This window comes from Ovis canadensis, chromosome 22, assembly GCF_042477335.2.
Source record: "Ovis canadensis isolate MfBH-ARS-UI-01 breed Bighorn chromosome 22, ARS-UI_OviCan_v2, whole genome shotgun sequence".
Taxonomy (NCBI): domain Eukaryota; kingdom Metazoa; phylum Chordata; class Mammalia; order Artiodactyla; family Bovidae; genus Ovis; species Ovis canadensis.
The window spans coordinates 31,240,731-31,312,819 of NC_091266.1; the positions used below are offsets into that span (position 1 = coordinate 31,240,731).

General features: G+C 41.1%; 1 protein-coding gene across 1 annotated transcript; it reads left to right on the plus strand.

Moving 5' to 3' along the window:
* The first annotated feature begins 17,956 nt into the window (after nucleotides 1-17,956).
* On the plus strand, nucleotides 17,957-58,353 carry LOC138427948 (cytochrome P450 2C18-like). The gene is made up of 9 exons (XM_069568073.1): nucleotides 17,957-18,263; nucleotides 27,132-27,294; nucleotides 27,466-27,615; nucleotides 30,783-30,943; nucleotides 33,520-33,696; nucleotides 37,978-38,119; nucleotides 40,408-40,595; nucleotides 55,973-56,114; nucleotides 57,809-58,353. The coding sequence occupies exons 1-9, from the start codon at nucleotides 18,096-18,098 to the stop codon at nucleotides 57,991-57,993; spliced, it is 1,476 nt and encodes a 491-aa protein (XP_069424174.1). The 5' UTR covers nucleotides 17,957-18,095; the 3' UTR covers nucleotides 57,994-58,353.
* The last annotated feature ends 13,736 nt before the right edge of the window (nucleotides 58,354-72,089 follow it).

The following is a 72,089-nucleotide window of genomic DNA, read 5'->3' on the forward strand; positions in this document are numbered from 1 at the left end:
AAAGCATCCACCCGCAATGCAATAATAATGTTAGCTACTATGTGTCTATAGTGCTACCGAGTACCACGCACTGTTTCAAGAACTTTACCTACATTAAACCTTTCAGTATAAATTGTTCAAGGCCATCTGTTAGGGATAACTCCCTGTCAATCCAGTATACCTTTTTTCTTTTAAAAATGAAAGCTTCTCAAAAATAAAATAAAATAAAGCTTTTCAAATAACAGCAGAACTATTCTCTAACAGCTGCTTTTATTCTTATGTATTTTAGGGAAAGATAATATAGGTTGCGCCATCTTCTGCCAGAGGTCTACTGTTATCAACTACTTCCTGGTTTTTTTTTTCTACTTGGTTCTCTGTAAATCTGTCCTTAGCTCTTCTTACTTTAAAATAGATTGCCTATAGCGGAAGGAGAGGGTGGAACGAGTCGGGAGAAGAGCGCTGACATATATGCACTACCATTGTTAAAACAGATAGCTAGCGGTAAGCCGCTGCGCAGCACAGGGAGCCAAGTTCGGTGCTCTGTAATGACCTAAAGGGGTGGGGTTGGCGGAGGGAGGTTGAAAAGGAGGGAGGCTTTAGAGGGAGGGGATACATGTATATCTGGCGATTCATATTGTTGTACAGCAGAAATTAACACAACACTGTAAAGCAATTATTTTCCAATAAAAAATAAAAGTAAACTGCCATGAAACGTGCATAACCTGTTAACTCTGTGTTCAGGCCTCCAGCTCAGGTGACTCTCTGGACCCACTGTCCCCTCCCAGTCTATAACCCTGCCTGGGATTACTGTGCCTGGGAGGATCTCATTTGGCCTAGGCTGGGCTTGGACAAGACTTCCCTGATGAACAAGAGCCCCTGAATAGCTCCACTGGGCAGTGTGGCTTCTAAAGTGTCCCTCAGCACTTTTTTTATTCACTTGACAATGAACGGGAAAATTATTTCTTAGTGACCCTTTCTCTCCAAAGAATATAAACATTCTGCCACAGACTTAGTATTATCATGTTTCAATTGAGAAGGAACTTAAATTAGGAGTCAGTTAACTCAAGGATTTCCTGTTTTTGATAGTAGTGCTGAGTTAATAAAAACTTGTTTTTTTATTTTATCTTATTTCCTAAACAAACTCTTCTTTGCTGCAAGTAAGTACCATGAAATAGAAAGAGAACCCCTCAAAGTGCAAGCTGGAAGACAATCTCAGAATTTAATCCTGAAATTTGTATTAATACTAGAAATGGTTAGACATTGCAGTATGCAAAAAGACCACAAGGTGGCATCATTTCCCAGATTAAAACTGAGTTCCGTTCTAATACTAAATACTTCCGTTTTTCTACTTTACCGGGTGAGATGTCAATTTTATTTATTTTATTTTGCCAGTTGAAAAACAGAAAGAGCAACAATTCGGTAACTCCTGTATCTCTAACAGCAAGGGAAACTTCCAAGTTTTTTAATCATATTTTAAAGCAAAATCTATTTTTCTTTTTATAAAATAGCAATTTCAGAAAATTTGGAAAACATAGAAGTACACATATTTATGTCTCAGGATAATTTGTATATAAAACCTGCTGCTGCTGCTAAGTCGCTTCAGTCGTGTCCGATTCTGTGCGACCCCATACACGGCAGCCTGCCAGGCTCCCCCGTCCCTGGGATTCTCCAGGCAAGAATACTGGAGTGGGTTGCCATTTCCTTCTCCAATGCATGAAAGTGAAAAGTGAAAGGGAAGTCGCTCAGGGGGTCCGACTCTTAGCGACCCCATGGACTGCAGCCCACCAGGCTTCTCCGTCCATGGGATTTTCCAGGCAAGAGTACTGGAGTGGGGTGCCATTGCCTTCTCTGATATAAAACCTAGTAAATTGCTTTCTCTGGTAAGAATATGATACACAATTTATATCTGTAAATATTTCCCAAGAACATTATTGAGTACAGACTAAATTATTTTACAGTATATTATCATTATTACAGTATAGTATCATTATTATTCTAAAGAAATTGTTTCTTATTGGATAAATGTTGGATATGTAAGGATGTTTCCTGTATAGGTGCTTGTAAATCTCTGATTTGCTTCTTAGGATACATTTCTATAAGTCTGAAAGTGTGAACATTTTCTAGGCTTTTGATAAATATTGTCTAGGAATGATTTGCTTGTTTTTACCCATTTACCTGGTCTTTTCCAATGCTGCAGTGGTAAAGAATCCGCCTACCAATGCAAAAGATGCCAGAGATGTGGGTTTGATCTCTAGGTTGGGAAGATCCCCTAGAGAAGGAAATGGCAATCCACTCCAGTATTCTTGCCTGGAAAATCCCATGGACAGAGAGGAGCCTGGCAGGTTACAGTCCTTACTTAGTCCTTAGGGCTGCAAAAGAGTCAGACAGGACTTAATTAAACAGCAATCCATTATCTAGCACTGTGTGTGTAGGTGTGTGTGTGTATTAATTTATTCAATTAATTTTGTTAAATCTGCAGTTGTAAATATTTGTAAGTTTTTTAATGCATATAGTCTAGGAATGATTTGTGTATACATCTATATATCTATATCTATACCACCACAAAACTAAAATAGCACTTACCTACTTTTATTAAGTAGGGTGCATATGTATTCACTTATTCATTCATTTTTTATCTATTAATTTAATTCATGTATGGTTGAGAGAGTGTGTGTGTGTGTGTGTGTGTGTGTGTGTGTGTGTTAGTTGCTCAGTCTTGTGACTCTTTCAATCCCATGGACTGTAGCCTCCAGGTTCCTTTGTCCATGGAATTCTCCAGGCAATAATACCGTAGTGTGTGTGTGCATTTTCTTGTCATGTCAATGTGTTTTTACTGAAGGTGATAGGGAAAAAAGTGTTTTAAATCCAAAACATGTGGATACTGAGCACCAAAACTGCTACCAGAGCTCTGTTACACACTGTTCCTCTGTTCAGGGACCCTAGAGAACAAGAAGTCTCCCAGTTTCATTTTATTGATAAGGAAACTAAGGCCGCAGAGGAAAGCAAGTTTCCCAAAGATGAGGACAGAAGCCAGACTCAACAAAACAAAGGGCAGCCTACTAAGTGGGAGAAAATATCTGCAAAGTATATATCTGGTAAGTGGTTAATATTCAATTCAGTTCAGTTCAGTCACTCAGTCGTGTCCCACTCTTTGTGACCCCATGAATCGCAGCACACCAGGCTTCCCTGTCCATCACCAACTCCCGGAGTTCACCCAGATTCACATCCATCAAGTCCGTGATGCCATCCAGCCATCTCATCCTGGGTCGTCCCCTTCTCCTCCTGCCCCCAATCCCTCCCAGCATCAGAGTCTTTTCCAATGAGTCAACTCTTCACGTGAGGTGGCCAAAGTATTGGAGTTTCAGCTTTAGCATCATTCCTTCCAAAGAACACCCAGGACTGATCTCCTTCAGAATGGATTGGTTGGATCTCCGTGCAGTCCAAGGGACTCTCAACAGTCTTCTCAAACACCACAGTTCAAAAGCATCAATTCTTTGGCACTCAGCCTTCTTCACAGTCCAACTCTCACATCCATACATGACCACTGAAAAACCATAGCCTTGACTAGGTGGACTTTTGTTGGCAAAGTAACGTCTCTGCTTTTGAATATGCTGTCTAGGTTGGATCAAGACCATCCCCATGGAAAAGAAATGCAAAAAAGCAAAATGGCTGTCTGGGGAGAATTACAAATAGCTGTGAAAAGAAGAGAAGTGAAAAGCAAAAGAGAAATGGAAAGATATAAGCATCTGAATGCAGAGTTCCAAAGAATAGCAAGAAGAGATAAGAAAGCCTTCTTCAGCAATCAATGCAAAGAAATAGAAGAAAAGAACAGAATGGGAAAGACTAGAGATCTCTTCAAGAAAATTAGAGATACCAAGGGAACATTTCATGCAAAGATGGGCTCGATATAGGACAGAAATGGTCTGGACTTAACAGAAGCAGAAGATATTAAGAAGAGGTGGCAAGAATACGTGGAAGAACTGTACAAAAAAGATCTTCACGACCCAGATAATCATGACGATGTGATCACTAATCTAGAGCCAGACATCTTGGAATGTGAAGTCAAGTGGGCCTTAGAAAGCATCACTAGGAACAAAGCTAGTGGAGGTGATGGAATTCCAGTTGAGCTGTTTCAAATCCTGAAAGTTGAGGCTGTGAAAGTGCTGCACTCAATATGCCAGCCAATTTGGAAAACTCAGCAGTGGCCACAGGACTGGAAAAGGTCAGTTTTCATTCCAATCCCAAAGAAAGGCAATGCCAAAGAATGCTCAAACTACCACACAATTGCACTCATCTCACATGCTAGTAAAGTAATGCTCAAAGTTCTCCAAGCAGGGCTTCTGCTATATGTGAACGTGAACTCCCTGATGTTCAAGCTGGTTTTAGAAAAGACAGAGGAACCAGAGATCAAATTGCCAACATCCGCTGGATCATGATAAAAGCAAGAGAGTTCCAGAAAAACATCTATTTCTGCTTTATTGACTATGCCAAAGCCTTTGACTGTGTGGATCACAAGAAACTGTGAAAAATTCTGAAAGAGATGGGAATACCAGACCACCTGACCTGCCTCTTGAGAAATCTGTATGCAGGTCAGGAAGCAACAGTTAGAACTGGACATGGAGTGACAGACTGGTTCCAAATAGGAAAAGGAGTCCATCAAGGCTGTATATTGTCACCCTGCTTATTTAACTTCTATGCAGAGTACATCATGAGAAACGCTGGACTGGAAGAAACACAAGCTGGAATCAAGATTGCCGGGAGAAATATCAGTAACTTCAGATATGCAGATGACACCACCCTTATGGCAGAAAGTGAAGAGGAGCTAAAAAGTCTCTTGATGAAAGTGAAAGAAGAGAGTGAAAAAGTTGGCTTAAAGCTCAACATTCAGAAAATGAAGATCATGGCATCCAGTCCCATCACTTCATGGGAAATAGATGGGGAAACAGTAGAAACAGTGTCAGACTTTATTTTTTGGGGCTCCAAAATCACTGCAGATGGTGACTGCAGCCATGAAATTAAAAGACGCTTACTCCTTGGAAGAAAAGTTGCGACCAACCTAGATAGTATAATCAAAAGCAGAGACATTACTTTGCCAACTAAGGTCCGTCTAGTCAAGCCTATTGTTTTTCCTGTGGTCGTGGCTGAGCGCCGAAGAATTAATGCATTTGAACTGCGGTGTTGGAGAAGACTCTTGAGGGTCCCTTGGACTGCAAGGAGATCCAACCAGTCCATTCTGAAGGAGATCAACCCTGGGATTTCTTTGGAAGGAATGATGCTAAAGCTGAAGCTCCAGTACTTTGGACACCTCATGTGAAGAGTTGACTCATTGGAAAAGACTCTGATGCTGGGAGAGATTGGGGGCAGGAAGAGAAGTCGACGACCCAGGATGAGGTGGCTGGATGGCATCACGGACTTGATGGACGTGAGTCTGGGTGAACTCCGGGAGATGGTAATGGACAGGGAGGCCAGTTGCAAAGAGTCGGACACGACTGAGCGACTGAACTGAACTAGGTTGGTCATAACTTTCCTTCCAAGGAGTAAGCGTCTTTTAATTTTATGGCTGCAGTCACTATCTGCAGTGATTTTGGAGCCCCCCAAAATAAAGTCTGACACTGTTTCCACTGTTTCCTCATTTATTTCCCATGAAGTGATGGGACAAGATGCCATGATCTTCGTTTTCTGAATGTTGAGCTTTAAGCCAACTTTTTCACTCTCCTCTTTCTCCTTCATCAAGAGGCTTTTTAGTTCCTCTTCATGTACTGCCATAAGGGTGGTGTCATCTGCATATCTGAGGTTATTGTATTTCTCCTAGCAATCTTGATTTCAGCTTGTGCTTCTTCCAGCCCAGCATTTCTCATGATGTACTCTGCATAGAAGTTAAATAAGCAGGGTGACAATATACAGCCTTGACATACTCCTTTTCCTATTTGGAACCAGTCTGTTGTTCCACGTCCAGTTCTAACTGTTGCTTCCTGACCTGCATATAGGTTTCTCAAGAGACAGGTCAGGTGGTCTGGTATTCCCATCTCTTGAAAAATTTTCCACAATTTATTGTGATCCACACAGTCAAAGGTTTTGGCATAGTCAATAAGGAAGAAATAGATGTTTTTTCTGGAACTCTTGCTTTTTTGATGATCCAGCGGATGTTGGCAATTTGATCTCTGGTTCCTCTGCCTTTTCTAGTGGTTAATATTAAAAATATATAAATATTTAATTTATGTTATATTATTATATATATTAATATTTAATTTAATATATAAATAGCAAATATGTATGTTGCTATCATACAACTCAATAGGAAAAACCCAAACAATGCAATTAAAAGTGGGCAGAGGATCTGCAGAAACATTTTGCCAAAGAAGACATACAGATGACCAACAGACACATGGAAAGATGTTCTATATCACTAATCATCAGGGAAATACAAATCAAAACCATGAGGCATCACTTCACACACCTGTTAGAGGGGCTATGATCAGAAAGTCAACAGTAACAGGCACTGATGAGGACGTGGAGAAAAGGGAACCCTGGTGCATTACTGGTGGGAATGTACATTGGTGCAGCCATTAAGGAAAACAGTTTGGAGGCTCCTCAAAAATTTAAAAACAGAGCTACCTCACAATCCAGCAATTACACTTCTGGGTATTTGTCTTCAGAAAATGAATTCACTGACTTGCAAACATAGATGCATGCCCATGTTTGCTGCAGCATGAATTATAATGGCCAAGATACAGAAAAAACCTAAGTGTCCATTGAAGGATGATTGGATAAAGGAATGTAGTCTATGCATGCAATGGATTACTATTTGGCCATAATAAAGATTGAAATCTTGGCATTAGCAACAATACGGATGAAACTTGAGGGTATGATGCTAAGTGAAATAAGTCAGAGAAAGACAAGTACTATATAATATCATTTACATGTAGAATTAAAAAAAACCCAACAACCTCCAAAAACTAAGACCCTAGATACAGAGAACAGACTGATGGTTATCAGAGGTGGGGGTTTAGAGAGAGCAAAATGTGAGGAGTCAAATGGTATAAACTTCAAGTTAAAAAAGAAATGTCATGGAGATGTACTTATTGTACAGCATGTTGACTATACTTAGTAATACTGTACTGCGTATCTGAAAGCTGCTGAGAGTAAGTCTTAAAAGTTTTCATCATGAGGAAAGAAATTCTGTAACTATATATAAAGATGGATGTCAACTAGACTTACTGTGGTGAGCATTCTGCAATATGTACAAATAACAAATCATTATATTATACATAGGAAACTAATATGTTGTATGTCAATGATGCTTAAAAATGTAGAAACATAATTTCTTTTCTTACTGAGGTGAAATTTAGCAACGGGAAATTGTACATATATTAAAACTATACAATGTGATGAGTTTTGATCAGTGCTGACACCTATGTATCAATCATCTGATCAAAATACAGAATATTATCATTATCCCATATGTCCCATTATGTCCGATACAGTCAATCAAGGCCCATAATTGTCCTAAGAAAATACTTTTCTGATTTCTGTAACTACAATTTTTTCCTTCCCTGAAATTTGTATACGTGAAATAACATAATTTGCCAATTTCACAGCAGCAGTTCCCATAATTTCTACTATGGAAAAGAATGATACCAGAGCTCTGCTTGCCCTGCATCAGGCTCTTACTCACTAGGAGGCAATGTTCCTCTGCCCTGATTATCTCAGGATCAGGTACCAGGTGACCAGGGGCAGTATACCTATACCCTGGAGCCTGCTGAAATTATTCAAACAGTTAATCTTAAATTTACTAATCCTATCTATTCTGCCTCACCCATTCCTTCCCATGAAAACCAGGATAAAGGCTTTTGCCCGTTCTTTTCCTTGCCTTGTTTCAACTGTGAGCAACAATTTCTTCCTTCACGAAGAAAGGAAGCCTGTCTGTGTGTATTACCATACCTGATTAAAACAAATCCCAGATGTATTTTAATATAAGTAGTTTTTACAAAAAAATTCAGATTTTCTACATATAAATTCATCCCTTTGGTGAACATGGACATTTTAATGTCTTCATTTTCAGTATTCTTGTCTGTTTTCTGTATTTTTTTTCCCTCCATATCTCACTCAGCACTACTTAATGTTGAATAGAAGCAATGAGATAAGAAGCAATAAGGAGATAAGAAGCAATAAGAAGATAAGAAGATAAGAAGCAATGAGATGAGAAGATAAGAAGCCTTGTTGTTCATAGAGCGGCAAAATGTTTCCATGTTTCACCCACAGCGATAGTGCTAACTCAAAGACTCTGTTGAGGTACTTTATCAACAGAGGAACTTTCCCTCTATTCCAGTTTTTCCGCAGGGTTTTTCCATAATGAATGGGAAATTATTTTCTTCCAAATTTCCCCAAACCTATTGAGATGAATTTTTTGTTTTGTCTTTTTTTACTTAGTTAACAAAAGTGAACTTAAATTTTGTATTTTCTAAGGTGAACTTGCATTCCTGTTGATAAACGCCTCTTGGTCATTATGCTTGTTGCTGAATCAATATATTTAAGACAACATGAGCACGACAGTGATTGGTGTGTGATTATATTTCTGAGTGATGTCTTTGCTGGGTTTGGCACCAGGTTTCCACAAGACATCAGGAAATTTTCTTCCTTCATCTTCAATTTGATAGAATTCATGAAGAAGCCATCTGAACTCAAAACTAACTTCGTGGGGTTAGTTTTGATTATAAAATCAATTTCTCTGACCAATGTGACTTTTTTGATTTTTCTATTTGATCCCGTGTCATGTGTGTGAAGTTTGATACTCCAGGCATACTGGGGGCCTGTCCTCAGATGAAGAGTTCCATATTCTTAAGCACTCCCTTCTAGGGTCTCTTTGATCTAGGTGTCTCTCTAAATGCATTCTGAAACTGTTTCCTTATGAAAAACTGCCCAGCCTGAATTATTGTTATCCACGAGAAGGTAAGATGGATTAGCTAGTTCACCTTTACAAAAGAGTGCAGTTCTCACATCGCATCACTGAATGGACATAAAAGGGCCCCTCTTGCTCAACAGCACCACCACTGTTGCTCCCATTACTCATGCTGTTCCCACGAGTAATGGGAACAAATTTGGGCAGCAGGCTGATCCCTATTCAAAGGCTCTACTCATGTTGGAAGCTGCCCAGGATCATGTAGGCAGTTTCCAGTGTTGGACTCAGGTACTGATGGGAACTTGAGACTCGGTGGTGGTTGGATAGTGTGCAGTTCTCTAGCCCCGTGACCTGGCTGACACCAAGGATCTGTGACACGGCTCCCCTGAAGACACCGACAGCTGCTCTGCCTTGAGTGTCTGCACTTCTGGACCAGACTGAGGATCGGTGCAGCCTGCTATTGTTTGCAGTGTGGGACTAGCCTGAGCATGAGACTCAAGACACTCTGCCTAAACACTCGAGCCTGCGGTTGTGCTCTCTGCTTCCACACCTGCTGGGGTCCAGCCCCGGTGGATCCAGGGAACTCGAAGGGTGGATGGCGTTGGCATGAAAAGACTTGTTTATTTATTAGTATAAGATTAGATTAAGAAACAATAGTGTAGTAGGAGAATTAAGTGGAGGAAAAGGGCTGAATAGCCTGGATTACACGGAAGACCAATAAAATTCCAGACAAGGAATTTGCACCATCTACGTTGGGCCACCGGCGCTCGCTTGAATATCTAAGGGTGCCTCGCCTTAGACTCCCTTTCGCGCGGGTCTTAACAGCCAGGGCAAGTAAGTAGACTTGGCGGGCCTCCGCACCCCATGTGGAAATTCAGCCTGAAATTAGAGTAAAGAGCAGAGGGAGGGGAAAGGAGAGAGAGAGACACGGGGAGAGCCAGATTCCCAAGAAACCAGGCCGAGAGACTAGTCCGAGAAACTGGTCCAATCCTTTATTGTTCAGAAGGCCCTTTATACTTCTGATAAAACATGGAGATCAATGGGTAACACAAAATTATGTAGTGTTCGCATCCCAGACTCTTTCTGTATATCATTTTGTATACAAAAGGCCTCAGGTGATTTACATTATCTTCTGGCCAAGACGCTTGTTAACACTTTTTGGCTCTCTTTCTTAATGAATGTTAGTTTCGTTTCTCTTGAAGTGTTTTTCTTTAATCTGCATCTCCTTAAAGCATTAAAATTACATCTCTATAGAACAAAGGTGCAGTGGGTTATAACAAAGAAAGTACTTAACTCAAAGATCTAATGTTGCTAATACCAGGTCTACTACTTGTTTTTCTATATACCAACTATATCTAAAAATAAAGGATATGAAAATTTGGCAGCAAGCATTGACTCAACAAATGAAACTTTTAATCAGTCCTAGTCTAAAGATTTTGACTCCTGGGAAGCCCCTACATTCCTAGGATGTTTTAAGCTTCCTGTGCCTCCTGCGGTCAGGAGGCCTCAAACAATCGCATGGGCAGCTGTACGAGTCCTGCAGGCAGGCTAGAAAGCCATCAGAGGGGTTTTTGGATTGAAACACTCTTTCAAATGCAGAAGACTAAAGCCCTGAATTGACTTTTTCCAGAGAATGTCAGAAGAGTGGAAAAGCAGAGCACAAAAACTGGCAGATTTTTGTTGGGGTACATGCTTAGGAATTTCCAGAGGGGCCCCTGAAGTCTGAGCACGCTTTGCGTATGTCAGCTTCCTTCCTCATGACCTTGTCACGGGCGGGATTCCTCACGCTGGCTTCCGGCACACACCCTTCCACATGCCAGCCCTGGGGACACAGCTGAGCCTGTGTCAGCCCCACTGCTGGGCAGAGCTGCCTCCAAAACCTCATCCACCAGCACCAAGGCCCCCCAGACCAGCTCTGGGGGCAATATCCCACTGAGGACATCAGGACATCATTGTGAGAGTGTGTGTGTGTGAGACTGTGTGTGTGAAAGAGTGTGTGTGTGTGTGAGAGAGTATATGTGTGTGTGTGTGCACATGTACTAAGTTGCTTTAGTCGTGTCTGACTCTGTGCAACCCTTAGCCTGCCAGGCTCCTCTGTCCATGGGACTCTCTAGGCTGGAATACTGGAGTGGGTTGCCATGTGCTCCTCCAGGGGATCTTCCCATGCCTCTTGTCTCCTGCATGAGCAGGCAGGTTTTTACCACTAGCGTCATCTAGAAAGCAGTAAGTGAAGTCTAAAGACACTGTTTTGAAGAGGGAGTTATACTGGGATAGGTCCATCTTTCCCATGAAGAGCCTGAGGGTCCCAGTGGCCACCAGGACTCACTAGGATTAGGGCAGAGGCCAGGAGTGACCGCCTGACGCTACCTCCCTCTTCACTGAACGTCTACAATCAGTGCAGCATCTTCCAGAGTGCCACACAGCCAGAGGGAACTGGACACAGAAGGGTCCAGTCCTATTGGACTTCCACTCCACAGGGAGCCCTGTTCCCCTCCCTACCTGATCACCACACACTAGCCATTTAAAGATTCAACAGTAATCCACTGAGACCACAAAGTGATTTTTTAGCTCTTTCTTGTAACACTGGTGGATAGAAATATTAACAGAGAAGAGCATTATTTTAAAATTTCGAATGTCTTTGTGGATTGAACTGTACTGTTTAAACAAAGAGATATCTCCTGCTTGTTGTCTCTAGATGTATGAAGTAATGTAATGTATAATGCAATGTAATATCTCATATTGAATCAATCCTGAAACATTAATATCAAGATGAAAGAAAGCAAAACCACTTGCCGAAAATGGGTTACGTATTTTAAAAATAAATACACACATAGTTCCACAATAGTTTGAGGAAAATAGGAAACTCAGCAACATAGAAGTCTTACTGGTACATTAGGATTTTTATGACAAGTGTCATGATGGAAGCCACAGGTAATACACTTCAAATTTCAGAATGGAGTTGTCCAGGGAAAAACACCAGGACTTGATGGACAAAAAGGTGGACAAAGCCCCCTTGATGGAGTCTGGTTCACAGGGGTATATGTAGGCTTCCTGGACTGGTCATGAACATCCTCTTGCCAGGAGCTACCCGCTAGACTCACAGGAAACATGGGTTGGGGAACGGAGCTGCTGGGCGAGGTCAGCCTGGCACATGGCGAGGCGGGGGTCTGAGGAGAAGGAGGCAGCACCCTTGCACGGGGGTTGGGAAGCAAGTAGTCCTTTCCAAATTTCCTTAGGGCTCAACAGACGTCTGAGGAACCACTTCTAGAAGTTCAAGTTTCATCACAGGGCTTTTCTTTGTCTCACGTCTTTAATCTCTTCTCTGTAGATGATGAAGTCTCATCCAGCTCCCTCTCAAATTCTCATGAGGTTTTGGTTCCACAGACAGAGTTCTGTGTGAAGAAGAAATGGTTCCTGCCAGCGTTTTGTTTTGTTTTGTTTTTTTGAGACATTTGTTTTCCATAGGTCTTAAAAAAATTATTTATTGATTTTGGCTGTGCTGGGTCTTTGCTGCTGAACGGGCTTCTCTTTATTTGTGGCGAGCAGGGGCCACTCTCTAGCTGCGGTGCCCAGGCTTCTCATTGTAGGGGCTTCTCTTGTTGTGGGGCACAGGCTCTAGGGCACGTGGCCTCAGTAGCTGTTGCTCCCAGGCTCTAGAGAACAGGCTCAGTTGTGGTGCACAGGCTGAGTTGCTCCTCTGAACGTGGGATCTTCCTGGACCAGGGGTCAAACTAGTGTCTCCTGCATTGGCAGGTGGATTCTTCACCACTGATCCACCAGGAAAGCCCTTCTGTAGGCCCTTAGCTCATTATTCTCACCCTTTATCAGGTCATCTCCTTCAGAACTCCCCTCTTGTTGCCACTAAGGACCATCTTCTACAACAGGTCAGTCTGAGATACTCTTCTTGTTTCTGTTGACAAAGCTCAGTCACTTCATTTCCTCCCTCCGTAGGATGTTGATCAGCCCATTTGATTGAGGATATTTCAGTCTGGACAGTTTCATGTTGATCTGTCAGGTGGGCATTTTCATCTCTTTTTCGGCCGTGTGGGTGTAGAATGAATTATTCCTGCTATTTTGAATGTCCGAATATACATGTGACTTTGGAGCATCCTGCTGTGTCAACCTGGATCCTTCCAGGTGGGCAACATCCTCTCCATCCTCTGTCTCCAGGTTATCACTTACATCCACTTCCTCCAGGGAAGTGGTCAGGATTTTGATCCTGAGTCAGCATCCTGCAGGGACATGCCTGGACTCTACACTCATGCCCGAGAGCTCACAGTGGTGACCCAGTTGCCAAGAGTAGTTTTAATTGTGGTTTAGCCTCTTCTACTTTGTATGATGTTATTGGTTCCATCTCCCAGAGGCTGGATCTTTTGTTGTAGTTGCAGGAACAGAATCAACTGTTCTTGGTCTGAATATTGAGGATTTTCCCCCCTCCCCATGTTTTACTACAGTGCATATGATGTTCCTTATCGTAGAGTTAAAGGTATCCAGGTCCCAAGGTACTTCTGCACTCGCATCCTCTTCCCTCACAGAAGGGAAACATCAAACATTTTGCTACAACCACTCATTCTGAAGGGCTACTGGCAGATTCCTTGTCTCTGTGTAGAGAAAGTCAATCTTTGACCGCCTGGAAAATTCTGCCTAAAATGAAGTGAGCTGTGAACACCTGAACTGTCATGGCGCACTCCACCATCTCCCAGTGACATCCAGGTACAGCGAGACTGTGTGTCTCACTGTTGGTGGGTTCTGCCAGAAAACTCTTTAGCATTTGCCACAGTTGCTACAATTACAACCCCCTGCCAGGATGTGGTTCCTCCATAGTGGCTCCTGAAGCAGAGGCCCCTACAGCTGCTCCCATGGCCTGCTGGACCACTGCACACTGTGGGGATAACTGAGCTGGTTTCTGCCCAGTGTCACTCCTGGGACAGGTAACTGGCTCGGACCATGCCTACAGAGGGCTGATGAGCAGCATCACAGCAATAAAGAAAATGCACACGCCTTCTACCCCACCTCTGGCGTTTCCTTTCCTTGACTTAGACTGTTCCCTCTGCAGCCCCAGCAGGTCTATCCAACCCTCTAGGCCTGCTGTACTCTCAGCCTGGGAAGATCCTCCTCCCGTTGCCAGTGTGGGGTCACACCCTTCCTTTAACAAGTGTGTTCACTTGCCCGTGTGTTCAGTGCCCAGGGCAGGGCCTGACCAGGATGAAGAGCCCAGAGCTCTGGGCATGTTTGTGAGAGAAATACGTGAATAAGCATTTGAATGAATGGAGGGAGGAGACAGCCATCCTATGCCAAACCTGGAGATTCACACATCATGTTCTGCTGACTCCTCAGGCAGTTAAAACTGGTCGACAGAGAACGGAGAGTGATGTAATTAAAAATCTTGAACAAATGCTAATAACAGATGACCATGTAAGACGGGGCATCTGAGGTGGCACTAGTGGTAAAGTATCCAGCTGCCAAAGCGGAAGATGCTTTGATCAAGACGGGTTTGATCAAGGGTCAGGAAGATCCTCTGGATTAAGAAATGACACCACACTCCCGGATTCTTGCCTGGAGAATCCCATGGGCAGGAGAGTCTGGTGGGCTACAGTCTGTGGGGCTGCAAAGAGTCTGACATGACTGAGCACATACAACATTAATAAAAGCTCACCATGTTGGACTAGAAAAGATCCTCAACTTGAAAAATGTTAAACAGCATAATGAAGATCATTTCCTATAATTCCACTTCAGGATAATTAAAAACAAAGTGTAAAGCAAAGAAAACAACTGCTTGGAAATTTCAGAACTCTACTAAATAATGTTTTAGAATCTTAAAATAAACAATATTGCACAGTACTTTAAAAATACTAACAACGGATACACTAACGATATGTAGAGTAGACATTATTCAGTGAAGAAAATTCAAGGGCTGCGCTGGTGGTTAAGAATTTGCCTTCCAATGCAGGGCGTGCAGGTTCCATTTGTGGTTGGGGAACTAAGATTCCACAGGCTGCAGGAAAACTAAGCCTGCGCACCACAAGCAGGGAAGCCTGCTGGCCACAGTGAAGACCCAGCACAGCCAATTAACTAAAGGGCTTCCCTGGTGGCTCAGATGGTAAAGCATCTGCCTGCAATGCAGGAGACCTGAGCACCACAAGCAGAGAAGCTCACCTACCACATCAAAGACCCAGCATAACCAAAATAAAAGCAAAACAGAATAAACAAAAGAAAATCCATACCATTTATTACTTAACACCTAGTATAAGCCTGTCACAAGGAAACAAACAATAATGAAGCTTAAAAAATTAGCAACTGAAAAGGAAATACAAAGAAAGCAGAGCAGTAAAGAAGTTTTAGCATAACGGGTTTTAGCGTTCTGAAAATCAGAACACTTGATACAAAAATATAAGAGCTGCTTCAGTTCAGTTCACTTCAGTTGCTCAGTCATGTTCGACTCTTTGCAACCCCATGAATCACAGCAGGCCAGGCCTCCCTGTCCATCACCAACTCCAGAGTTCACTCAGATTCATGTCCATCGAGTCAGTGATGCCATCCAGCCATCTCATCCTCTGTCGTCCCCTTCTCCTCCTGCCCCCAATCCCTCCCAGCATCAGGGTCTTTTCCAATGAGTCAACTCTTCACATGAGGTGGCCAGAGTACTGGAGTTTCAGCTTTAGCATCATTCCCTCCAAAGAAATCCCAGAGCTGATCTCCTTCAGAGCTGACTGGTTGGATCTCCTTGCAGTCCAAGGGACTCTCAAGAGTCTTCTCCAACACCACAGTTCAAAAGCATCAATTCTTCAGCACTAAGTCTTCTTCAGAGTGCTTACAGAGTGACTATTTTCATTTTCTCTGAGGATGGCCAATGAACTCCATGGACTCTTGTTGAAGCTTCCCTCAAAAACAGCTTAAAATCCTATTGGAAAGTAGATGCTCCTATGCTAGTGGACATAATAAAAGAAACAGACTCACAGATAGAACAGACTGTGGTTACCAGTGAGGAAAGGGAAGGGAGGGAGCGGTAATATGAGGGTGTGGGGAAGAGGCACAAACTACAATGTATCAAGTAAGCTACAAGGACGTGTTGTACAACCCAGGGGATACAGCCAATTTTTATAACTATAAATGAAGTATAGCCTTGAAAAGCTGCACATCACTATATAGTACATCAACCATACTTCAATAAAAAAACAAATATGATGATCTTATGAATGTCTTTGTGCAACCATTACTGTTAGTGAAGTAGTAACGCACAAGATTCCAGTCACATGTAGCTTCATGACCACTAAATGTTATTTGAGATGGTTCTGGGCTATGAGCTGTTCAACGAAGTCTTTGTCTCCCATCTTCCACTGAATCCACACCTTTTGTTCTATCTAAAATCTCCCTTTCTTGTGGTGTGTGCTTCATTCCATCATGTCTGACAATGACAGAACAAGGAAAGCAACCAAAGCCCCTGTACCTGGAGGTGACTGAGAGGTGGGGGAAGTCAAGTGTTCTCAAGGCTCGACCCCTCGATTTTCTGAGACAGCCTTTCCTTAGTACCTGAGCAAGTTTCACCTTGGTAATGATGGAGAGGGGCAAATTCCTATCTTTTGTGTCATCTCTTGAGAAACCAAGATCCTTTGATCTTTGCATCATAAGGAGCATCTATTTAGTGTAAGCTTGTTATTCTGTGAACACCCACTAGGGTGTGCATTCAGAGAAACTAATATTTAGGGGCTTTGGTTTTTCATTTTCCTAAAATTGTTCTTGAGGCAGCTGTGGTGTAAACCACGGGGTACCACAATGGGCATTAGAGGACTCTTAGTTCAAATACCAGTTGAGTTCAGTTCAGTTGCTCAGCCGTGTCTGACTCTTTGTGACCCCATGGATTGCAGCACGCCAGGCCTCCCTGTCCATCACCAACTCCTGGAGCTTACTCAAACTCATGTCCATTGAGTTGGTGATGCCCTCCAACCATCTCATTCTCTGTCATCCCCTTCTCCTCCTGCCCTCAATCTTTCCCAATATCAGGGTCTTTTCCAATGAGTCAGTTCTTTGCATCAGGTATTGGAGTACCAAAGTACTGGAGTTTCAGCCTCAACATCAGTCCTTCCAACAAACATTCAGGACTGATTTCCTTTAGGATGGACTGGTTGGATCTCCTTGCAGTCCAAGGGACTCTCAAGAGTCTTCTCCAACACCACAGTTCAAAAGCATCACATCTTTGGAGCTCAGCTTTCTTTATAGTCCAGCTCTCACATCCATACATGACTATAGGAAAAACCATAGCTTTGACTAGATGGACCTTTGTTGGCAAAGTGAGGTCTCTACTTTTTAATATGCTGTCTAGGTTGGTCATAGCTTTTCTTCCAAGGAGTAACTGTCTTTTAATTTCATGGCCTCAGTCACTATCTGCAGTGATTTTGGAGCCCAAGAAAATAAAGATTAAAAGATTAAAACTGGTCCAAATAACAGCTTTGTCATTTATTAGCTGTGGGACACTGGACACATCTAGTGTTCTCTATGAATAATTTCCCTTTCGCCATTTGAAAAAGAAAAATTAAAAAATTTTTCTTCTAGTGATATTTTTGAGGGGAGGAGGAGGATAATTTAATGGTAAAATGTGTAAAGTTACTTTTATCTAAGAACTTGATACATTTTTAGACCTCCTGATGTATGAGTTATATTACCTGGTTTATGTTTAAGAAGCTATAATGTTAGTACAGTACCATAAAATATTTCAAAAGGCTTTCATTTTCAAGGACAAATATATTAGTATTTGATAAAGCATTAAAGGATAAACATCTTGTAATACACAACGTTTGCCCTCAAAGTCATAAGTTCTCAACTGGTTACTAATCAGAGAATCCAGACTGTTGAGCAACTTTTTGATTAAATCATTTATTTATTTATTTATTATAATAAATAATTATAGTTCACTAGTCATCAACCTCCTGGTGTGTTTAAAGAAAACTCACCAGGTTGTTCCACCCCTGACTTGTTAAACTGGAATGCTCAGATGGGTCATTAAAAAAAACAAAAAACAAAAAAAACGGCAAGAGCAAAACAAACAGCACCATATTTTAATCTTTATCGCAGGGCTAAAGTCCTTTCAAAAGAGAGATTAAAGTAGACCTGGCTGACTCTTCACTTTCTGAGTTAGAGGCCCAAGTTGAATTAGCAGGGACTGTTATAAAAGCTTTAGGTTTCAGGCTCACAGTCGTCTGAGTGAGAAGAGAAGGCACCAATGGATCTGGCTGTGGTCCTTGTGCTCTGCCTCTCCTGCCTGCTTCTCCTCTCACTCTGGAAACAGAGCTCTGGGAAAGGGAAGCTCCCGCCGGGCCCCACTCCTCTCCTGATTCTTGGAAATATCCTACAGCTAGATGTTAAGAACATTGGCAAATCCTTAAGCAATGTAAGTAGGTTTTATTTTCCTCCAGGGACTTGCAAAGGGAAAAGTAAGTGAACATCTGCTTTAAAATATATATATCAAAGTATATTACAATATTTTAAAGTTACTAAACTATGTCATTTTAAAGCAAATACTCCTGTGGAATATTACTTTTTGTCTGTCATTGTCAAGAAAAGCATTTCTTGAGTAGAGAAACATTTAGGTCTCTGTATAACTGAACCAAAATGATAACGTGGCAAAAGATTGGAGTATTGCTTTTCTTCTTTGTTTCACCACATTTGCTATGATTTTTGGCTGAAGATAAATGATAAGGGAAGTGTTTTGTGATTAGGGATGTCATTCAAGAACTCATCACTTATATAAACTGCATGTTTTGTTCAGAATAACCATGACAATTTAACTTCAGTGAAGAAGTGAACTATGCCTGATGTTAAGGAAATAGCTTGGGATCAGGACAAGTATGAGTGAATGAAAGAAAAGAGTCATTATTCAGAGCCAGCTGGGTGGTAACAAAATCCTTTTGGATTCTGCACAAAGCTGCTGTCTGCAAGACATGATGCCAGATGAAAGCAATTGTTCTTCCATGAGCTGCTGCGTGTCCTGGCACTGACTCTGTGATGCTTGCTTGCTTCCTGTCAGTAATAGCAGCGGATCTGAAACAGGGCTGGGCATTTGAATCACTGAGGGTGGCTTTTAAAAATGTAGATTTCTAGTATTTATTACTGCTGAGTCAGAATTCCCATGGGATGAGCTTTACAAGTGATCTGGAAGCAGTCAGTTGTATATTGGTTCTGAGGTAGGCATACGGGTTACCGATGAATGGCTTAGGCACTAGAGGTCGACTAAGCCACGTTGAAATTTGGGTCTTCTCTTTAGTAAAAATTTCTCCAAAGAAAACATGCAGATGGCCATAGACACATGAAAAGATGCTCAACATCACCATTAGAGAAATGCAAATCAAAACTACAGTGAGATATCACCTCACACTGGTCCAAATGGCCTAAATAATAAAAAGTCTACAAATAACAAATGTTGGAGAGGATGTACAGAAAAGAGAACATTCCTACACTGTTGGTAGGAATGTAAACTAGTGTAGCCACTATGGAAAAGAGTATGGAGGGTTCTCAGAAAGCTGAAAATAGAATAACCATATGATCCAGCAAATCACTCCTGGAGACACACCCAGAAAAACTATAGTTCAAAAAGATACATGCACCCCTATGTTCATAGAAGCACTATTCACAACAGCCCAAACATGGAAAAACCTAAATGTCCATTGACAGAAGAATGGATAAAGACGATATGCCACATATATACAACGGAACACTTCTCAGCCATAAAAAAGAGGAAATTAAGGCTATCTGCTACAACAAAAGCAGAGACATTACTTTGCCAACTAAGGTCCATCTAATCAAGCTATGGTTTTTCCTGTAGTCATGTATGGATGTGAGAGTTGGACTGTGAAGAAGGCTGAGCGCCGAAGAATTGATGCATTTGAACTGTGGTGTTGGAGAAGACTCTTGAGAGTCCCTTGGACTGCAAGGAGATCCAACCAGTCCACTCTGAAGGAGATCAGCCCTGGGATTTCTTTGGAAGGAATGATGCTAAAGAGGAAACTCCAGTACTTTGGCCACCTCATGCGAAGAGTTGACTCACTGGAAAAGACTCTGATGCTGGGAGGGACTGGGAGCAGAGAAGAAGGGAACGACAGAGAATGAGATGGCTGAATGGCATCACTAACTCGATGGACGTGAGTCTGAGTGAACTCCAGGAGTTGGTGATGGACAGGGAGGCCTGGCGTGCTGTGATTCACGGGGTCGCAAAAAGTCGGACACGACTGAGCGACTGAACTGAACTGAACTACCACAACGTGGGTGGGTCTAGAGATTATACTAAATAAAATAAGTCAGAAAGAGAAAGTCAAATACCATATGATTTCACTTATATGTGGAATCTAAAATATGGCACAAACAAACCTATCTTTAAAACAGAAACAAGACTCACAGACATAGAGAGGAGACTTGTTGCCAAGGGAGAGGGAGGGGGTAGGGGAAGGATGGACTGGGAGTTTAGGATTGGTAGGTGCAAACTATTATACTTAGAATGGATATACAACAAGGTCCTACTGTGTAGTCCAAGGAACTACATCCAATCTCCTGGGATAAACCGCAATGTAAAAGAATATTTAAAAAATTATATATGTGTAAAACTAAGTCACTCTGCTGTACAGCAAAGATTGGTACAACACTGTAAAACAACTATACTTCAATTAAAAAAAAGGATATTTGGGTCTTCTATTAACTGTGAGACACCAGAAATAAATAGGAGAGTCTTTGAGCCTTAATCTTTTTATCTATAAAGCAAGGTAAATAAACCTAGCTCAGGGTATTGATATGATAATGAGTAATAATCTGAGTACCAATTGCTCAGGCCATGTCAAAATATGATGGTGATATATTTTGTCTTTTATAACATTTTAATGAAGTACAGTTGATTTACAATATTGCATTAGTTTCAGGTATATAGAAAACTCTTGAATTTTTTTTTTGCAGTTTATATTCCATTATGCATTATTACTCTGCATAGATGTTAAATAAGCAGGGTGACAATAAACAGCCTTAACGTACTCCTCTTCCTCTTTGGAACCAGTCTGTTGTTCCAAGTCCAGTTCTAACTGTTGCTCCCTGGCCTGCATAAATTAAAAGACGCTTACTCCTTGGAAAAAAAGTTATGACCAACCTAGATAGTATATTTAAAAGCAGAGACATTACTGTGCCGACTAAGGTCCGTCTAGTCAAGGCTATGGTTTTTCCGGTAGTCATGTACGGATGTGAGAGTTGGACTGTGAAAAAGGCTGAGCGCCGAAGAATTGATGCTTTTGAATTGTGGTGTTGAAGAAGACTCTTGAGAGTCCCTTGGACTGCAAGGAGATTCAACCAGTCCACTCTGAAGGAGATCAGTCCTGGGTGTTCTTTGGAAGGAATGATGCTAAAGCTGAAACTCCAGTACTTTGGCCACCTCATGAAAAGAGTTGATTCATTGGAAAAGACTCTGATGCTGGGAGGGATTGGGGGCAGGAGGAGAAGGGGACGACTGAGGATGAGATGGCTGGATGACATCACCGACTCGATGGACGTGAGTCTGAGTGAACTCCAGGAGTTGGTGATGGACAGGGAGGCCTGGCATGCTGTGATTCATGGGGTCGCAAAGAGTTGGACGCGACTGAGCGACTGAACTGAACTGAACTGATACATTATTACAAAGTATTTTTAAATGAAAATAATGGCGGACCTTTATTATTTTAAGAAAAAACATCTGGACATACATACACATATTCCTAAAGGTTTATCATGGGGTTGGGACTGAGGTTTAGAACACACACATTTTACTGAAATTCCCCAGGTGGTTCTTGACATCAATTACATCATAAATTTAAGATAAATTGTATATTGTAGATATTAACAATTTTAAAGTTATGACATTTATGAAGGACTACCGGCAAGACATGACTGTATCTGCTGCACTTATCTAAAGATACCCATTTACTAAGAAACAATAGCCTCAGCAACTGATCTCAAACAGAAAAACCGGATTCAGTCTGCTATGGTACAACTTTGAATCTGTCAGTAAGTAGTACCATATTCATAGAATACCTGCTTCCAAAATGTTTGTTAGCACACTTTGAAATTACTCTGCCATCATTAAACATAAATTTTGAAATTATAGCCATCCATGACTTACTTCCAATGAATATTCATTGAAAGGACTGATGCTGAAGCTGAAACTCCAATACTTTGGCCACCTTGTGAAGAGCCAACTCATTGGAAAAGACCCTAATGCTGGGAAAGATTAAGAGCAGGAGGAGAAGGGGACACAGAGGATGAGGCGGTTGAATGGCATCACCAACTCAATGGACATGAGTTTGAGCAAACTTCAGGAGATAGTGATGAACAGGGAAGGCTGGCGTGCTGCAGTCCGTGCGGTCACAAAGAGTCGGACATGATTAAGCAACTGAAAAACAGCAAATGACTTAGTTCAGGTAGGTCAGATGACTACCATTCTATTCTAGCTTTCTGAATTTGTAAGGAGGAAAAGCCTTGTAATACACCTTTCTGTAGCATATCAAATAAATTTCAAATTGAAAACGTGACTTACTATGGTAATGCATGTGTTACTGCTGCAAACTTTGTACAAAGGAAAACAGAGGCAAGATAGGTATGGAAAGAGAAAAAGCTTCTGTTGTTGGCCCTCAAACTGAGTGAAGTTCTGAAATGCAGTGATGATCTCTGCATTTATAATAGATATCTGTATGTTCTAACTATGTAAATAAAATGGCTAGTATGAAGTGACATTAAAGTTTGTTAACAAATGAATTCTTTCTAACTTTAACCCCAGGGGAAAGTCTGGATAAACGATATAACATTTAAATCTGCTTTGGAATATAAGCAATACAGCTTATACTATATGAAAGTTTTGACTATTTTCCTGTTAGAATTTTGTAATTGACTCAAGTACTATTACATCTCCATTTCTGCATATGAAGATAGTGACTTGTTCCAAGTAATTCCCAGGTAGTAAAACACCTAGAATTTGAACTCTAAAGCCATGCTTTGGTGACTGTAAGATTTTCTAGAACAAATCTGATCGTAAACCATTTCGTGTTTATGTTTCACTAGATCCTCAGGGGAAAATGGGGTGCTTACTTTGATTTTTCAGGTTTTAGAAACATTTCCAGAGGATCAACTTATCTAGTGAATGTAGAGCTTAATTTTAACTAAAGTCTTGATTCCAAACGCTTTAAATCTGACCTAAAATTTTTTATCCCTTTTTATCTTTCAATATATGCATATAATTGTCCTTTATTCTATCTTGTTGGCTACTTTTCAGTTCATCTCAAAGTGCAATCTGCCTCGGGACAGAATTTGAAGCTTAAAACTAAATGTTTATAAATTTATAAAGCATTGCTACATTTTTTACTAAGCAAAAAAAAAAAAAAAAAAAAAAAAGAGTATGTTTAATTCTATGGAACCCAGGAAAGGGGCTGGAAAACTGAATAAGAAACTTCTTGAAAAGTCAAGTACTGACTTTTGTTCTCTTCTTTGAAAAGAAACGATTAATATTTCTACCATAATTTCTAATGCCAACTGTGGCTTCCTTTAACATTTCTCCTGTTTTAAGGATAACTATATTAGCTTCCTAAACAACAAAAAAATCCAGTGAGATATACACCTGATATAAAGGTACCCGCAGTTTCTTATACTGCCTCTGTTTCATTGTTCTTGTCTTCAAAAACAGAAAGAAGAGCAGGACAGGAAAAATAGCATTTAGGTTTTAATGTAAAGTAATTATTAAAAGAGATTAGCCCTGGAAATCATACTTCTCTGTGGTAGCCCTTAACATTTAAGGATCAGGAAATAAAATATCCCACTATTACATGAACAGAACCAACTTATATAAATAATGAAATTACTTACCTGTGAGCCCTAGAGTATACTCCCTTCTCTGTGGTTTGATTTACATAAGGGAAGACTATAAGTTCCTATAAGTTCCTCTGTCTTGAGAATGAATGAAGGATATGTTTGTTTGAACCACTGAAAGGAGTTTTCTTAATGGCTGAAGACATTTTATAGTGTAGAAATCCCTTTTTCCTATTTTGAGTAAAGAACGTCCATTCTTAATATGGTGTCCAACAACTAAAACAATCTGAGGATTTGTTACTTGTCTGTGATGTAAACTGACTCCCCCTTCCATTACCATCCGCTGCCCTCGAGGACCCTTTGGTAGGCGTTTGCTTTACAGCATGCAGGGGCTTGCCCAGTGACTCAGTGGTAAAGAATCCATCTGCAATGAAGTAGATGCAGGAGATGCCAGTTTGATTCCTGCGTGGAGAAGATCTCCTGGAGGAGGGCATGGCAATCCACTGTCGTATTCTTGCTGGGATAATCCCCTGGACAGAGGACAAGGAGCCTGGTGGGCTGCAGCCCATAGGGTCACAAAGAGTCAGACATGACTGAAGTAACTAAGTACATAGCATGTATCTAGGACGCTTGATCCTACAAGTGGCTGCCCACTGCCACTAGGACGTCTACCAGGTGATGCTTCTGGTGCCAGGCCGAGTTTTCCGCCACCTCAGAGCTGCTCGTGGTCCATTAGTGCGGAACTGCTGATGGTCCATAGTGAGGAGCTGCTGGTGGTCCATTACTGAGGAGCTGCTGGTGGTCCATTAGTGGGGAGCTGCTGGTGATCAGCCGCCCGGGCTGAGATTCCAGACGCAGGACGAGCACGTTGCTTTGCAGTTGATCCGCTTCCAGCGCCCCATGCTCAGTGGTACCGCCGCTCGGGTGTCCCAGGCTCCCACTGGCGCCTCCCCGCAGTGCAATCGCTTGGTGGCCCAGTCGGTGATGGGCACCGCAATCTCCGTGGTGGCCTGTTACAAGTTACGGAATGTAACTCCCTGTGCTGTACACCAAGCCTTGTTGCTTTTCTGTCTCATGTATAGTTGTTTGTATCTGTTAATCTCTTACCCCTAATTTGTCCCTCACCCACTTTGGTTACCCACAGATTTGTTTTCTGCGTCTGTGAGTCTGTTTACAATTTGTATATAGATTCATTTGTATTTTTTAGGATTCTCTATATAAGCGATATCATGTAGTATTTTTCTTTTTCTGACTTAGTTCACTAAGCTTATTCTCTAGGCCCATCCATGTGGCTGCAACATTTTATTGTTTTTTTTATGGCTTAGCAATATTCCATTGTATGTATATACCACATATACTTAAGCCATTTATCTGTTAAGGGGCACTTGGGTTGCTTCTATGTCTTGGCTATTGTAAGTAGTGCTGCTGTGAACATAGGGATGCATTATCTTTTTCAATTAGAGTTTTCATTTTTTTTTTCTGGGTATATACCCAAGAGTGAAATTGCTGGATTATATGGTAGTTTTATTTTTAGTTTTTAAAGGAATTTCCACACTGTTCTCCTTAGTGGCTGCACCAATTTACACCTCTTACACTCCCACCAGCAGTGTAAGGGGCTTCCCTTTCCTCCACACCCGCTTCAGCATCTAGTACTTGTAGACATTTTGATGATAACCACAATGGTACCTCACTGTAGTTTCAATTTTCACTTCTCTAATTGTTAGTGACTTTTTTTTTTTGATTGTTAGTGATTTAAAGAATCTTTTCATTGCATGTTGGCCATCTGTAGGTGCTTCTTCGGAGAAAGGTCTATTTAGGTCTTCTGTTTTATTATGCTGAGATATGTTCCCTCTATACCCACTTTAGTGAGAGTGCTTTTTTTTTCTTTCTCATGAGTGGATGTTGAATTATCATAAATCCCAAAGAAAGGCAATGCTAAAGAATGCTCAAACTAGTTCACAGTTGCACTCATCTCACTGGCTAGTAAAGTAATGCTCAAACTCTCCAAGCCAGGCTTCAAGCCGTACGTGAACTGTGAACTTCCAGATGTTCAAGATGGATTTAGAAAAGGCAGAGGAACCAGAGATCAAATTGCCAACATCCATTGGATCATTGAAAAAACAAGAGAGTTCCAGAAAAACATCTACTTCTGCTTTATTGACTATGCCAAAGCCTTTGACTGTGTGGATCACAATCAACTGTGGAAAATTCTGAAAGAGATGGGAATACCAGACCACCTGACCTGCCTCCTGAGAAACCTGTATACAGGTCAAGAAGCAACAGTTAGAACTGGATGTGGAACAACAAACTGGTTCCAAATGGAACTAGAGTAAAAGAGTACCTCAAGGCTGCATATTGTCACCCTGCTTATTTAACTTATATGCAGAATATGCCATGAGAAACACTGGACTGGATGAAGCACAAGCTGGAATCAAGATTGCTGGGAGAAATACAGACTACCTCAGATATGCAGATGACACCACCCTTATCGCAGAAAGCAAAGAGGAGCTAAAAACCTTTTGATGAAAGTGAAAGGAGAGTGAAAAAATTGGTTTAAAACTCAACATTCAGAAAACTAAGATCATGGCATCTGGTCCCATCACTTCATGGCAAATAGATGGGGAAACAGTGGAAACAGTGACAGATTTTATTTGGGGGGCTCCAAAATCACTGCAGATAGTGACCGCAGCCATTCATGTCAATGGATGGCAAAACCAATACAGTATTGTAAAGCAAAATATAGTAAAAATAAAAATGAAAAAAAACAATAAAAGATGCTTGCTGCTTGGAAGAAAAGTCATGACCAACCTAGATAGCATATTCAAAAGCAGAGACATTACTTTGCCAACAAAGGTCTGCCTAGTCAAAGCTATGGTTTTTACAGTGATCATGTATGGATGTAAGAGTTGGACTATAAAGAAACCTGAGCCCTAAAGAACAGATGCTTGTGAACTGTGGTGTTGGAAAAGACTCTTGAGAGTCCCTTGGACTGCAAGGAGAGCCAACCAGTCCATCCTAAAGGAAATCAGTCCCGAATATTTGTTGGAAGGACTGATGCTGAAGCTGAAACTCCAATACTTTGGCCACCTGATGCGAATAACTGATTCATTGGAAAAGACCCTGATGGAAAAGATTGAAGTAGAGAGGCGAAGGGGACGACAGAGGATGAGGTGGTTGGATGGCATCACTGACTCAATGGACCAGAATTTGAGTAAACTCCGGGAGTTGGTGATGGACAGGGAGGCCTGGCATGCTGCAGTCCATGGGGTCGCAAAGAGTTGGACATGACAGTGACTGAACTAATACTGATATATAAGATCCAGAAATGCTTGTAGTTATGTGTGGGAGAATAAATTATCAACAATATGATAATAATAACAGTCTTAATCATGAGCAAAACAGACCAAATTTTGACTTCTTTTGCTAATATTTGCATTTTCTTTCCATTTCCCAGCTCTCAAACACCTATGGCCCTGTGTTCACAGTGTATTTTGGCTTGAGGCCCACTGTTGTGTTGCATGGATATGAAGCAGTGAAAGAAGCCCTAATTGATCAGGGAGAAGAGTTTTCTGGAAGAGGCAGTCTCCCAATGTCTCAAAGAGTTAATAAAGGATATGGTAGGTGCGCATGTGCACGTGTCCAACATTGGTAATGGGGGTGGGGAGAATGGAAAAGAGGAATTTGAAGAGCCCTCAGCAGAGCTTGGTCTATCTCTGAGGCTGCCAAGTGTCAGCTCGCTCTTCCTTCTCTAGGGCCTCCCTCCCAGTTTATGTTTCCCGTCCTGGCAGGAATCCTCTTCAGCAACGGGAAGAGATGGAAGGAGATCCGACGCTTCTCCCTAATGACCCTGCGGAATTTCGGGATGGGGAAGAGGAGCATCGAGGACCGCGTTCAAGAGGAAGCGCGCTGCCTAGTGGAGGAGTTGAGAAAAACGAACGGTGGGTGATTCTGTGCTCTGTAATTCTGACCTCAGCAGACCGCTCTCTTCTCCAGGGACGCCCTTGGAAACATTTCAGGGGCGGCCACATCTTTCATATGGTTCATGGCTTTCAGCCCTCCCATGGAGAAGAGAGAGAGAGAGAGAGGAGAGAGCCCAGAGGGCTTTTGTGTATCTATGCTTGTTGTGTGTGTACACCCATGATGGTGCATATAGTGTGGATTTTTTAAAGGTCATTTAATCCTATTCTGTTTTGAAATTTTTGTTTTCAGATCACTAGGTCATGAAGATAGGAGATTTTGAGTCTCATTTTTTTGTGTGTGTGTGCCTTAGAGAGCAATAGTGTCAGTGTGGGTTATCTATTCCAGAACATTTCATCAGGGAATACTTGTCAAGTGGACACGGTGGGAATGAATTCATCAAGCCCCTCTGGAGGGCATGTGCTTTCACTTAATTGGCCTGTATTTGTATGGTCAACCTTACTCAGATGTCTGAGGGTTTCTTCAGACACTCACTGCCTATAGTTCTAGCCAGTAATGATACTTTTCTATGGTTTTAATTATTTAGGTATCCTTCAGTGCAGGCCTCATCTACTGTGATTTCCTTGTAAACAACTGTTTTAAAATTATCAGCTTGAGTTATTTAATGTTGCTTCTAAATTACAGTATTGTTTTATGAATTCTAAGAAATAGATGCTATAGAGTAATCCTAAAATTTACACAAATATGAAATTATAAAATGATTTATTTAGATTTCAACCTGCCTTCCTTATTAGTTGCTTCCAACTTCAACTTTCTCTTTACATTTATCTCCCCTCCCTACTGGTAAAGAATCTGCACGCAGTGTTGGAAACTTGGGTTCAATCCCTGGGTTGGGAAGATCCCCTGGAGAAGGGAAAGGCTACCCACTCCAGTATTCTGGCCTAGAGAATTCCATGGACTATACAAAAAGTTGCAAAAAGTTGGACATGACAGAGACTTTCACTTTCCCTTGTTTTGTATTTTCCATATTTTATGATACTTTGACATCTTGGAAGGCCTTGCAGACCTGGGGAGCAACTGCCTCTCCCAGGGTTAGTTAATCCTGAGATAGAGCATCACATCTTTTCTATGAGCATGTCTTTGATTTTCAAGCCAACCATCCAGAGCCCATACCCTCTGGATACCTACTTTATGAAACCCTCACACACCAAGCCAATATTCTCCCTACCCTAAATCAACCCAAGGCATTATGGGACAACCAGGGACCATCCCTACTGCCTAGCTGCTGCTGCTGCTGCTGCTAAGTCACTCCAATCGTGTCCGACTCTGTACGACCCCATAGACAGTAGCCCACCAGCCTCCTCTGTCCCTGGGATTCTCCAGGCAAGAACACTGGAGTGGGTTGCCATTTCCTCCTCCAATGCATGAAAGTGAAAAGTGAAAGTGAAGCTGCTCAGCTGTGTCCGACTCTTCCAGACCCCATGGACTGTACCCTGCTAGGCTCCTCCGTCCATGGGATTCTCCAGGCAAGAGTACTGGAATGGGGTGCCATTGCCTTCTCCCTACTGCCTAGAGCCCTCGGAAATTATCCAAACTATCCAATCCTAAGGTTAGTTAGCATACTGACCCCACCTTGCTCATTTCTTCCGTAAAACCCCTGTGAAAGCTCTGCCATGCTCTCTCCTGACCAATCTTGGTGCTTCCCCATGTGGCCCTGTGTGGTGTATCCCTCCTCTTGGGAACAAACTATCTTCCCTATGGCTATCATCTCCTGATCTGTTGACCTCATCATGTGAATAAAAATAAAACCCCAAGTACATTTTAAAACAACTGGATTTGGGATTAAAACTCTTAGGGTAATTTTTTACCTCTACTGCTAGCTGTACTGATTTATGAAGCCCTTGTCACATTGGAAAAGACTCTGATGCTGGGAGGGATTGGGGGCAGGAGGAGAAGAGGACAACAGAGGATGAGATGGCTGGATGGCATCACTGACTCGATGGACATGAGTCTGAGTGAACTCCGGGAGTTGGTGATGGACAGGGAGGCCTGGCGTGCTGCGATTCATGGGGTCGCAGAGTTGGACAGGACTGAGCGACTGAACTGAACTGAACTGAACTGCCACAGTGAATCTTATTTTCAGTCTGGATTCCAAATTATCTGCTTTGTAAGTCTTCCTCTCCAGTGATGTGACAGGAAAGATTAAAAATCAGATTTTAGTTGTCACACATATGGACATTTCATGTTAACCTTTCTTGTTTGCTTTGTGATTAAAGTTTGAAATTAAGAATTTTTTTAAAAATTTTATTTATTTATTTGGCTGCTCTGGGTCCCAGTTGTAGCATGTGGGATACAGCTCCCCGACCAGGGATCGAACCTGGGCCCCCTGCACTGGGCAGCTCAGAGTCTTAGCCACTGGACCACCAGGGAAGTCCCAAGAATTCTTACATTTATTTTAGGCAAACAAATCTTAGAGTCTGCAGTTTGTTTGTGTTACTTTTTCTTCTCATACAGTGTGGATGACTTTCACTTTTACTCATTGTTCCATGAAACACCTAAATTTTTCCATACTCTTTCTCTCTTAAATCTCTTCCTTTCCTGATCCTACCAGTTATTCCTTCAACTATTTATTATATATAAAAGGTTCCCAGGTTCCTAAATATTTTTTCCTTCTTATATCAGTGCTTAATTGTCTAGCTTACCAGACAGATGTGATTCTGTGCTGATAGATAACTTGAATTGTTGTTTTTAACCGGACCTTAAAATTTTTTTTCCATTCTTCAAAATAACCAGCAATTTGGCTCAAGGCAGTGAAGTAAATGGAGATTTTGGAAACAAGTTATTAAACAAACTAGGATGGGGGAGTTCCTTGTTGACTGAATGGTTAGGATTCTGGGCCCTCTCTGCCATGGGCCCAGGTTCAGTTTGTGGTTGCTGAGCTAAGATCCCTCAAATTGTGCAGTCCAGCTAAAAAGTTGAAAAAAAAAGATCTGTTAAACAAACAAGGATGGTATGATCAATTCATGTTAAAGGCAATAATGATGTATTTTAAGCATAGTTAAATTTTTGCTGATAAGGGAATTTCTATGTAGATGTTGATTCAGAGATTCTAAAATTATCTGTTATCCACAGCAAAGTTTTATATTTATATTTTAACAGTGTTTCATAAATCTTTTCCATTCTTTAGGGTCACCCTGTGATCCCACTTTCCTGCTGGGCTGTGCTCCCTGCAATGTGATCTGCTCCATTATTTTCCAAAATCGGTTTGATTATACAGATCAGAATTTTCGTAACTTGCTAGAGAAATTTAATGAAAATCTCCGGATTATGAGCTCCCCATGGATACAGGTGAGGTCATGCTCCTTTTTTTCCTGAGAAGTCATCTGTGTTCTTTTCTCTAACAAGTTGATAATTCAGTATGGGCCAAGCTGTGAAGAGAATGTTTGAAAATTGAACATTTTGGATATTACAATGTGGCAACTGGGAATCCGATTTTCCCCTCTTTGTTTTGTTTTTTAGTTTGATATAGTTTCTGTTTGTTTGTTTGACTTTTGCAAGCTGTAGCTATTCATTTATTTAGTGACTTTTCTAAACTGTCTTGGCACAATCTCTTTTTTTTGTCTAGTGTGGTTGCTGAAATTTCTGTTCCTTTAGCTTATTATGTTCAGCTAGTATTTGAATAGAGTTTTTTGATTTTTGGTGGTTTTTTTCTTTTTTTAAAAAATTGAATAAAATATTCTTTAAATTCTATAGTGCTTTACAATTCTCAGAAGTTTCACACACAAGATTTCATATAATCCCATAAAACCCCTTTTCCCCCTCACTACCCTTGTATTGCCCCTCTGTCCTCTCCTCTCCCTCTATAGCTTGTTTTCATATCTGTGAGTCTGTGGATAGCAATGTCATTGAATGTGAGGATCCTAAGAAAAGAAAGGTGAGACAAAGAGATGGAGATAGAGCGGAAGGGAGGAAAGAAGAAAGGGAGAAAGCGAGGAAATAAAGGGAAGGAAATGACTTCTAGATTTGTCCTTGTGTGCTTAGTTGCTCAGTCATGTCTGAGTCTTTGTGATCCCATGGACTGTACCTGCGAGGCTCCTTCGTCCATGGGATTTCCCAGGCTTTTCCCAGTATCCTGGCTTTTCCTAGGGATTTCCCAGTATCTCAAGGATACTGTGGTGGGTTGCCATTTCCATCTCCAGGGGATCTTCCTGACCCAGGGATGGAACTTTTGCATTGGCAGGTGGGTTCTCTTACCACTGAGCCGCCTGGGAATCTCTTAGCCAGGTTATTTTCAACTTTGCCTTGGTCTTCGCTTGTTACTTGCACTCAGCCTAGAGATCAGCCAGAGGTGATAGCTTAGTCTCTTCTCAGGTCTTTTCTTAGCAGATGTCCTGCCCTGGGCATGTGTATAGCTTTCTAAATTCCTCAGTATACATGGGTGCTTTTGAATGTCCTAATTTCTTAAAGGCACTCCCTCCCCAGCTAGTCTTTCTGGAGTTTGGTGCTCTGTTGTGTACCTTAACTGTAACCTTTTGCTCCAGGCAACTGTGGGCTTTTCATTAATCTTGCCAGGTCTTTGAGACATCCGTACTGTGTTTCCACCCTAAGTTCCAAGTCAGATGAAACAAAAACAAGTGCCTGTCTCAGCGCCTCAGGCGGCCCCAGACAGGTCAGAACACAGATACACAGCTCTTTGTTAGTGAGGTCTGCTCTGGTACCACCAGAATGAGGAACCAGGCTCCCGTACCACAAGCTGCCCTTGTTAAGGCCACTGCCAAGGAAGGAGGTGGGACAAGGAGAAAAAACAATAACAGATCGTTTCTGCTGTTTTTAAGTTGTCTTATCTTTGATTCAACATTTATGTGATTGCTGTAAACCTTGGTGCTCTAGAGTTCTGACAAGTTGATTCTGATAGCTTTTGCTTAATTTTCTGACACTTTTTTTTTTGACATTTAGTATAGTTCATTGTTACACATGTGCCTCTTCCAGTAAATGAAAATTTTGTAAACCCTCTGACACTTTTTAAAAGCGGGATAGGCCTTTTGAGTTGTCTACGGCATCATTTTTGCTGATGTTATTCTAAGTGAATGTTCAAATGTAACAATCCTGCCTTAGTGTCATAAAGTAAACATCTGGGAGAGGTGGCTGTGCCTTTATTTTACAAAGAAAAGAAAAGCCTGAATATAAAGCTGGAATTCAAGACTCTTGCCTCCCTGGCCAGTGGTTTTTTCCACTACCCTACCAAAATCCAGTTTCCATAAACTACTTTGGTGACTGCCCAAAAGCATGCCCATAGCATTCAGTGAACGTCCAGGCCCTTACTGGAAGGTTTCCATCATGCACAGGCTTGTCCTCCAGTCACGCTTAGTGATTTCCTCATCACATTACTTAGCAGAAATATCCTACTTTAGGAAAAAAGAGAATATCTCTTTCAGAGAGGAAGAAAGTTTGTGAACAGAGATGCCACCGGGAATACTGACCAGGGCAGGGGTGTTTGATGCTTTAGTTGGTATCCTAGCTGACCAGGTGATTGGGCTTGGAATGATAAAACTTCCAAACTTCCTTAACCTCTGTCCTCATCTATAAAGTGTGCATCATAGTAATTCATGTTACTCTATATTTCAAGGTTGTAAAGTAGAATTAATTTAGAAAAAGAGAGAATTGACATAAAAATGCTTTAATAACACAAGGTTGTTGTATGAATATGGGAAATTACTGTCAACTTTTATCACCTGGTCAGAGTTTTCTCCCTTAAATACCTCTATCAGCATAAAGAATTATTTTATATGTATAATATAAAAAGCTCCCCCTGAAGATATAGACCATTTTTATTCACTTCAGTTTCTAACCAGGGGTTGGCATATGGTATATATGTCTTCAACATGTATTTTTAATTTAATAAATACATATTTTTAATCTTTAAGATCTGCAACAGTTTCCCTATTCTCATCGACTATTTCCCAGGGAGTCATAACAAAGTATTTAAAAATTTTGCTTATGTGAGAAGCTATGTTTTGGAGAAAGTAAAAGAACATCAAGCAACTCTGGACATTAACAATCCTCGGGACCTCATTGATTGTTTCCTGATCAAAATGGAACAGGTAAAATGTTGATGACAGATTGGTTATCTATTTGCCTGAAATTTTTTGTTCATTAACTTGTTCTGTACTTATTAGGGATGTTTAATGGTTAGAGAAGAAATGCTTGATTAGCCCTTTGGGTACTATTTGTGCATGGATCTGGATTGAGCATCATGGGAGATTTAAAATTGAATTGTTAAATAACGGATACATGGACCTTGTCTGTTGGGTACTAATAGGCTAGATGAGAAGAAAGAGAACACACATCTCAGGTGAAATGGAAGTGCAGACAAGTGAGAAATTAAAAATACTGAGCCATAACAGGAAGGTGGGTGTGATCATTTCACATAGCATGTGGGAGAGCGAGAAGGAAGGGTTTTGCCTGCTTGGGTTTCCTGTATGTCCTGAAGCTTGACGTATATCTTCAAATATTTACAATAAGTCATCGGGGAGGGAATTTCAGATTGGTAGAATGATGTCATGAGAGGTTCAGAGGTGTTTGTGGTAGAGACTAGGTGGATAGAAGAGAGAAGCCTTAACTGAGTGGAACCAAAAATAATTCTGGACGGATATAGAGTTGGAGGTTGGTGTCCTTCAAGTAAACGTGAACGTTGGCATGAAAAATATTGATTTTTATCAGGTAGATGTATGAACCAGGACAAGAGTAGAGTGCAAATAATTACTGGGGAAGATTATCCTGGGAGTTCTGTAGAATGACCGGTACAATGAGAATGGAGCTCAAGGACCAGCTATGAGACTTTTAATTTCTTTGGACTTTGGCTTGATGAAAGTCTGGAACATGGAAATGCTGAAGATTCTGAAATAAAATCAATCTGTCTATCTTGTCATATTATCAAAGATCTATAAATATTAGTTTTAGTTAGAAGAAAGGATGAGAGCCAAATTATAGGGACTGTCTGGGAAATCTCAGTAAAAAGATCAAATTTGTTATCTGAAAAGTTCAACTAGGGAAGGAAAAATTCAGATAGTAAATTTTAATAGTGAATATGATTAGTGGTAGGGTCAAGTTAGAAATTGTGTCAAGAGCAATATAGCTGCAAATTTGTGTAGGTGCAAAGCCATTCTTGAACTGGGGAAAGGCAGGATCCAGTAAAAGCTGTAAAAAGCCATGTAGAAACTAATTCTGGAGAAAGAAATGTCTTCATCTGAGGCCATCATTATTTTATTCAACCACTTTGTAGCACTGGGCAGAAATGAGAAAACAGTTAGTAGGCTAAAATGGCAAGGAGCCAAAGATGCTGATGAAGATGACATTTGAAGAATTGTTCATGGGTTTGAACTGGACTGCTCAAATCATGTGTTTCAAACAGAATGAAGGGAAGCACATGGAGTGGCTTAAAGAAACGGGAGGAAGGAAGAAGCAAATCTGCTCTCTGATTTCTCTGGTGCTTGGGCAATGATTTTTGTCTTTCTGGGGCCCAGTTGATTTGAGAATCTGATTAGGAGGAAGGAAACTGTCCTAGAAAGATGCACCTATATGAGTTCCTGATATTTTGCACATAATTTGAGGGATTCTCATTGTGCTATGAAGTCTCTCCACTAATCCTGGGTTAAGGAGGCTCTAAGATGTCTGGTATTCCATTTAACAGTGGCTGTTTCATCAGTGCTATGTTTAAAACCCTTATTGTTTCTCTGGACTTCACTGTCATATTTATTTTTTTATAGCATCTTTATTCAGTATAATCTATATACCATATCCCTCATGCATTCAGTATACAATTCAGTATTTTCACAGAATTGAACAACTGCCACCACAATCAATTTCTGAATATTTTTACGACCTTGAAAAGAAATCTTATATGCTTTTGGAGTCACCCTCATTCCTCCCCAATCTCCCCAGTTCTAGGTTTCACTAACCTATCTTCCATCTTTATAAGTTTGCTATTCTGGACATTTCATATTAATGGAGTTATACAATATGTGTCTTTTGTGTCTAGCTTCTTTCACTTAAAGCTTTCAGGGTTCATTGATAATGTAGCATACATCAGTACTTCATTCCTTTAAATGATTAATGTGTGGATATGCCACATTTTGTATATCTGTTGGTTGGTTGATGGACATTTTGGTTCCTTGTATTTTGGTTTTGATGAGTTTGTGGACATTTATGTACAAGTTTTATGTATGTGTGCATTTGTTAAGTTGCTTCAGTCATGTGCAACTCTTTGTGACCCTGTGGACTGTCCCCTGTCAGCTCCTCTGTCCATGGGATTCTCCAGGCAAGAATCCTGGAGTTGGTTGCCATGGCCTCCTCCAGGGGATCTTCCCCAACCAGGAACTGAACCCATATCTTTTACCCCTGCTGTAACAGCACGCAGACTCTTTACTACTGGCACCACCTGGGAAGCCCCACAAGTTTTGTATATACATATGTTTTAATTTCTCTTGGGTATATACCTAGTGATAGAATTGTTGGTGGGCTTCCCAAGTCACACAGTGGCAAGGAATCCACCTGGCAGTGCGAGAGAAACAGGAGATGAGAGTTCAATCCCTGGGTCAGGAAGATCCCCTGGAATAGGAAATGGCAATCTATTCCTGTATTCTTGCCTGGGAAGTTCAAAGGACAGAGGAGCCTGGTGGGCTGTAGTCCATGGAGTCACAAAGAGTTGAACACAACAGCACAGCACAGACAGATGATAACTTTATATTTAACCTTCGAAGGAGGTGTGGCAGATCAAAGTCTTAATACAAGAACTGAAGCTATAAAACTCTTAGAAGAAAACTTCCATATTCACCAGCAGTGTATGAAGCTTACAGTTTACTCACATGTTTGACAGTGCTTCTAATTATCTGTCTTTTTGATTCTAGCCATCCTAGTAGAATCTGATCCATTTTCACATGGATCATGTTGCATCTGTAGGTCAGTTTGGGAGTAATGCCATCTTAACTATTCTAAGTCTTTCAATAGATGAACATGGGATGTATTTCCATTTGTTTAGGTCTTCTTTAATTTCTTTCAGCAAGGTTTTGTATCGGCTAGTTTAGTTTTGATAGGCTATGTGTACATAACCATTGATTCTTCAAATTCACTTGAACAGATAGAAATAGCAATAATGATTTATAAGAACTCTACTCTCCTTCTTGGCCTCAGAGTAATTTTGAGTTGACAAACTTAGAAACTGTGTGAAATTGATGTTATCAATGGGGATAACTACTTTTATCTATCAGGTACAACTGTGATAGGGTTAAGTCTATCTTAATGGTGTTGGATTATATAATATTGGGCATGCCACAGGTCACTTGGGGATTATAAGAGCCTTATTAAATTAATGCTAGTTTAGAGGACTGGATAGAAAGAAATGACTATTTTTGGTATGTTCATGACCTCTGTAGTCAGTATTTCAGATTGTTCCATTCTTATTATCAATTTTGTGTCACATATATCCCTCCTCTAAACCCACCTTAGTTGTCGTTGTGAAGGGCTTTTACTCTCCCAACTTCCAATTTGTGAGAGCTTTATTCAGTCAATTCCTTATTCTGAGCATCTGCACTCATTTCCTCCACCAAGCTGCCTATTGCCTCACAGTAGTGACCGGCCCCATTTTGTCTTTGTATGTGGGATAAATAAACTCACTATTTCTTTAAACCACTGTTAACTTATTTTTATTGGTAGGCAAACACAACCTTAATTGATAGAAATGAGCAAATTAGAGCCATATCTTGAAAAATGTTATAAACCAGAATCAAGAGTTTGCAATTCTCTTTTCCTTTTAAACCATTTTATCTGGACTCTGACTAAAGACGCACGAAGAAGTTGAAAATGTTCAAAAGCTAACATAGCAGCACATCCTCGAATAGATTACAAAGAAAAAGAATGGATTCACAGAGACTCTTATGTTGGGAAGTCCAGGGCTAGCCATGAAGTGCATTGAACTTAAGTGCCTTCCATTTTCCTTCAGCATATTTAAGTATGTAGGTTTCATCTTCACGCTCAGATACTCATGTTTCAAAATGATGACCTACACCACTTATACGTCTGTATCTGTGTTTTGACTGTGAAGACAGAAAGAGAGAAACTGGCATCAGCAAGCTCTTTGGTAAGAAGTAGGTTGCTTGACCAGTGTACCTGAAAAAAAGGCTTGGAATGAAGTTTTTAGGCAAGCTAGGGATGAGGAGTAGGAAATCAAGACTGCATCAGCCCAGTCCACACACTTTGCCAGTGGCTGTAGTACTGCACTCGAGTGTCTAGGTTTGTTTAGCTTTCTAACAGTATGTGTTATTTTGGATTGATTTTAATTATTTATGCTGGCAAACTACCAGATAATTACATCAAATAACTTCTAGGAAAAGCACAATCAAGAGATGGAGTTTACTTTTGAAAACTTGATAGCATCTGTGTTTGATTTGTTTGGCGCTGGGACAGAGACAACAAGCACCACGCTGAGATATGGGCTCCTCCTGCTGCTGAAACACCCAGAGGTCACAGGTATGATAACATGGTGGGCAGGGTGAGTTTCGGGGAAGATATTGGGTCTTCTGTCTTATAATTCCTCTTAGAGAAGCTTTAGTTTTGAAATTTCTATGCCACCCACTATAAGCTGCCCAAATATTTAAAAAACAAAAAGGTGAAAGTAAGACAAGTATAGTAGGGAGGATTGCTGAGAAAAGTAGAGACAGTATGAGCAGTAGCAAAGGCAATGAAGCTATGGATTTCATCAATAAAAAATTCCGGTGAAGTATCTGGACTTCATGGGAAGGGATTTGCAGCAGGCACAACCAGCATAAATTGGGCTACAATGGACTGTTAGTTTTCTTAAGAAGTGGCCACTTTGAGTGGTAGATATGTTTTTACCTAAATCTTTCCTTGTTCTAAATATGCACCATTATAATGCTAGGGTAGGGAAGATGGGAGCTATATTGTCGAAGTATAGCAGAAATTCTAGAAATTTGGTGAGAAAGCCTGAGAAAATTTTCAGTCTGAGAAGTACTTTAAAAGGTTAGATTTAGAAAAAGATATATGCTATTTAGACAGAAAATGTACCCAAAGGCCACCTGATGCGAAGAGCTGACTCATTGGAAAAGACCGTGATGCTGGGAAAGATTGAGGGCAGGAGAGAAGGGGACGACAGAGGATGAGATGGTTGGACGGCATCACCGACTCAGTGGACATGGGTTTGGGTGAACTCCGGGAGTTGTTGATGGACAGGGAAGCCTGGCGTTCATGGGGTCACAAAGAGTCAGACACAACTGAACTGAACTGAACTGAACTGTACCTAAAATAATTTTTTTCCCTTTTTAAACATTAAATAAGATAGCATTTCAAGTTGCAAATAAATACACACACAATACATATACAGTTGCAAGCCATACATACATCAGTTACAGAATTTTATTTTTAAAACATCGTATATTATTTTGATATGAAAATAATACCTGATACCTGTTTTTCTTTCTGTGATTGTCGAGACCAGCTCAACAAGCAGGGTTTCTGAAAGCGTGATATGGTGAGAGAATGAGAAACGAGACACAAGAATTCATAGAAAAGCGAGGCTCAGGGGACCAACACCGCTCCAAGGTGAAGGTGCTGAAACTGAATCCAAGCCAGCTTTATTATACTTTCAGCCATGAATGAAAGAATATGTGGGGAGTTAAACTGTAACTCATGTGGCCTTCAGGGCCAAAGAACAAAATGATCATTAACCATTTAGGAATGAGGAAACAGTAATCAATAACAAATCAGTAACTGAGAGTAATATTTTAATCTATAGATTTTTCACCAGATATGTAAAACACCTGACTCTGAGACACCAGCTGAGAAACAGTCTGGGGTCGGTTTTCCGACCCCAGGATCATATCTTGTTTTCAAGATTATGAACTGTTCCCTCTGGACTTGTTCCAAGAGTCTCATGCCTTATAGCATCCAGTTTATCAATAATTATAAATTTCTTTTGTGGCCCTTGCCGGGGGCTGCTTTTCTTTTATTCTTCCAGTCTCCTACATGTGATGACAGAAATTTCTTGAGTTAATAATATACTGTTTGTGTCTAAAGTGTTTCATCATTTCTATTTTTTATTAATGATCCTCTATGCTGATATATGGGCTTTCCAGGTGGTGCTAGTGATAAAGAACCTGCCTGCCAATACAGAAGATGTAAGAGAGGCGGGTTCGATCCCTGTGTCCAGAAGAGCCCCTGAAGGAGGGCATAGCAACGCACCCCAGTATTCTTGCTGGGAGAATCCCATGGACAGAGGAACCTGGCGAGCTTCAGTTCATAGGGTTGCAAAGAGGTGGACGTGACTGAAATGACTTAGCACGCATGCATGCTAATATCTAGGCTTCCCTGGTGGCTCAGATGGTAAAGAATCTGCCTGCGATGCAGGAGGCAAGGGTCGGGAAGATCCCCCGGAGGAGGGCATGGCAATCCACTCCAGTATTCTTGCCTGGAGAATTCCATGGACAGAGGAGCCTGGTGGGCTACTAGTCCATAGGGTCAGGAAGAGCCAGACACGACTGAGCAACTAACACTTTTTTCACTTTTCATGCTAACATAGAGGTGTGCACAGATTTATCTCAAAGCCTAGCGTGTATGAGTGTCATTTGTACTTGTATTATGAAAACTCTCTAAGTCTAGGTGTACTTCTGGACATATAATTGATGTTTATAACGATGTTGGAACACCTTTACAGAGTTCTATGTCACCCTGATTTGGTATGAAATTGTGGCGTGGCATGTGTTTTCCTCTTTTTTCCAGTAGTCTTACTTGTGTCTTATCAGCTAAAGTCCAGGAAGAGATTGACCGTGTGATCGGCAGACATCGGAGCCCCTGCATGCAGGACAGAAGCCACATGCCATACATGGATGCTGTGGTGCACGAGATCCAGAGATACATTGACCTCGTCCCCACCAATCTGCCCCACGCGGTGACCCGTGACGTTAAATTCAGAAACTACCTTATCCCCAAGGTAAAATTGTTTCTCTTGCAGTGACCTCAACACTCTTGAAGTTCCCATATTCACAGTATGATTTCAGTCCTCAGGATGAGAGAATTGGAAAAATCATACATGTGGCAGCTTGATGGGTTTTGTGTTGTTTCCAATTTGTGGCTATAAATCTTTATGACAGCTCTCGATATCTGGCTAAGTCTCCCAAATTTGTTCTGCTTCTTTAATATTGTTTTGGCTACCCTTAGCTGTTTATATTTCCAGGTAAATTTTAGTATTCATTTTCAATTACCCAAAACATTCAGTGAGTTTTTTCATGGTAGTATCAAATCAATTTGGAAATTGACATCTTGACATGTTGATGCTTTCAATTCACAGATACAGTTAATTTGGGCTTTCTTTAATTTTTTTGATACTGTTTTGTTTTTAGTACAGTGACTTGCACATCTGTTATGTTTTTCTCAGATAAGAAATATTCTTGATCTTATTATACATTTTATAATTTTAAAATTGCTTTTTCCATTTTTTTGGTATATAGAAATATAATTGATTTTATTATCTTGATGCCCTTATATCTAGCAACCTTTCCAATTTCATATATCATTGTTAATAATTTGTTTGTAGATTTATTTGTAATATCTATATGCACCACAATTCTGCCATCTGGTTTAATATTTGTTTTATTCTTTATTTTCCAATTCTCATGGCTTTGATTTACTTTATTGCATTATCACACTGGCAGGATTTCAAGAATAATATTGAACAAGGTGGTGATAGTGGCTGTTGTTTTATTTACGATATCCTGAAAGAGGTGAGGGTTATATATCTCATCATCGAGAATGGTATTTTATGTACATTTTTGTCAATATTAAAAAAAACAGATTAGGGAAATACTTCCTAACCCTATTTTTGTGTGACTTGGGGGATAAACTTTATTTTTTATAGCAGTTTTAGGTTCACAGCAATTTTCAGCTGAAGATACAGTGATTTCCCATATACTTCCTGCCTCCACACATGCATTGCCTCACCCATTATCAATATCCTCTACCACACTGGTACACTTTTTACAATGGATGAGCCTATACTGACCATCATTAGCATCCAAAGTTCATCACTTACATCAGGGTTCACTCTTGTTGTACATTCTGTGAGTCTGAGCAAGAGTCTAATGATATGTATCCATCATTGTAGTATTATCTAGAGTAGTTTCACAGCTCTAAACATCCTCTGTACTCTGTTCATTCATCCCTCTCTCCCCTAAATCCTTGGCAACCATTTTATGCCCACTGATTAGGAACTCCCTATTTTCCCCTCTCCCTTGCTGTTCACAATCTAATTTTTTCCATAAATGTGTGTATAATTTGATCAAATGGATTCTCTGCATTTGTTTATATGGTATATATTTTGTTCCCACTATCTCTGTCTCTCTCATATATAAAAAGCTGAATTTAGTTTGCTACATTTTATTGAGGACATTTGTATTTTTATTTGTAAGAGGCTGGTCTATAATTATACTTTCTCAAAAAATTTTTGTCAGACTTCTGATATCAAGGTAATGCTGGCTTCATAAAATAAGTGGGAAATTTTCCATACTGTGGATATATTTTTATTACGTATATATAGTTCTTTTGGGTGTTCAGTTAGTTCTGCCTTTTCTGTGCCTAAAAAGTTTGGCTTAATCTCAGATATTATATAAGAAAAAAACACAGTATTAGGTGATGTTTATCTTCTCCCAGAAAGTGTTCATCTTTCCTCTGCTAGACAGAATTACATAACGCCTCCTATTTCAGAATTGTATATGTACACAGTCAAAAATTGACCGCAGATGCCAATTTGCCTTTCCAAGTTTCTTCCATCTGGAATCTGGAAACCAATTTTAATCAGCAGTTTTCCAGTGCTTTCTAACACGTGGTTTCTGTTTTTATTCAGACTTTCTAGTTGGCATCCTACAAGCTATTCTATTTTGAAGCCTGCATATGTTACTATTATACATAAAAATACGATAACTCAAAATTCTCCTTTGAGGAGAAAAGGGTTGTGAGTTTCTTAAGGTTGAAATTATTACTGCTGTCTTCTGGGAAAGACGGAATTCTGAATATCTGTGTGCTCCTTATGACAGCCACTAGCCACATGTACCCAGTGGATGCCTGAAATGTGGTTAATGCAACTGAGGAACTGAATTTTACATTTTATTTACTTTTGACTGGCTTTAAGTATAAGTAGCCATAGATCACGCAAGTCTACCATGTTAGAGCTCCTCTAAGTTTTTTTTTTCCCTCTTACATGGGTTTAGAAATCCCTCATCCTTAATTCTGCAACACTAAAAACCTGAAAAATTAAAAACAAACGTAAATTTAGTGCAATTTCATTTGGTGGTCAAAATGATACTGGAACTGAAGTGAATCTATTTTTATTCCTTATTTATGCCACTTTGTGTGAATCTTCATGTCCTACTGAAGACATTTGTATACTGTCGATAATACTAATCATGTTTACCTCAAAATGTTGCCAGAACTAAACCAGGTAATATATATATTTTAAAATATGAGCTAAAACTATGAGACATTTTCGTCTATCAGAGTGATGAAGTCAAAGGCTGAAAAAATCTATTACCAGTGAGGATAGTTGTAAACAAGTACTTTCAGGTGCCACTGGTAAGACTGTAAATAAGTACATCTTTTTTTCTTTTTTTGAAGGACATTTTGGCCATAATTATTAAAAAGTAAAATATATCTGATAATGCAAGAGTTATAATTCTTGGTATCTACTACAAATGCTTGTGAAGGAATATCAAAATGTATCCTTGCATCATTACTTGTAATAAAAAAAGTATTTTTAGCTACTAAATGTTCATTTTAAGTGTAATGGCACATTTATATTGTGTAGCATGGATACGGCAGATGTATATGTGTTGACAGGCTTCCCAGGTGGAGCTAGAGCTAAAGAACCCACCTGTCAGTACAGGAGTCATCAGAGACACAGGTTCGATCCCTGGCTTGGGAAGATCCCTTGGAGGAGAGCATGGCAATCCACTCCAGTGTTCTTTCCTGGAGAATCACATGGGCAGAGAAGCCTAGTGGGCTACTGTCCATAGGGTCACAGGGAGTCTGACATGACTGAAGCGACTTAGCAGCAGTAGAAGCATATGTGTTGACATTGGGCAATATCTAAATTATTTCATTATAGAAAAAAATCAAAATCTAGTGGATGTTTGTCATTGGGTAAAAAGAGAAGAAAGTGATAAGTAGCATAAATGTATATAGGATTATCTGCTGATATGCATAATATCTGTGAAAGCACATGTAACTAGTTGGTGGGAATGATTATTTTTGAAAAGTCTAAATGAGTTTGTGCAGCTAGATAGGAAGAAGACTTACTTTTTACCATGTGTGCTTTTTGTGACTTAACATCTTCTTCTAGTTTTCACTTGGGGTATAAGTTATGTAAAAGAAAAATTACCCTGTTAAGTATAGAGTCTAAAGAGTTTTGACCAATATGTGAGGTTATGTCACTATCACAAGTAAGATATAAACACATTTTCATCATCTTGAAACTTTCCCTTATTCTTCTTTTGCAACCAATCCGTTTCCTCCAATTTTAGCCCCTATAACTACTAACCTGTTTTTAGTCCTGTAGTTTTGCCTTTTCAAGAGTGCAATATAATGGAATGTGACGTAAGTGAAATAACTTATAATCAATATATGCCTTTATCTTTTTTATGTGGCAGAATGTTTGAGATTCATCTTTTTATTGCATATATTAGTTTATTCCTTTTCTATTGATGAGTAATCCATCATATAGAGTACCACAAATTGTCTATGCATTAACTGATTGATGAATATGTGGGTTGTTTCCAGTTTGGGGCTATTTGAATACAGGTACTATGAACATTTGCATACAGGTTTTTGTGTGGATCTAAGTTTTCATTTCTTTTAGGTAATACTGAAGGGTGAGAGTGTTGTTTAAATGTTTAACTTCATTTTTAAAAACCCATCAAACGGTTTTCTAATATGGCTGTGACATTTTACATTCCAAGTAGCAATATATGAGAGTTCCAGTTGCTGGGGGTACCCTTCACCACTTGCCTTTGTTAGTGTTCTTAAATTTTTTTTTAATTAATTCATTATCTTGTATTGATGGCTTCTGACTGTTTTTTTTTGTTTGTGGTATTCATTAGTATTCCTCCAGCCAGATCACCTGCTTTCTACCCCAAACAAAGCAATATGTTCTGAAAATCGTTTTGAGGCACTCTTCTTGGGTGGCGGTGGGAAAGGGAATTTTGGCAAGATCACCATTGATTGGTAGGGAAAAAAAATTAGAAACATATGAAACCAAGTACATGTCTCTCCCCATATATACACCTGTATATATGTCCACTCACATGGTCGGCCAAGCCAGCCCTTGGGGGCTTTGAACAATTATCTCAACGCTTCTTTACGTTTCCCTTGTGCTGAGAATGGGAAGGGGCGAAAGGGAGAGAGTTCAGATCTGTAAGTATTTTTAAACAAACATTTAAAGCATTGTTAGAAACTTTGGTGGAATTGATTGTCTGGCATGCTAATGCGCTGAAAGCGGTCCCAATTTTTCGTAGAAGGCCTTGTAGGCTTGCCTCAAAAGAAGGCTGACCCCACGAGGAAGGTGGGGCGGAGGCAGAGGTTAAAGGACCTGGCGCCGCACAGTGGAACCTCACGGCCTTCCTCTCGGCCTTCCTCTCGTTGGTACCGGTAGTCCCCGGGAGGAGAGTGACAGGCGAGGGGTGGAAGCCGCCTCGCGGCTGACACCGTGCGCTCTCCAACGCGCTTCGTTCCCTTGGGGTTGTTGGCCGTGCCGTGCTGTGCGAGGTGGTGCAACCTGTGGCAAGAGTCTCCTCTCCGAGGGCGCAGGGCACGTGGGGCGGCGCCGCCTGGACCAGGCAGAGAACTCGATTTTCTTGTCCCCCAGCCTGGCGTGACAGGCTGGCAGCGCTCACAGAACCCTAGCAGGTGGCACAGTTGTGCATCCCGCAGGGCTTGGGGCATGGGCGTGGAAAGGCTGCACTTGGGATGAGGAGGGATGAGGTCAGAGACTAAGCAAAGGCTCCTTCCCACACTGTTTTGTTGTTGTTCATGGCTTGCGTTGTGCGTGGCTAAGTGGCCGGGTCGCGGGCAAGTACCGGCCGCTGGTACTAAAAGGAAGGGACCTTGGTGTTGTTAGGGACCAAACGACGGGCTCTAGGACCTGAGTCATGTTTACCAGAAAGAGACAGGATATGCGCTCATCCTGCTTGGCCAATCATGTAAGGCCAGCTACTCCTGTAACTGAGACGAAGAACTGCCTGTATATAAGCTGCCATACTCCTTTGTCAGATTCCCTTGTGCGGGATGAGACTTGGGCCCTAGCGTGCTAGGAATAAACAAACTCCCTTCTTGCCTTTGCATTACTGTGGTGAACTTGCTCTCTCGGTCGGTTCGGAGATACGGGCTTGGTGCCTAACAGGTGTGCGGTCTGCGTGGCCTCTGACTTCCACGTCCTAACACTTGCTGATGCACCCTCTAAATTTTAGACACTTGTAATAGTTGTGTAGTGATACCACATTTTTCTTTTTACTTCTGTTTTTTCGGCGAATAGTGATATATTTTTTCATATATTGATTGGCCATTCATATTGTTATGCTCCGAGCCCGTATCTCCGAACCGACCGAGAGAGAGAGCAAGTCCACCACGGTAATGCAAGGGCAAGAAGGGAGTTTATCTCTAGCCCGCTAGGGCCCAAGTCTCATCCCACACAAGGGAATCCGACAAGAGCCCGGAACAAAGGAGTATGGTGGCTTATATACAGGCAGTTCTTTGTCTCAATTACAGGAGTAGCTGGCGTTACATGATTGGCCAGGCAGGATGAGCGCATATCCTGTCTCTTTCTGGTAAACATGACTCAGGTCCTAGAGCCCGTTGTTTGGTCCCTAACATTCGCCCCTGTCCTTAGATCATATAGAGGAATCTTCCTCTTGGTCCTGAGACACAGTTTGATATTGTTGTCAAAGCACAAACAGCTGTACTGTATTTATGTGTTTTTTTACAAAGGCTATAAGTCTATTGATAATACACGGGCCAAAGGTAAGCATCAGTAGAAGTATTAGCAGGGGTCCCAGCAAGGTGGAGATTAGGGTGTTCAACCAAGGGGATAGTTGAAACCAAGACTCAAACCATCTTTGTTGAGCCTCACTAACACTCTTTTTTTTTTTTTTTTTTTTAGGGCAGCACAGAGTCCCCCCTGTATCTCCCCACAGATCTTTTAGTTATGCCTGGGCGCACCCGGACATGCCCAGAATGCATGATTTCAGAGCTTGCTCCTCTTCCAGGGTACATTCACCACCAGCTTAAGGTCAAAGTATAAGTCTGGCCACCAAGTATTTGGTGGATGTATTGCGGTGGTGGAGTTAAGCATCTCACGTGTTAGTCTATTTTGCAGTTTTCAGGTGATTTTGACGGGTTGATGTGGGTTCACGCTGGCAGCTCCGGAGCAGAGTAACTGGGTCATCCACAAGACGGGCCAGCCGAGCTGTCCTGGTCCTGTTGGCGCCTTCAAAGCTTTAGCCTCAGGGGGTTGGACGGGTGCAGAGAGGCTTCCCATTTTTTTTTAGCGTCTTCCTGCTCTGCTGAAGCAGCTGGGCGTATGTGGTTGCAATGCACCCAAGGCCCGATATCATCGACCTTTAGGGCAGTTGGGGTGGTAAGAAGAACAACATAAGGACCCTTTCATTTGGGTTCTAGTGCCTTGGTTTGGTGCCTTTTGACCCATACCCAGTCTCCTGGGCCAATGTCATGTGAGGGAATAGTTCCCTTATTTTGACCCACAAGTATTTTCTGGAGCAGTTTTCAGACACGAGAGTGCACCTTGCTTAAGGCCATCAAGGCCTCTTGGAATTGTGCCAACGTGGGAGGCGGTAGTTTTTTCCCTTCAAATATTGGACATACAGGGGGAGGTCTCCCATACAGAATTTCAAATGGGGTCTGATTAAGTTGATAAGGAGTATTACGTGCACGGAAGAGGGTGAAGGGAAGGAGGGTCACCCAGTTCCCACCAGTCTCTATAGCCAATTTAGTTAAAGTTTCTTTTAGAGTCCGATTCATTCTTTCTACTTGCCCTGAGCTCTGTGGACTGTATTCACAATGTAACTTCTATTTAGTCCCCAGGGCTAGGGCAAGGCTCTGAACTATTTGACTCACAAAAGCAGGTCCATTATCAGAGCCGATGGTCACTGGCAGGCCAAACCTGGGAACTATTTCTTCTAAAATCTTTTTTGCCACTATCATCGCGGTTTCCCCCTTTGTAGGAAAAGCCTCCACCCACCCTGAGAAGGTATCCACCAACACTAACAAGCACCGGTAACCATATTTGCCTGGCCTTACCTCGGTGAAATCTATTTCCCAGTGTTGCCCTGGTCCTTTTCCCCGATACCTCAGTCCTGCATGTTGTCCTTTTCCTGGCCTCATCTGTTGACACACCTTACAAGCATGCACTATGTTCTTTACAGTTGTCTGGTGCCGGGGAAATCGCAGGCGCACAGTTTGAAAGAGCATCAGAGTCTTCTTTTCTCCCAGATGAGTAGACAAGTGTAAATGCTCACATAGTTGCCATCCCTACTGAGCAGGGAGTATCAAGTAGCTGTCTGAGTCTTGGTACCATCTATCTTTACCTTTTTGAAGGTTGGTGTGTTCTTGGATCCAAGCAAGGTCTGTGGATGAATACTCAGGGTTTGGGGGCAGAGTTTCCATACCTGGAGGTGGAAGTCTGATCGCCAACACAGGGGTGATGAAATCTTCATCAGCTACTTTTTGAGCTGCCAGGTCTGCGGCATGATTCCTTCGTGCCGTGGGGCTGTCACCCTTCTGATGTCCAGGTACGTGAACTATTGACACAGCCCGAGGCATCTGTACAGCCTCCAAAAGTCTACGGATTTCAGGCAAGTTTTTAATTTCTTTTCCTTTAGCTGTCAAAAACCCCCGTTCCTGATATATCGGGCCCTGGATGTGTACCGTGCCAAAAGCATAGCGACTGTCAGTGAAAATAGTTATTTTTTTCCTTTGGCTCTCTCTAATGCTTGAACCAGGGCAATTAACTCTGACTTTTGTGCTGAGGTATCCGGGGGAAGGGCCTCTGCTCATATCGTCTGTCCAGAGTCATCTACTACTGCGGCTCCCGCCCATCTCTGTCCATCTTTTACATAACTGCTGCCATCTGTGAACCATTTTAGCTCACTGTTATCCAGTGGAGTATCGGTTAAGTCCTTTTGCATTGCTGTTACCCCGGCCAGTATCTCATCACAATCATGGAGGGGGCTATTTTCCTCTGGATTGGGCAAAAGAGTGGCCGGATTTAGAGTGCAGGGCGTTTGGAAATGAATCCGTGGGGTGTCAAGTAGCAAGGCCTGGTAGTGCGTCAAGCGGGCATTAGAAATCCATTTACCTGGGGGTTGCTTTAAAACTCTCTCTATGGCATGAGGAGTGTAGACCAAGAGTCTCTGTCCATAAGTCAGTTTATCAGCATCGTGGACTAAGAGCGTGGTGGCCGCGATGATGCGGAGGCAAGGTGGCAATCCGGCTGCCACTGGGTCCAGTCCCTTGGAAAGGTAAGCTACAGGTCGCTTCCATGGTCCCCATCTCTGTTAGTACCCCTTTTTTTATCCCCCGCTTTTCATCTACAAATAATTGGAAAGGCTTAGATGGATCAGGGAGGGCAAGGGCAGGAGCTTCTAGCAAGGCTCACCTGAGCTCTTGGAAGGCCTCTTTCATTGGCTCAGTCCATTTCCAGTCCTTGTTTTCTTTAATCCCTACTTATAGGGGCCTGGCCTTTTCTGCAACCCCCAAGATCCATAACCAGCAATATCCCACAGTTCCCAGAAATTCTCTCACTTGTCTAGGGTTAGCCGGCTCAGGGTTCTGGAGGATGGTTTCTTTCATAGCCTGTTAGCCACCTCTGGCCCTGTTTTATCTTATAACCGAGGTATGTAACCTCTTGCTTGGCAATCTGGGCCTTTTTGGCACTGGCCCTGTAACCTAAAGTCCCCAAGGTTTGGAGAAGGTCACCTGTTGCCTCTTGGCACTCTTTTTCTGTAGCCGCTGCCAGCATAAGGTCATCAACATATTGTAATAAAACAATGGTAGGGTGTTCAACCCGATACTCACGGAGGTCTTCGTCCAGGGCCTCATTAAATAACGTGGGTGAGTTTTTGAAACCCTGTGGTAAGCGAGTCCATGTCAGCTGCACAGGGGTCTGACCACCGTCTTCCTGCCATTCGAAGGCAAAGATCTCTTGGCTTGCGGGGGCAAGAGGCAAACTGAAAAAGGCACCTTTTAAATCTAAAACAGTGTACCAAAAGTAGTTTGGAGGCAAGTTGCTTAGCAATGTATAAGGGTTAGGAACCATCGGATGAATATCAATTACCCGTTTATTGACTTCTCGTAGATCTTGAACCGGTCTAAAATCAGTTCCCCCAGGCTTTTTCACAGGCAACAGGGGAGTGTTCCATGGGGACCGGCACGTTTTTAGGACCCCAGCATCTATGAGGCATTGTATATGAGGAGTAGTTCCTTGTCGAGCCTCTTGACTCATGGGATACTGTTGTACCATCACCGGGGAAGCACTGGCTTTCAGTTCCACAATAATAGGGGGCCTCTGTTTGGCTAGTCCCATTTCTGCTGTTTCAGCCCAGGCCTGAGGGTATCTTTGAACCCATGGTTGTACTTTGGGGCTTATTGTCGCTGGGGCCTCTCATCTGTATTCATCTTTTAATGCCAGAGACAGGACCTGAAGAGGATGCCCGGTCCCATCTAGAACAGACACTTGTCCGTGGTTGAAATGAATTTGGGCATTTACTTTAGACAGTAAATCCCTTCCCAACAAGGGTGCTGGACACTCAGGTATCACCAGAAAAGAATGGGTCACCTGGTGGGCCCCTAAGTTCACTTGCCGTTTTGTAGTCCATCCATATCATTTAGTCCCGGTTGCTCCCTGCACCTAGCTACTTTTTTTAGACATGGGTCCATCTTTTTGGTTTAAGACTGAGTATTGGGCTTCCGTGTCCACCATGAAGCCAACCGGTTTCCCCTCCACATTTATAGTTACCCAGGACTTGGGGAGGGGCTTCGAGCCCTGACCCCCGCTAGTTGCTATCCTCACCCGCATAGAGGATATGACTGTCTAGGGAGGGTGTCTCATTTTTGGGTTTCTTGGGCCCCTCTTTTAGATTTTTCTTTTTTCTTTAAGCTTATGCTTTGTCATTTTTTCTTCAGTTTTTGAGTCCAATTTTTTTCCTTTCTGGAACCTGTTTTTGTTTTCAACCCTGGCAAAAAATATCTGGGCCAGCTCTTTTTGATTTTTATGGTTTTTTTTTTCAGCTCTAAATTTTCTTTCTTCTCTTTTAATGTGGTCTTCTCTCTCTTCTGGGGTCTCTCTATGATTAAAAACTCTCTCGGCTGCCCTCACTAGATCTTGCAAGGATTGTTCACTTAACCTCTCTATCTTTTGTAACTTTTTTCTTATATCGGGGGCTGCTTGATTTACAAGTGCTAACATAACTGCCGCTTGTGACTCATCTGCCTGTGGGTCCATAGGGGTATACTGTCTAAAAGCTTCCATTATCCTTTTTAGGAAGGCTGCTGGGCTCTCATTTGGCTCTTGTCTCACTGAATTTATTTTGGCCAAATTAGTTGGCTTTCTGGCGGCCGCTCTAAGGCCAGCCATGAGGGTCTGACGGTACACTCGGAGACGCTCTCTACCTTCAGCGCGTTCGAAGTCCCAGTTGGGTCACACCAAGGGGAACCCCTCGTCAATGAGGTTAAGCTATATTGTGGGCCTCCCATCCACCCCTGGAACATTTTTCCAGGCTTCTGACAGGATCTGTTCGTGCTCCTCTGTAGTAAAAAGTACCTGTAACAGTTGCTGACAATCATCCCAAGTGGGATTGTGAGTAAACAGTATAGACTCTAAAAGATCAATAAGACCCTGCGGTTTTTCAGAGAAGGAGGGAGTCTGGGTTTTCCAATTGTACAAATCACTAGTGGAGAAGGGCCAATACTGATATGTCCATTCTTCACCCTCTCTGGCTGGCCCCGCCCAGACTGGAAACGCATGAGGAGGGAACCTCTGGGTCTTCTTCCGCTACGCCGGCCATTTTTTTTTTCCGCCTTTCCCCAAGTTCCCTAGGCGGGGCCCCTTTTTCTGGGAGGAGCTGAAGGCTTGGTTCTCTTTCTGGCTTCTCCCAGTGAAACCTGTGGAACCTGTGGAAGCAAGGGCGGGGAAGAGGGAAGGGAAGTGAGGGGCTGAAAAACAAAAGATTTTAGCCAGGCCAGGGGGTTTTCCGCCAGGTCCTGTCAGACCAAAATGTATGGAGTTTGGTCTGGCTGGGTGTCCTGATGGGTAGGGGGCGAGCACCTTCTCTCTGACCGCTCGAATAGTAGGCAGGCTGAAGGTGCCTTCTTGTGGCCAGCTGACATCAAAAGCAGGCCACTCGGCAGAACAAAAAGTTACTAACTTGTTTTTCTTCACCAGCAATGATAGATTCTGTGCTCTAGACTTGAAATCAGAGAAGTGGTTAATCATAAGAGATAAAGGAGTAGAAGTTGTTTGTCCCATGATCACAGAAAAGTACACTGGGAGCCAACAGAGCACACAAAGAGCAACACAGACACCATGAATAGACAAACAGATAACAAACACAAGGTGGCCACCGACAATGCACTCAATCTTACCTGTAGGATGTTCACAGAGCCAGGCGCCTCCCCAGCACGAAACCGGGCCCCGGCCTTACGCTGGACTTGCCTCTGCACTTTACACCCAGATGCCTCCCCAGTACGATACTGGGCCCCGGACTTAATCTGGGCTTCTGCAACGTTAGCACCGGTGCTCAGAGCTCTTATCTCCTAACGAGGTTACTCCCTTCTACCAGGAGAGTTGTCCTCCCCGGCGGGATGGAGATCCTGGACGAGCCCCCAGATGTTATGCTCCGAGCCCGTATCTCCGAACCGACTGAGAGAGAGAGCAAGTCCACCACGTTAATGCAAGGGCAAGAAGGGAGTTTATCTCTAGCGCGCTAGGGCCCAAGTCTCATCCCACACAAGGGAATCCAACAAGAGCCCCGAACAAAGGAGTATGGCGACTTATATACAGGCAGTTCTTTGTCTCAGTTACAGGAGTAGCTGGCGTTACATGATTGGCCAGACAGGATGAGCGCATATCCTGTCTCTTTCTGGTAAACATGACTCAGGTCCTAGAGCCCATCGTTTGGTCCCTAACACATATGTGTTGATTGATAGTGTTTGCTCAAGTTATAGTTTTTTTTTTTTTTAATTGGATTGTTTGCCTTCAGTTCAGTTCAGTCACTCAGTCATGTCCAACTCTTTGCGACCCCATGGACTGCAGCACACCAGGCTTCCCTGTCCATTGCAAACTCTGGGAGTCCACCCAAACCCATGTCCATTGAGTCAGTGATGCCATCCAACCATCTCATCCTCTGTCATCCCCTTCTCCTCTCGCCTTCAGTCTTTCCCAGCATCAAGGTCTTTTCCAATGTCAGCTCTTCACATCAGGTGGCCAAAGTATTGGAGTTTCAGCTTCAGCATTAGTCCTTCCAATGAATATTCAGGACTGATTTCCTTTAGGATGTACTGGTTGGATCTCCTTGCAGTCTTGTTTGCCTTATTACTTATTGCAGTTCTTTATATACTTTGCATGCAATCCCTTTATCATGTCTAAGTGTTGCAAATATTTACTCCCAGTATGTGTCTTTTTCTTTCTTTTTTTGGTTTCTAACAATGTTTTTGAAAGAGCAGAATATTTTTTAGAAAAAAGTGAAAGTTTAAAATTTTGATGGTGTCCAATTTATCAGTTATTTCCCTTATGACCTGTGTTTTTGTGTCATACTTATTTTCCAGCATGTTATCAAATATTTACGCTCATCTTTTCTTTTTCAAGTTTTATACTTTTAGCTTTTATATTTAAGTCTATGATCCATTTAAAGTTTATTTTTACTTATGGTGTGAAATAATAATCACACTATTTTCTTTATGGATATCTACTTGTCCCAATACCATTTGCTGAAAATACACCTGTTTTTAAAACTTAAGGTAACATTTTCTTGTATTGTTTGTTTTGAGATTATACAAGGCAATAATTTAAAAAATAAAATTATAAACCTTAAATGCAATAAACTTAGGTTGTAGAATTACTCCCTACTTTAAATTAAAGAAATTTTTAAATTTAAATAGGATTTAAACACACAGTGGATATATATAGAAAATATTTGAAATATATATGAAAATGTGTATATATTTATATTTTAACTACATATCTATCATCTATCTATCACACTGAAACCTAAATAATACTTCAGTATGTATATCTTCTAAACAAGTGAACAAGGACTTTATCTAACAGTAAAAACATTCACGCTAAAGGAATTATCATCTATACAATAATTTTATCTAGTATATATACTATAATAACATTTTCTCAGTTATCCTAATATATCTTGTGTAGTTCTTCTTGAAGGGGCATCTAGTGTCCAGTCAAGGAACAAGTATTTAATTTGTCTGTCCCTTTACTCCCCTGTTACCAAGAACAGTTCCTATTTCTATGTTTATTTCAATACATTGACAACTTTGAAGAGTCCAAGACAATCGTCATGTTAAACATTTGGCAGTCTGGCCTTGGTAATTGTTTTCTTGAGATTACATACCCATTCTGTGTATTTGGCAAGAAAATTACATAGGAGATGTTGTGTATGTCCCACTGCATTGGATTTTGGCTGAAGACATGTATTGTCAGTTTATCCCATTATTGGTAATGCTAAGATGATCACTTATTAAGGAGGAATCTTCTATATCTCTCATTGATGAGTGTCTGTTTTCGTAGGTAATTAATTAACAATCTATGGCATATACTTTAAGACTTAGTATATACTGTTTCCCAAAACATCCATCCAGCCGTTTCAGTATAAATTGATAATCTTTATCTGCTTTGTTGAAAAATGAGAATTTTTCTAATTTTATCATCTCTGTGTTTTTTTTTAAATCTAGAATTCATCCATAATGTGTTTCTCCACATTTTAAAATTAAGAGAAACAAATTTCATCCCAAAGATAAATGCTCAGTAATTGTTAGTGTACTTGTCTAAGAAATCATTTTTTCCTCTTGGGAAGATTTTCTTTTTTATTGTGATAAAATCCTTGGAAGGAAATTATGACCAACCTAGACAGCATATTAAAAAGCAGACATTACTTTTCCAGCAAAGGTCTGTCTAGTCAAGGCTATGGTTTTTCCAGTGGTCATGTATGGATGTGAGAGTTGGACTATAAAGAAAGCTGAGTGCTAAAGAACTGATGCTTTTGAACTGTGGTGTTGGAGAAGACTCTTGCGAATCCCTTGGACTGCAAGGAGATCGAACCAGTCCATCCTAAAGGAGATCAGTCCTGGGTGTTCATTGGAAGGACTGATGTTGAAGCTGAAACTCCAATACTTTGGCCACCTGATGTGAAGAGCTGACTCACTGGACAAGACCCTGATGCTGGGAAAGATTGAGGGCAGGAGAAGAAGGGGAAGACAGAGGATGAGATGGTTGCATGGCATCACCGACTCAATGGACATGGGCTTGGGCAAACTCCGGGAGTTGGTGATGGACAGGGAGGCCTGGCGTGCTGCGGTTCATGGGGTCACAAAGGGTCGGACACAACTGAGCGACTGAATTGAACTGAAAATAAGTTATAATGTAAAAATTACCATTTTAAGTATTTTAAAGTGAGCAATTCAGTGAAATTTAGTACATTCAAAATGTGGTGCAACCATAGCTACTATCTAGTCCAGAACAATTCCATCACTCCAAAAAGAAACTCAACCCACCCATTAAGCAGTCATTGCCCATTCCTCCCTCCCTCCAGCCCCTGACAACCACTAACCTGTTTCCGTCTGTATGGATTTGCCAGATGTCATTTTTAATTGTATCAGACCTCTGTTTTTGAAAAGCCCTATAAACAGGTTCCAAATACATCTGACTTTTCAAGAGTCATCAGAGGCTTCCATTTTAAAACATAATCCACATATGAGATGTAAGCAAACGAAATGATGAAATTGAACAAAACAAACAGCAGTGTCTAAATACTGTGATAAGTAAAGGGGATTCAGAAACCAAGTAACCAAGTACTCAGTACTTCAGATGCTATTGGAGGCCACTTTAGTAACATCACTGCCATTGATCTTAAACCCATCCGTGTTTATTGCTTGGTCTGTCTCACTGGAATTTGCCACTGCCCTTCTTTGGCCCTAGGGCTCCTCATCTATAGATCAAAGACTGGATTAAATGATTTGCAATATTTCTTTTGCTCCACGATTTCTTATAACTCAGTTTATCTTCATCTTTCATTCCAGGGCACGACTATAGTAACATCACTGAGTTCTGTGCTACATGATGACAAAGAATTCCCCAACCCAGAGGTATTTGACCCTGCCCACTTCCTGGATGAGAGTGGCAACTTTAAGAAAAGTGACTACTTCATGGCTTTCTCAGCAGGTAGTAAAAGTTAATTTCCTTAAGTACTTAGGGAACAAGGTACCTTTCTGGAGTTGGTTGGAACTTAATGATGTCCTCTCTGGGGCTGGAAGAAATGCTTTTTGTCCATGATCACAAACACCACTTTCAATGCCCTTGTGTTTCCTCCCCTCACCACACATCCCCAGTACTGGAACTTCAGGGAGGTGACCCAGTTCTTCCAAAGTAAGAAAGCTAGAAAACAGATTATGCTATTGAATTATGCCTCTAGCATAATTCAATAATAATCGTAGGTAGCACTGAGTTACCTGTGAACTCCTCTTAGCAAGTGAAACTTTTAGACTTTCCTTGCCTGCCACGAGAAAGGTACATCAATCCATAAGTTTGAGTATTTTCCATGTGATATCCCTCACTCCCTAGGCTGAGTTCTGGGGTTAAAGGTACAGAATGGGCACCAAAGTGGGCTCACAATCTAGCTGGGGAAGCAAATTACTAAAGAGAACATTGAATAGTGTTGTGAGAGAGGAAAGCTCAGGCTGCTCATGAGACCAGAAGGAGAAACCCTGTTTTCTGGTCACTCATACACCACAGTGAGGCATAAAATGGAATAAGGAACATTTTTACAGAAGAAAGGGAATTTGAACTGCCTCACAGGAACAAAGTGAGAAGAGAAGACAGGGCAGTTTTACAGGAGCAGGACATTCTTTTAGATCGAGAAAAGAACCTGCCAGCTAACTGCCCTGCAGTGGTTCCAGAGCACCGTGATCGTCTTCCAGTGCTGATCATAGACCCTGAAACTGGGTCTCCACAGCTACAGTGTGTGCTGAGTCTCTGGCCACAGACTCACCTCCATGTATGTGGCAGCTTTTGATGCCTGCTTTGTGTCTTGCTCTGTGTATACCAAGATGTTAAGGACTGAGCTTTCCCTTCAAAAGCACACATTTTAGCACAGCAGAAGAACCAGAATTATGATTCAAGGTGATTCATGCTTCACCTGAAGCAATGAATGTGATATCGAGGCAACTCAGAGAGGGCAAGGTTCTACTGTGTGTGAATATCGCAAAGACCATAAAGAGGAAATGACATGGGACGTAGGTCCTGAAGGAAGTGTCAGAGAAATGCATCTTGACTGAATGAAACATCATGAGACAAAACTAGAGGTTTCATGGTGTATTGGAGGTTGATGAAGAGTGGATATGGCTAGTGCTGAGTAGAGGGTGTGAAGAATGGAAAGAATGATATCAAACATCATACTGGGAACAAAATATGGAGGGCCAGCTCAACTCATTTGGACCTCATAACAGATGGGAGAGACATTTAATGTTTTCAGGTGGGAGATTGACACATTTAGACATGTACTTTTGAAAGCACATGGAGGAAAAATATCTTTAGCTGAATTTTATGCCAGAAGTAGAAAGGAAGCACATATATACAAGTTCCCTCCTCTCAGGGTTTCTGATAGAAACTGGAAGTGGAAAAGAGCAGTTAAAATGTGGGAATACACGATGAAGTGCCTGACACAGAGCAGACACTCAATCAATATTTACTGAGTGAAAAATTCCTATGAAGATATTAGGTGAATAGCGAGTATGTTTCCCCTGTTTATTTGTCTCTAAACATCTTTCCAGGCCTCCATCTGTTCAATCATTCATGCATTTTGTGACAATTCAAAATGTAATGTTCAAGGAACAAATCACCTCTGTGTGTATTTTCAGGCAAACGAAATTGTGTGGGAGAAGGCCTGGCCCGCATGGAGCTGTTTTTATTTTTGACCACCATTTTACAGAAATTTACCCTGGAATCTGTGGTTGACCCAAAGGACCTCGACACCGCCCCAGTTTCTAGTGGGTTTGGCCATGTGCCACCCCCGTACCAGATCCGCTTCACTCCTGTGATATGAAGGGCAGTTCATCGGCTGCTGCTGTGCTGTTGTCTGTAATTAACTCTCATCTGGGCCATCGTTCACCTCCTTCTTACTACCAGGGGTACTCTTTCTGACCGCCCATCTCATACTGCCACAATTTTCCCAGTATCCAGTGAATATCCAACTTCCATGAAAGGAAAGTCTGAGTTTTACTGCACAAATGTATTTGCTGTCTTCATATTCTGTAACCCTTATATTGACTACCACATATGCTAATACTTCTGAAGAGTCAGTACCATGTTATCACTGTAAAACAGAGTGGAATTGTTGGTATAAGCCAACACACAGCCATTTGCTCTCCAGATGTTCTAAATAAAAAGCAGCAGCATTTGCTGAGCCAGTCTCAGGCTTCCCTTCTTTTGTACGTAATGCAGGTAAGAAATGAATGAAAGTAAGAGTCTGAAGAGGCCATGCTTGTCCTTATAATGATAAACACAGAAGGGGACAAAGAGAAAGAGGGCAGGGAAACTCTTTGCTGAGTATCACCTGGGCTTACTTGAGGATTGGATTTGGAAATGAGAGAAATTGTGTCCAAGAGCAGCTCCAGCCTGTAGGGAAATAGTGAGAAAATCAGCAATTGGGAGGACTGAATAATAAGTGTTGGAATTCATTCCTCTGGTGGGTGTTACTGTGAACACTAATAGAAGATATGAAATGTTCACATTACTTTGTGTTTCAAACTTATAGTCAAATATTAACCTATGTTTCTCTATTTCTAATCATGTATCTAAGTGTTATTCTTTTCTCTCTGAGCAAGAACAAAATCCCTAGAAGGTGTCACCAGATTCTGTTTTTTTCTACTTTCCATCACGTTGTTTTATATGTAACATCAATGGTGGCCATATGATGCTATGATCCTGAACTTCTTAGTCTCAAGACATCTCTGAAATACAGACAGCTGAGAGATAAAGAATATCTTTGGGACTTATCCCTGAAACACTAATGGAAATGAGAATTAGAAATTCCTGTTGAAGGTTTTATTAATATTATAGTTATACAGAAGATTTGACTTCGTTTAAGGAAACATGTACTAAAATAATTCAGGTTTTTGATACCAAGACCAAGTATCAGGTCAGCAGTTTACACTCACCTGGTTCAGAGTATAAATTCTTTGCACATACTACCAAACTCTCTGACACTTGCATTTGTTTTAAAAATGTATGAAACCAACTATTAGCTTATATCCCAATAAACTAGATTTTCACATATGAATACTTAGTATTGCCATTGGACATCTGAGAAAGTGTTCAGCAACATTAAGCTTTATGGAAGTGCAAATTTAAATTTTAATGAGATATCCTTAGATAGCCATCAAAATGGTTAAAATGAAAAAAAAAATTATGCTAAATTTTGGCAAGAAAATGAAGCAACCAGCATTCTCAGAGTAATACTGTAAATTGGTTCAACCATTTGGACAACTATTTGGCCATTTTTATTGGATGTAAACTCATGACTGCCTAGCAGTTTCACTTGTAGGTATGTACTGAATAGAAACGCAATACTTTGGGATATGAACAAGACATGTTTAAGAATGCACATAACAACACCAATCAAAATAACCCCACACAGGAAGAACCTGAAATGTCTATTAACAGTACAATGGAAAACATAAATGATGCAGTTCTTTTTCATGATTTGTATCTTGATTTTACAGAAATAGTCACCCTGTGTTAGTATGTTGGCATGCACATTTAGAACATGCACACTTTCTCTATGGATGTTATGCTTCAATTAAAACATTTATTTAAAAGCAAACAGATCTACAGAAGAAATATTTGAGCAGTAATTTCAGAGAATTTCCACAAATTAATGTCAGATACCATGCCACATGTTCAGGAAACTCTAAGAACATCAGGAAAAATACCCTGAAGTCTACCAGGTAGGCACATCATATTCAAACATAGAATATAAAAACAAAGAAAATATCTGAAAGAAGCCAGAGGAAGAAAAAAATCTTACCTTTAGAGGAACAGAATAAGAACTACATTGGGATTTTCTTCAAATTCTGTGCAAGCAGAAGAGAGTGGAGTGAAATATTTAAAAGAAAAAAAAGTGCACCAACTTTGATTTCTGTATACAGTGAAATTGTCTTAAAAGAAGAGATAAAACAAACAAACAAACAAACAAACAAACAAACAAAATTGAGGGAATTTGAATCCAGTCCTTGACTGGCAAGAGGGTACCTACATGCGAAACCCAGGCACATAGAATCTACATGCCGATCTTACACCCTTTACAAAAATTAACTAAAAATGGATCATAGAACTTAACGCAGAGTGCAAAATTTTAATTCCTAGGAGATCACATGAGAGAAAATACAAATTGCCTTGACTAGGTGATGATTTTTGAAATTTATCTCTGAAGCATAATCCACAAAAATAATTGATAATTTGGAGTTCACTAAAATGAAAACCTTCTACTCTGTGATATATACTGTCAATGGAAGGAAGAGACAAGCAACAGACTGGGATAAAGCATTTGCAAAAGGCATATCTGGTGAAAGACTGTTACCCAGAATAAACAAAGAGCTCTTAATTAAAACTCAACAGTCAGAAATATAACAACCTGATTTTTAAAATGTGCAAAATATCTGAACAAAAACATTAGCAAAGAAGATATCCAAGGGGCAAATAGGCAGGTGAAAAATGCTCAACATCGTATGTAATTAGAGACTTGCAATTAGACACCACTACACACATTATGTGTGTGCGTGTGCTCAGTTGTGTCCAGTTCTTTGCAGCTCCATAGACTGTAGCCCACTAGGCTCCTCTGCCCATGGAATTTTCCAGGCAAGAATACTGGGGTTGGTTGCAATTTCCTTCTCCAGGGGATCTTCCCAACTCAGGGATCAAACCCGTGTCTCTTGTGTCTCATGAACTGGCAGGCGGATTCTTTACCACTTGTGCCACCTGGGAAACACACATTATAAAATGGTAAAGTCCAAATCATTGACAAAACCAAATATTGACAAAGATGTGGAGCTGCAAGACTTGTTAGTCTTTACTGCTGCTGCTAAGTTGCCTCAGTCGTGTCCGACTCTGTGGGACCCCATAGACAGCAGCCCAACAGGCTCCTCTGTCCCTGGGATTCTCCAGGGAAGAATACTGGAGTGGGTTGCCATTTCCTTCTCCAATCATGAAAGTCTTTACTGGTGGGATGAAAAATGGTATAGTCACTTTGGAAGAGTTAGGAATGGCATCCCACTCCAGTACTTTTGCCTGGAAAATCCCATGGATGGAGGAGCCTTGTAGGCTGCAGTCCATGGGGTCACTAAGAGTCAGACACGACTGAGCAACTTCACTTTCACTTTTCACTTTCATGCCTTGGAGAAGGAAATGGCAGCCCACTCCAGTGTTCTTGCCTGGAGAATCCCAGGGATGGGGGAGCCTGGTGGGCTGCCATCTGTGGGGTCACACAGAGTCGGACACGACTGAAGCAACTTAGCAGCAGTAGCAGCACCAGCAGTTCCTTAAAAAATGAAACATGTACTTACCATATGATCCAGCAGTCATACTCCTTGGAATTTACTTAAACGAGTTGAGAACTTACATCTGCACAGAAATTTGCACATTAATGTTTGTAGTTACTTTTTTCATAAAAACATGTTTATTCATAAAATTAATTTTTATAGTTGTTTTATTCATAAATTTATGTCAAAACTTGGGAGCAGTCGAGATGTCCTTCAGTTTTTGAAGTATAAAGAATGATATATCAATTGAATGGAATATTATTCATTGTTAAAAAAATAAGTGGCAAGCCATGAAAAGAACCCTAAGCACATTACTAAGTGAAAGAAACCAATTTGAATGCTACATATTGTGTAATTCTAACTCTGTAACATTATAGAAAATTATGGAGATAATACAAGATCAGTGATTTCCAGGGGCTTGGGAAGGAGGGACAGATAGATGGAGCACAGAGAACTTTCAGGTGAAATCATTTTGTATAATACTTTAGTGGTGGATACATGCTCATGCTATATTTGTCAAATCCATAGAATGTACAAAATTAAGAGTGAATCCTAATATAATCTGTGAACTTTGATTTATCATGTGTTGGTGTTATATCATTAATAGTAATAAGTGTACCACACTGGTGTGGGTTGCTGGTGGTGGGATAGGCTGTGTGTGTGTGTGTATGCGTGACCACTGTGTACTTTCTGCTTAGTGTTACTGTGAACCTAAAACTGCTGTTAAAAAATAAATTCTATTCTTTAAAAAGAAAACCCCTAACCCTCAACTCCAGCCAACCTGAAGTTTGCATTACTCTGTGACAGTGGAGGACTTAATATTTATGCTCTTCTAATCATTTGGACAACAGGAATGCTATTTGATGTGAGATGTCATTGAACTGGGGGTTGAAAAACAGAATCTAACCGAAGACCTTGTAAGGATGTAGTGAGGACACTTTATCCACTGTCATTAATTGCTCATTAAAATAAAGGCTAGATTAACTGATCTCAGATACTTTCAGCCTTTAAATTATCTTTGACTCTTTTACTCTATAAAAAGAAATGACTTTAACAGAAGGAATGTTAAGCAGAGCAACACACTGATTTCTTAAGGAATAAAGTTGCTCTAAAGAAAATGACCCAATTTATTTCATCCACAATTAGGTAGAGTTTAGACCTCTGTAAGTTAGGCAGCAAGTTACTACTTCTCCTTCTTTTCTAGTTGAAAGGTACACCATGTCTTGTACCCATTCATGTTTATAGGCTACAAAACTAAACTTTCCTGACCCTCACTTTAATCAGCTGATGCAGTATTTATTAACTCAATTGACATATTTGAAAATTCATTGATTAGGATGAGTCACAGAATATTGAATCATGGTACATATGCAATAAGTGTGGTGACCCTGGTGAACTGAGTGTTTGCTTGGAGATGTGGGTCCCTGTTGGAGATTACGAGTGAAATGACATAAAACAAGACACACATAAAAGACAGACGACACGCACGCTCCGGCCAGAGGAACAGAACTGGGCAAAAAACTAATTGCCGTTTATTATAAAAGCCCCCTAGGCAGAATTCCAAACTGCATGAATAAGGCTTTTTAGCACAGCACAGGTGCATACATGTTATCGTATAGCAAAGGGGAGTGAAATCCCTGTCTACCGCAGAGTCTGCCCAAAGTCCTCATCTCCTTCTTATCTCAAGAAGGGAATGCTCCCTCGTTTGCAAGGGACCATTAAACTCAAGGCTGTGTCCAGACTCTTTGGCAGAACGCCTCGTATGCAAGGACGCTCAGCCCGAGCAGAGAGACCCGTTTGCAGGCACATCTCTGCTACCCTATTAACACTTCATCTCCCCCTTTTTTATTTGCTTTTATAAATTGTAGCATGGTCTGGATCTTTTCTGCTTTGTGCTTTAGTTGTTTTTCTTCCCACCTTTGCCGGAAGACTAGAAAAGCAACACAACATAAAAGTAATATAAAGACAGTGTTTCTAAAAGTAGTCCCAATTAGTGAGGATACATGCCATAATGGATTTAAGTTATTCATTCCCTCTTGAAGACTTTTTAGCAAATCAGACCCCGTAATGTCAGGTAAAAGTAGACAAAATTTGTCGTTCCAGGTCCATAATCTCCGTAGTGAAATTTTGATGCCCAGTCAAGGATCGTTTTACTTTATCCCATCCTTCACTCATGTTAAATGGTACAGGTGTTGTACAAAACTGAGAAGAATTCGAATCACATTTCAATACACTTTGTGTAGATAAAACAGCCAATTGATCTCCAAGCCAGGAAACGGTGTGTTGAAGATTGAGCATGTCGGTAGCAAGTTGGGCATCCAAATCTCACTGTTGTTGCCATAACAAATGAGAGTCTTTATGCCAGTCCCGAATAAAATCAGCTGTTTGAATTCCTTGGTGTAACGCAAGACCTGTCATCGCTGCTGTTGCAGTTACTGACGCGACTGCTAGAATCGAAGCAATGATCACACCAAGCATACGTCGAGATCGGTGTAGCAAAGTCTGTACAGAGGTTACTAGATGAGAAACAGCAAAAGAATCTGACCACGGCTGAGTCAGATTTATAGGTAACTATACTTCTGTCCGAGCCTTAACAATTACTAGCGAGAAATTGGAATTAAAGGCTCGTCTTTCAAATTTTTCCCACCAAGACTGATTTACACATTGACTTAGATTACAATAGTCACATGACACAGACTCCACAGTATCATTCCAAGTCCAATTTCCATATAACAATGCAAAAGGATATTTTACCAATGCCATTGCGGAATAAGATTTATTAACATGTAAATTAACATGGAATGGACCCGAAGAGTCACCACTGTCCAAAGTATAATTTCCTGACCAGATAGTGAGATTACCAGAAACCGCCCATAGTTTCCAAATATCTCTTTGAATGTGCGGATATCCTTGCAATTGTAATTGAGGAGGGACAAGTGCAAATTGCTGCCATTTAACTGTTTCATTACCATTGCCCATCAAAGTGCTATTTGCACGATGCCACCTAAAAGATTTATTTGACCAATCTTTTTTAAGAATTGCCCATGATCTGGACTCCAATCTACAATGATGGCCCCAGAATAATTCATGACTTTAAAGGGTCGATGACCTCAGCAACGTTCCCACTCCAAAGATTCTAGAGAAGGAACAAAAAAGTTAACAGGACATAGTGACATGTGTTTTCCATTATGAATATCTATCAGTTCTGTCGAGGTGCTAAATCCCCTGGTGGAAACAAGCACAATAAAAGTAGCAAAATGATAATTATTGTATTTTATCCCCCATGTATTATAAGAATGATGAGAATGTTCCTTAGTGGACAGACAAAAGGGGTGTACCCCTATACATAAAGGAATACCTTCCACTGCAATGGTCAAATTACTAATACTACATTGTTGTTAATGATGAGATAGTTGTTCTATTCCCCCACAAGCTGGCGGGGGAAAGAAGGCAGTCTCATTAGTACATACCTGCACTTCTGGTTTCCCCCAGGAAACTGTTTTTATCAATGGGGAATTAGGTATATATGCCCAATATGTATGATTATTTGCCGATACACTGATTACCTGACATGTCACCACCGCCATCATGGCAAGCAAGAGATTGGTAGGATTCAGAGGTTGCCCCGCCTTCATTAACGTCTTCTCTGCTTCGTGGGTCAACCTCTTCATTTGACCCCATGTAGGAGGTGTTGCTTCCCTTGTACAGGAGGTAAGGCTTCTCTGCATAGTAAGCTCCTCGAAGTTTTGAACAAGGGGATCAGCCATTGTTGATTTTGATCAATCTTGCTGGGGTCCAAAACCTGTAATTATCAACAGAAATGAAAGCATACCCTCGTCCCAAGTATATTAATGATGCTGGGATCCAACCTTTCTCTTTATCTTTATACCAAATAGGCGTATTCAAGATCTTCTTATCCTCTTCTTTCCCTTGAAAATGCAAATCTGCTGCTGATAGATTTCCCTTGCTCCAAACATTCAAAAAATTTAAGGTAAGTAAGGTTTTATTCAAAATGTCTTTAGGTTTCATAAATCTCTCTTGTTCCCCCTTTTTTATTTTTTCAAGATAATCACTCAAGGTATGATTAGCTCTTTCAATGATAGCTTGCCCTTGACTATTATAAGGAATACCAAAAGTATGAGTTATATGGTATTGAGATAAAAAGTGAGCTAATTTTGTGGATTGGTAAGCAGGTGCATTATTAGTTTTCAATTTAATTGGCAATCCCATAACTGCAAAACAAGATAACAAATGAGTAATAACAGCGTCAGCTTTTTCAGAATGTAATGCAGTGGCCCATTGAAAATGTGTGCAAGTATCTATAGTATGATGCACACATTTTTGTTGTCCGAAGGAAGAAATGTAAATTACATCCATTTGCCATATCTGATTTGCTTGTAGTCCTCTTATGTTGACACCTGGTGGGGTAAATGGCAAAGCAAACGGTGCACATATGGAACAAGAACGAACAATATTTTGAGCTTGTTTTCGAGTAATAGCATGAGATTTTTGTAACCCTTTGGAGTTGGTATGTTGTAAGAGATGTTCTTGCTTTGCTGCTTCTATAGGATAAAGTAAGGCATCAATTGTAGCATTTTTGAATGATAAGGGTCCAGGAAGGGCAGAATGTGCACGGATGTGAGTAAAGAAAATTAACTCTGAATGTTGCAAGAGCAATTGTTGTACTTGGTAAAACAATTTATCAATAGCTGTTTTAAGGGTCAGTGGAAGGGAGACATGGGGAAGCTGTAGGCAAGAGAGAACAGCATATCGAGAATCTGAAACAATGTTAATAGGAAGTTGGGGGAAATCTTGCAAGACTATATAGATAGCATACAATTCAGTGGGCTGTACAGAAGAAAATGAGTAGGGGAGAACCTTGGAATTTTCCGGGGTTCAATATCCAGCAGTATTTTTATTTGCATCTGTAGAAATAGTGGGTCCCTTAACTGGAACATCTGAAATTGGGGAACGAGATATCATAGCGTTAGTCTGGAGAAAATCAATCAATTTAGATGATGGATAATGATTAGAAAATGAACCAGGATACGAGGCAAGAGAAATTTGCCAGTTTTTATTAAATTGTAAACATCGAGATATTTGAGCAGTTGTTAACTGAGTAACAACCTGGTGTGGTTCACATCTTGATAATTGTAAAATACGATGGTGACCCTTTTGTATAAGGAAGGCTAATTTATCCGTATATATAGTCAATTTTTTGGAAAAACTGTTAGGTAAGAAAACCCATTCTATTAATCCTTTTTTTGAGCAATTACACTAGATGGAGAATAAGGGGTATGAAATATGATAAAAGAAATAGGTTGAGCTGCATGTAAGTAAGTAAAAAAGCCATCATTTAGTCGTTGCTCAACAAATTGAAGTTCCTGTAAAGCCAATGGGGTTAAGGTCCAGGGGCTATCCAGAGCTGTATCTCCTTCTAAAGTAGAAAACAAATGTCGTAATTGATAAGTAGGAATCCCAAGTACTGGGCGTAGCCAATTAATATCTCCCAATAACTTTTGAAAATCATTTAAGGTTTTAAGATGGTCTCTTCTAACTTGCAACTTTTGGGGCCTTATTTTATGTTGTTCCAATATTGTCCCTAAATATGAAATAGGAAAGTCCTTTTGACTTTTTTCCAGGGCTATTTGCAAATTCTATAGTCTTAAAGCCTCCCGTACTTTTAAAAAGAATTTATCACGTTCAGCAATATTAGGAGCTGCCAATAGGAGATCATCTATATAATGATATAGAATATAATTGGGGTATTCTTGACGGAGGGATTGTAAAGAGCGAGCTAAGAATTTTTGGCATAAGGTAGGACTATTTATCATTTCTTGTGGTAGGACTGTCCATTGATAATGCTTAACAGGCTGAGCATGATTAAGAACAGGAACTGTGAAAGCAAATTTATCTCTATCTTGCAATTGTAGGGGAATGGTTAAAAAACAGTCTTTAAGATCTAACACCATTAAGGACCAATTTTGAGGAATAAGAGCTGGAGAGGGGAGTCCCAGTTGCAAGGCTCCCATAGGTTCAATACATTTATTAACTTCTCGTAAATCAGTTAACATTGTCCATTTTCCAGATTTTTTTTAAATAACAAAAACAGGAGAATTCCAGGGTGAGGTAGATGGCTCTATATGACCAAGTTGGAATTGTTTTTGTACTAATTGTTTTAATGCCTCGAGCTTCATTTGTGGTAATGGCCACTGCTCAACCCATTTTGGAGTATTAGTTAACCATTTTAATGGGAGTGCTCGAGGAATTTGAGCAGTGGCTACTAGTTTTCTGATGGAATGGTTACAGAAGCCCCCAAAGGAGAGAGAAGATCTCTTTCCCATATATTAATAGGTATATTTACAATATAAAAGGTAACAAACACTGATCTTCCATTATGGAATTGACATTGTAAGGGATGGGTACTCTTCCAGACATCTGCAGTGGAGCCCAATCCCGTCAGCATTAAAGGGCTTTTTTCTTTTTTCCAATCTTGGGGCCATTGTTGAGAAGAGATGACTGAAACATCCACCCCTGTGTCTACTAGTCTCTCAAAGTTGTTTCCCTGTATAATCAAGGAGAGAACAGGGTGGGAATCTTTGACAAGCATTTCCCAAAATATATGTTGCCCAGTACTTCCAAATCCTCCTGTTCGTTCATTAGGAAGAGCCAAAAAGGGGTGATAAGGTAGGAGAAGTATTTGAGCAATATGTTCCCCAGCTAACAATGAAAGTGTGGTAGAAGTAGAGACTATAATTAAAATTTCCCCAACATAGTCAGAGTTTATTACCCCAGGAATTATGGTTAAACCTCTCAAAGCCGCACTGCTATGGCCTAATATCAAGACAAAAATGCCTTTAGGCAGTGGCCCAAATACATTTGTTTTTAATTTATAAATGCCTCCCCCTGGTGACAAAAGAACATTATCAGCTAGTGGCAAATCAGCAGCAGCACTCCCTGAAGTAGCAGGCTGTAAGTCCGAAATCATCATTTGAGGTCCTTTTAACGGGGCATTGACTCGTAACGGTTGTTGGGAAGGAATAGGGTTGGGGCAGATGGGGTGGGAGGAGGGCAAGGAGGAGAAGTCCCCGATATTGTTCCTGGGCCCCAAGGACTTAGGCCCGCAGGATAGTTTCCCAGTATCGGGTTGCCCATTTTGTCTGTTTTAAATCTGCATTCATTAGTCCAATGAAACCCCTTCCCACACCGACGGCAAAGTCCAGGAGGAGTCTTATTCTTCCCAGCAAGAGATCTGTCTTTAGGAATTGTACCTTGATCAGCTTTTAATTTCTGACATCTTCTTTTCATATGACCAGGTTTTTCACAATGAAAGCAGTTACCTCCCTTTGGTGGTCTCAGAACTTTGGCCAAGTCTGTAGCAAAGACATTAGCCTGATGCTCAGTCCCTCCTATTCCCGAGCAGGCTCTGATATATTCAGCTATGGATGTACCCTGTCTCTTTAAAGGTCCCAGTATACGCTTGCATTCAGGATTTGCATTTTTAAATGCTAAAGTTTGTAATAATATCTTTGAAATTTCATCCCTCCTTACAACCCATTCTATACCTACCCTCAATCTTGCTAGAAAATCAGTATAAGGCTCATTGGGGCCTTGCATTGTTTTAACAAAGGAGGGCTGGCCGTGGCCAGTAGGCACCACACGGCGCCATGCTCATAAAAAGACCTGGCGGACTTGTTGTAAGTCCTGATCAGAGTATTGAGCCTGTTCTCTTAAAGCCCGATATTGGCCCTCTCCCATTAGCTTGTCCTCAAGAGGACCAGGGGAATTTTGTCCCTCATTAATCAGAGCCTGCTTTTTAGCTTCTTTTTCCCATCAGCTACAAAGTTGCAACCATTGAGAGCCCTCCAAGACAGCTTGGGCAATAGATTCCCAATCTAATGGAATGATTAATTTGCCTTTTCCCAATGATGTTAACATAGCCAAAACAAAGGGAGATTGACTGTACTGTGCTACTGCAGCTTTAAGATCTTTAAAAAATTTATATTTCAAAGGAGCATATTGAACATTTATCACATTGCCATCCTGCTGTCTCTGGATGGGAAACAATTGTGGAGGATCGATAAACCCACCAGGGGGAGCAGGCAAGTCATCATCATAAAGCATAGACAAAGGAAAGGTGAACCGACAATGTTCCTTGCCCACATCGGGCCGATTAACCGCAGTGGGGAAAAGAGAAGCACAAGGAGGAGCAGAGGGTGTAGATTTTTTCTCCTCCTTACGGGATTTTCACCATTGCCAGAATAGATGGGTCATTTCTTTAATCTCTTTGCCCTCCTCTGACAAAACCAAAGAAGCCTCCGAATCTGATTTTGAACTGTCAGATGTTTCACCATTTACAGGAGGAGGCTCATTTGTATCCTTGCCTTCAGGTGATGCAGAAGCCCCACCAACGTCTGACACATCCTCATAAATTATTTCTCCCCTCCTTGAAGCATTAGATTTAGTTTTATTATCAGTAGAGAGCAAGGTCAAAGCCTGTGTTATAGCACTACACAAAGTCCATAACTTTAAAGGGATCACATTACCCTTCTGATGTTGCTTTCTCAATTCTGTTTGAATTATTTTCCATTCCTTCAAGTTTAACTGTAACTTAGTTTGATATTGAAACCAATGACAATATTGCTCCACCAAGCGAAAGAGCTCACTCAATCGATGAGCTGAGGCCTTAACGCCTATGGAGTGGAGAAGTGCTTTGACTAACTCCATGTACATGAATTCCCCTAGCAATTCTCCATGATTTTCTGAAAGTTCCCCTGCTAGGGTGAGGAATTCCCCATGATTTTCCTGAAAGTTCCCCTGCTATGGATTTAAAATCCCCCCGGGGTTACTCACCCTTTCGGTTTCACTCAAGCCCCACGTTGGGCGCCAGATGTTGGAGATTACGAGTGAAATGACATAAAACAAGACACACATAGAAGACAGACGACACGCACGCTCCAGCCAGAGGAACAGAACTGGGCAAAAAACTAATTGCCGTTTATTATAAAAGCCCCCTAGGCAGAATTCCAAACTGCATGAATGAGCCTTTTTAGCACAGCGCAGGTGCATACATGTTATCGTATAGCAAAGGGGAGTGAAATCCCTGTCTACCGCAGAGTCTGCCCAAAGTCCTCATCTCCTTCTTATCTCAAGAAGGGAATGCTCCCTCGTTTGCAAGGGACCATTAAACTCAAGGCTGTGTCCAGACTCGTTGGCAGAACGCCTCGTATGCAAGGACGCTCAGCCCGAGCAGAGAGACCCGTTTGCAGGCACATCTCTGCTACCCTATTAACCCTTCAGTCCCAGTCTCAACTCGACCACCTGTAGGTGCCATGTCCTTAGCACAGGAACTGAATCTCCAAGGCCCATCCATGAACTGGAAATAATTTCACCTTTGGGAAAGGTAATTGAGATACTCATGAGAGATATTATGGTGTGAAAATTCTCTATTTAATGTGAATAAGATATGAATCCATGTAAACATGAGGAATAACAGATTTTGTAATTAGCTCTTGGTTTAGTTGCTAAGTCGTGTTTGACTCTTGAGACCTCATGGACTGTAGCCCACCAGGCTTCTCTGTCCATGGGATTTCCCAGGCAAGAATACTGGAGTGAGTTGCCATTTCCTTCTCTAGGGGATCTTAGTGACCCAGGGATCACTGCATTGCAGGCAGATTCTTTATCGGCTGAGCTACCAGGGAATTTCCAGGTATTAGCTCTTAACAAAAACTTGTTTTTCCTTACTAGAAGAGCTTAGGAATAACTTCACTAATCAATTTTGAACAAATATGATGGTATGTTGTAGAACACGTTTGTAAAGCATTGTCATTGTGATCTAGTGATGTTTACCTTTCCAGTGATATTTAGATCTTCATGACAACTGTCGTCTCCTGTTCTGGTCTGCATGTTATAGTGGTTCCATGCTGTAGGTCTGTTTAATGAAGTCCTTGCCTCCCATCCTCCACTGAATCCATATGTGTTGTTCTGTGTAAAATCTCCCTTCCTTGCTATTGATGATAAATTGAAATTATAATGGAGTAATCACAGGATTCCCAGGTGACTTAGTGGTAAAGAATCCACCTGCCAATGCAGGAAATGCAGGAGACACAGGTTCAATCTCTGGATCAGGAAGACCCCCTGGAGGAGGAAATGGCAACCCATTCCAGTATTTTTGCCTGGAAAATCCCATGGACAGAGGAGCCTGGTGGGCTGCAGTCCATGGAGTCACAAAAGAGTTAGACATGACTAAGCGACTGAACATAATCACAGTTCAGGCATACAAAAACAGGAGGCAATTGAGGATCTGGTCTCCAGCATGTCTCTGCACCTCTGAGAACTTGAAATCCCTTTGACCTGTACCAGAACCAAGGACAGGATCAGCCCTGTTCATAGCAACACCTGCCAGCTGCACCCTTATGTTCTAAAGGTCTTCCCTTGTAATTGTGCAACTGTTTTTGAGCCCAACCAAGGTTTATATAACAGAAACTTTTACCCATTGTCATATCCAATTTTGATTCTTGATAAGTAACTCATGTGTCTAACCATACTCTTGCAATCTTCCCCTTTATAAGTCTCCACCATTTCATAGTCCAGTGGAACACAA

Coding starts and splice junctions, on each gene's coding strand:
- LOC138427948 (XM_069568073.1), top strand. CDS start 18,096: ATGGATCTGGCTGTGGTCCTTGTGCTCTGCCTCTCCTGCCTGCTTCTC. Junction 30,944..33,519: donor TGAGCTCCCCATGGATACAG/GTGAGGTCATGC, acceptor TTAATCTTTAAG/ATCTGCAACAGTTTCCCTAT. Junction 38,120..40,407: donor GAAACACCCAGAGGTCACAG/GTATGATAACAT, acceptor GTGTCTTATCAG/CTAAAGTCCAGGAAGAGATT.